Genomic DNA, 72,089 nt, shown 5'->3' on the forward strand with positions numbered 1-72,089 from the left:
GGTCTCAACATAAGTGGCATTTCCATGGCTAGCCATGACGTCTGTGTTCCACCACTGGGGACAAGGAGTGACCATACAGGAAGGCAAGACCAGCAGGGGAAGCTGTCCCGAGATTAGCAGACACTGTATCTGTGTATGAGTGTTGCGTGCACTTTAGTTAGACCTTTCCTAGTTATTAGTTGAAGGCAAGGAATGAGAACTGATTCACAGACAGGTGTAAGCTATACTGGCAATCCTTAGGAGTGCTGACTCAGGGCAAGAGAAACATAGGCAGACTAGATTTCCCCTTCATTTGACATGTTTGGGTTTGGTGTCATAATTTAGTTGTTAAAGAAAATGTTTGGATCAGAGGTTGTTGAGGTCTGAAAACCTGGATAACAGAAATCTATAATAAAAGTGAATAAAACAGATCTTCAAAAATATGAAGCCTTACCCCAATCATGCTAAGGACAGTCACATGCAGTCATGAAAATTGAGACTGTACAGAAAACAGAGCAGGAACATGTCTTATTTGAGACAAGTTTTATTTGAAACACAAGCTTTATTTGAAACAAAAGCTTTATTTAAAAAGGGATTTATTTGAAAAAGCTTTATTTGATACAAAACTATTTGTAGGCATTCTGGAGCCTCTCATATACAGGCAAAAGAAATTAGATCATATATGCAATAGAGCAGAAGAAATGCTTTATTTGGAAAGGAAAAAACACTGCTAAAACATCTAAAATGTTGGCATTGTATATGATTATGAGAAAAGGAAAACCCTTCTGATAAAGAGGGCACGTTCATGAAAGAAATTAATATGTAAATGACATAGATCATAGTCTGTGAAGACAACCTTGCCATATCTTACAAAATACACTCATTGGAATCTTACTGAAATTGTAGACAGGAGATTCAGTTTGTGTTCTGGATACACTGCCTTAAGATACGAAGCCTTGACATTACTACATCCCAGTCGGCATAAGCTCCTTCCAGATGGCGGGATATCTCAGTTCCTGCTTCATAGCTACGTCGGCCATGAAGTAAGCGCCAGTTATCAAAAGTAATCACATCACCTAGACAAAACATTTTTTCAATATGAATAATCATGTGTTTCAATGATTTGCAGAGCTAGAAAATATAAAATGCAAAATAACATGGATACTTTGTTCACATCAAGAAATAGTATGTTTGTTTTTTTCCTGTTGTTTTTGATGTTTGTTTTATTTGTTTCAAGTTTTTATTTAAATAAAAATGAAAAAGTTAACATATATCATAATATTGGTTTCAGGAATAGAATTTAGTGATTCATCACTTCCATATAATACCTGGTGCTCATCACAAGTGCCCTCCTTAATCCGCATCACCTACTTAACCTGGCGCCCCACCCACCTCCCCTCCAGCAACACTCATTTTGTTCTCTCTAGTTGAGAGTCTGCTTCTCTCTTTCCCCCTATGTTCTTCTGTTTTGTTTCTTCAATTCCACATACAAGTGAAATCATATGGTATTTGTCTTTCTCTGACTGAAAATTGTACATTCATTTTTTCACACAATCAGATCATTGAATGCAAACTGCTTTAGACCTTTTGACATTTATAGTCCAGGCTTCTGTAGACACTTTTATAATTTTTACCTAAAATATTATCTTTAAAAAATGTTTATTTATTTATTTTGAGAAAGAGAGTGCACACGCACATGCACACATGAGCGGGGGAGGGGCAGAGACAAAGAATCCCAAGCAGGGTCTGCACCGTCAGCACAGAGCCAGATGAGGGGCTCCATCAATCCCACGACCCTGAGATCATGAACCTGAGCCCAAATCAAGAGTCAGACACTCAACCAACTGAGCCACACAGGTGCCCCTAAAATATTATCTTCGTGTAAAACTTTGAATTGCTCTTTGTGGTTGTTATTTAGCTCTTACTTAGATATATTTCTTTCCAAACCAATTTGGCAATAAATTTCATATATTGGAAAAAAAAAAAAGAAATATTTCTTTCCAGTTTAACAGCTTCAAATAATTATAAGGATAGTGACTTGGTCTGTCTTCTATGTTCCTAGTATTTTGTGTACATTATTTCTAAGCCTCATAAAAATACTGAAAAGGGTGTTCCATCTTTTCATTTGAGAAAACCGAGGCTCCAAGAAGTTGAGGGATTTGCCTAAAACTACACAGCCATTAAATGGTAGAGCTTCAATTCCAACTTCTATTTTTTGGTATTTTTCTCTCATGATATTTCCATTTTATATGTTACTGCTCTTAAAATCAACCTGTTGTGACTGCCTATCAGTGGATTTATAGAGGTTTCCAATATTACTTTATTATGCCAAAGATCAATTAAAAAGCTAATTATGATTAGAATCTTCCCCTCAGCCAAATCAACAGCAGAGAGAAACTCTGTTTTTTATAATAGATATTAAAACCTCAAGTTTGAGATCACTTCACTGAGTCAAGGTGGTCCAGAACAAACACCATGCTCTCTATTCCTTTATTTCAAGTAGCTGGACTACTTCAAAAAAATTGTTTTAAAGTTTATTTATTTTTGAGAGACAGAGAGAGACAGATCATGAGCAGGGGAGGGGCAGAGAGAGAGGGAGACACAGAATCCGAAGCAGGCTCCAGGCTCTGAGCTGTCAGCACAGAGCTCTAACCCAGGAGCCGTGAGATCCTGACCCGAGCCGAAGTCAGATGCTTAACTGACCGAGCCACCCAGGTGTCCGTGGCTGGACTACTTCAAGTACACTTCATTTCAGGTAGCACTATCTCTGCCAGAGTAAATAAGCTAAATGAGTAAACATTAATCATCTACTTTAGAGAGAATCATAGGGATAATTTTATTTGTTTTCCAGGATAGAAGAATTAAGACTCAGTTTGTATTGACGGGCTATCAGGATAGAAAACCTAAGTTATCAGTCTTGACATCAGAAGTGAGATTTCATTTGGTTTATAGCTTTTCTCTCATGTATTTATTCTTTAGGTTGGAGGTTATTAAATTTTGGTGTGATTAAAGATTACCTATGAGTCTGCTAGAAATGAATATTTTTAGGGGCGCCTGGGTAGCTCAGGCAGTTGAATGTCTGACTTCGGCTTAGGTCATGGTCTCGTGCTTCGTGAGTTTGAGCCCCACATCCAGCTTGCTGCTGTCAGCCTGTCAGCGCAAAGCCGGCTTGGGATCCTCTGTCCCCCTCTCTCTCCCCCTCCCCCGCTTGCACTCTCCCAAAAATACATAAATATTTTGAAAAAGAAAAGAATATTTTTTAGTCTGAAGAGGCAATAGAGCAGTGGTTGGGGCCAGGAGTCTGCTATTTAATCCAGCTGGCTGCTTGCAAAGATTGTTATAAGTGTTCCACATGCCATATATGAGAGAAACTGCTCTAGATCTTGCTCTAAATGGTTAAGGTTGAAGAAAATCCCTGTGTTGAGTTTGAGAAAATGTGTTCACTGACCTGGATTCATCTTGAAAGTAACCTTGTATTCTTTACAGTTCATGAGGTCAACAAACTCCTTCAGAGCAGCATAAAAAGGCTGAACTCTTTCAACAGGTACATCAAATACAGTGTCTCTGGTTGCATTATTGAAGTTGATGCGGATCACTTGGTCTTTATCATCTAATCTATTTTTTAAAGAGAAAAAAGTTAAAATATATAAGCCATGAAGTATTTATTTACATTTCTGAGGGTCAATTTGTCTTGGGAGATGTGTCTGAAATACAGTATTAATGAATCCAGAAACATGTACAGAAGGTATTGAGGTTATCTGTGGTACAGTATAGTCATTTGCTGTTTATTCATTCATTTAAGTTTTTTTCTTTTAATTTTAAATCCAGTATAGTTATACAGTGTTCTATTAATTTCAGGTGTATGATATAGTGATTCAACACTTCTGTACATAGTGCTCATCAAGATACATGTACTCTTTTTTTTTTTTTAAGTTTACTTATTCACTCTGAGAGAGAGAGAGGGAGAGAGAGGGTGAGTGTGCACAAGCAGGGGAGGGTCAGAGAGAGAGGGAGAGAGAATCCCATGCAGGCTATGCACATTAGTACAAAGCCCAATGTGGGACTTGAACTCATGAACTGTGAGATCATGACCCGATACAAAGTCAGACGCTTAACCAACTGAGCCATGCAGGTGCCTCAAAATATGTGCGCTCTTAAACCCCCTCACTTATTTCACCCCTCCTCTGGTAATAGCAATTTGTTCTTTATAGCCAAGAGTCTGTTTCTGGGTTTGTCTTTCTTTTTTTTCCCCTTTGTTTTGTTTCTTAAATTCTACATAGGAGTGAAATCAGATAGTATTTGTCTTTCTCTGACTTATTTTGCTTAGCGTTGTGCTCTCTCTAACTCTATCTATGTTGCAAATGGCAAGATAGCATTCTTTTTTATGGCTGAGAAATACTCCATTATATATACACACATACATCACCTCTTTATCACACCTGGGCTGCTTCCACATTTTGGCTATTTTAAGTAATGCTGCAATAAACACTAGGATGCAGTGTATTAATGTTTTTGTATTTCTTTGGGTAAATATTCAGTAGTGGAATTACTGGATCATATTTTAGTTCTATTTTTAATTTTTTGAGGAAGCTCCACAGTGTTTTCCACAGTGGCTGCACCAGTTTGCATTCCCACCAACAGTGCATGAGGGTTCCCTTTTCCCCACATCCTCGCCAACACTTATTGTATCTTATGCTTTTGATTTTAGCCATTCTGACAGGTGTGATGTAACATCTCCCTGTGGTTCTGGTTTGCATTTCCCTGAATATTAGTGATGTTGAGCATCTGTTCATTTTGGAGATCCATTTAGCAGGTGTTTTTTGAAATCTTACTACATAAGTGCCTGAATGTTTCAAATTAATTTAAAATAAATGTTACTGAAAGATTCCAGTTAAAAAGTTGTTTTTTTTATGTTTAGGAAAATGAATTCATTCTTCATTCTTTAAAATAGTAGCTTTTATGTATTAGAATATTTTTATGTTACAAGTTCATGGGTCAACCACTTTAAGGTTTTTAAGTATGATTTTATTGAAGCATGACTGGGAAGAAAAATCTATTTTCTAAAAGTTTGAAATGCACTGTTCTAATTCCATCCCTAGTTTATAGATCGGGAAACTAAGACACAGTGAAAAGAAGAATCTAGCCTAAGATATGTTGTTTGTATCTCTCTATACACTATTTATCTTAGTATATAGGCTTCTAGAAGGCCAATACTCTAACTCATTTAGTGTTGTATTCTCAGCGAGCCTGGACATAATAGGCAGTTAATAAATATTCACTGCATATGCTACTGTCTATATTTTTTCAGTGTCTTGGGACAGTACCAAGGTCTTTTTAGTATTTTGGAGGTAGTATATTGTGATCACCCTATCCTTCCTTAGAATATGGATCATGATCATGACAATGTAAGGTAATACTACTTTTGATATAAGAATAGATACCATTATTTCTGCATTTAAGCTATTCTGGTTAGAATTGGCACAACATGAGCATTGTCTAGACACAGAAGCAAAAGGAAGAGATTTTTTTTTTTAAGTTTTTTGGAAAGGTGAACTTTCAGCTAGTCCTAAAGCATTGACCAACTCTCTCATTTATTTATATAGAAATAGGAAGGATGGATGAAAACTGAAGGTGGGCAAGGAAGGTGGCCAAGTATGGAGGGGTGTTCCTGGGCCAGCCTGGGAGGTGGTACTATGAGCCTATATGTGACTGGGACCCAGACCTGATGGGTCAAACCAAACAGACTAGCATGTGTACCAGAGCTTGGTGACACTGCTTTGGGGTCTAGATCACACTTAGCTGACCAATCACACAGAGTGAACTGTTAACAACAAATCAGGGTACAGGAGGAAAATGTGACTGCCTATAATATCCAAATTGTAGCTCTCTGGGTCCCTGTGCTTTGTGACTCAGATTAATATTTAATCCTTTTAGCCAAAGGCAATTGTAATGGTAAACTCTAAGAATGGGTCATTAGCTGCAACTCTTTGCTTTTTGATAGTGATAGAAAACTACCTATTGGACCCACACTGGGGAAAAAAGTGAAAGAAAGGAATTGGTTTTCAGTAAGGCTCTTGGACTCTTAAAACGAGAATTCACATATACTGATTAAAAAACAGGAGTGCTGGGTGGGTCAGTCAGTTGGGCATCCTACTACAGCTCAGGTCATGATCTCACAGTTCAGTTCATGAGATCGAGCCCCGCGTTGGGCTGTGTGCTGACAGCCCAGAGCCTGGAGCCTGCTTCGGATTCTGTGTCTCCCTCCCTCTCTGCCCCTCCCCCGCTAACATGCTCTCTCTGTCTCTCAAAAATGAATAAACATTAAAAAACTTTTTTTAAATAAATAAATTAAAAAAAAAAACAAATATGACTGAATAGGCAAGGAGAGACCTTCTTCCTTCCCCCATCCTCTCCACACAGGTAAAGAATATTCGTGGCTTGCAGGTTGCAGCTTTATGAACAGAGAATCAAGGAAAAGGTCCATCAGCAGAAGACTGTAGACCTCCAGGTTTGAGTGGCACAAAGGGCAGTTCTTGACCTTTCAATTACCCTGTTTGAGTTTACATTGCAGGTTTCAGACCCTTTCAAAGTTTCTGAGAACATTTTGTCTTTTATTCTTATCTTTGAGAATTGCCCCTGATCCTCTTTCCCTCCTCTCTCCCAGTTTTATTCTTGGTACATACAATGATAACACCCTTTGTGCCATCCTCTGTGTCACTGACAAGGATGTCACAACTTTGAACCTTCTTGGACGTCTTCCACCCAAGCCAGTCTGGTGATCTGTTTCTTTTTCACTAACACTGTAATTCCTTGATGGAAATGGTTGTGCTAGCAGTGAGCTCTCCCTTTTAGACTCCATGTGTGTATCCTCACCTATCAGTGAAAGGAATTTTGTGACTCATTAATTTAAGAAAAATCAGAACTGTATGCCCCATGGACCATTGTATTACACTTTCATTTCTTTATTTCACATATATAGATAATAATAATCAATATTGTCTCTTTCTCTCTGTTTCTTTTCATTCGCCTGGTGTTTACTCTGTCTAAAAAAAGACACAAATTCATTATTTAGCATTTTTAGCAATGACATGAGGGGAAACAGAAAGCAAACTTAGTTATGAGTCTAGAGAAGACATTATTCTAACGATTGAACAATGTTAGAGGAGATGATTGGTTGACATCTTGAAGATCAACCTAAAATGTCACAGTAAGCAGGAAATTCTGCATGCCACCACAGAATGAAAGGGAGGTCCCAATTCAGGGTTACATGCTGAGGAAGTGTAAAAGGCCCCCATTGATGAGGAGTAACTGGCTATAGACTAGCGATATGTAAAAGGTAAACATTTAAACGTAAACCAGCATCATGGCGACTACAGATCAGCAAAAGCAAAATGTCATCAGTGATGCCAATAAAAGAGCCCAGTGAAAGGACACAGAGAATCATCTCCCACACTCAGAGGTGGTGCCATGAATATTCCTCATTAGTTACAATAGTCGGTCTCATTGAGAGATGTGATATTTGATGGGATTTTTTGAATTTGTTGTGGGTAAGTCATTGTGGTATTGCCCACCACATCACATTTTATTAGGATCTGCAAGAACAATTTATTTCTCACTTAGAACTATGTTGAATCTTGGGAATTGTTTATGTTCCCTCCTTACTTTGGTCTATAGAAACTCACAGCTGAAACTGAAATCTATCATGAGTAAATGTGTTGGACTTTCTAGAATTTTGGCTAGCTAAAATTTATTCTGCCCTTTTCAGAGCCAGGCACAGTGATAAAGCAGTCTATCCATTGTCTCTATAATTCCCACTTCGATTATGTGTGGTAGGCATTAAGATTACTCCCTTTTTACCAGAAAAGAGACAGCTTAGCAAGCCTAAGTCACTAGAGCATGATCACCGCACTAACAAGCCAAGGAGTGGGAATGGTGTTCATGCGACTGAACTTGTAATCACTAGGATGCACTGGTGTAGCTTAATCTGATTCTTATAATTTTTTTCCTAGTTTATTTGTTTATTTGTTATTATACTGCCTTGCACCTAACTCTGCCAGCAGCCTGCGAGATCTTTTTGTACTAGATAGAACATATACATCTTGAAAGAGTTAAAAATTTAACCGTGAGGAAAATTAAATTAATCCAAACACTCCATAGACAAAGTTCCTCAATTAATTGAAAACCCTATTTGTTTCACCTCCTGTTGTTAAAAATACATTTTTGGGGCGCCTGGGTGGCTCAGTTGGTTAAGCCGCCGACTTCGGCTCAGGTCATGATCTCGAGGTCCGTGAGTTCAAGCCCCGCGTCGGGCTCTGTGCTGACAGCTCAGAGCCTGGAGCCTGTTTCAGATTCTGTGTCTCCCTCTTTCTGACCCTCCCCCATTCATGCTCTGTCTCTCTCTGTCTCAAAAATAAATAAAACGTTAAAAAAAATACATTTTTAAGTGGATTAACGTTAATCACTTGATATTCCCAAGGGATATCCCCAAGACCTTGAAAACGGCCAAATTCTGGAATTTTACTATAAAAAACAACAAAGCCAAATTGCGATTCAGATGACATATACTCAACTAATGTCACTTACTTACTAAGGGTTATTTGTTCTTTTGTTTGTTTTGCCTCCATCCTCTAGCCTGCAATTATATTCACAACAAAACTGAAATCTGTTATGGGTTTTTAAGGCAATTTTTGAATAGTTAAAACTGACCTGTTAAAACTAAGACTCCAACAGTCATTTCTTCTCTTTCCCACTGTGATGACCTGACCACTCAGAGAACGTTATTCTGAACTACAATTTATTTTTGATGGCTGTCTTTCTCTGAAACCCTTCATCCAATCTGTCAGGAAAATATGCTGTTTCAACCTGCAAAATACATCCATAAGCAGACACTTCTCCACACTGCCACTACCACCATATGGTCACTCATGTTCAAGTTACCCTCACCTCCAGCCTGCTGTCCTGCAGCAGCTTCCTGACTGGTCTTCCTGTTCCTGCCTTTGCCCTTCTCCACTGTATTCAGCACAGCAGCCAGGGTGATCCATTCAAAATACACATAAATTTATCTAAGTATAAGTGTCTCTCTTATGGTCAAAATCTTGCAGCAGCTCCCTATTTCACTAAGAGGGAAAGGCAATATGTTTTTAAACAATGGATAACAAGGCTCTATATGAGCTTAGCTCCCATCTGACCTCCTCTCTTAACATTGCTCCACACGGGCCTCCTTGCTGTCCCTTGAACACATCAGATGTGTTCTTAAGGTCTTTAGGACATTTGGTCTAGCTATTTCTGGAAACTGCTCCTCTTTTGAGCAAACTCCTTCACTCCTCTAAGTTTTTGCTCAACTATCACCTACTCAGTAAAGCTTTTCCTCACCACATACTAAATACGCAAGTTCCATCATCCCTAAGTCTTTGGTTCTGCAGATTCCCCTTATTCTACCCTACTACACCTGTTTTCTTAAGTACTTAAAAAATGTTTTAATGATCATTGCAATTCACTCGTTTGTTTTCAAATCTCTAATTTTCTCTTCCCCCATTAGACTTGAAACTACATGAGGGCAGGAATCTTTGTTTTGTCCACAGATGTATCCCAACTACCAAGAAGAGTGGCTGCCTTTAATAAAAACTTGTTGGATGCATAAATGAAGGTCACATGTTTATACAAGAGAGATGAGCTAGGATATTGGGGATTTGATTATTCAGTGACTTAATTGTCATGTTATTTGTCTGTTTCTCCTAAAAGAAGAATGCAGACTCAACCCTAAAATTGGAAACACCCCCAAATTCATGGACTGAGATTTGATTAAATAAATCCTATCTTAGAAACACAAGGTTAAGATAATTCTTGAATAAAAGGATAAATTTGTGGCCTTTGTAAGTAAATCCTTGGAAAAATTATGAGGAAATAATGTTAAATGAAAAAATAACAAAATCTTCTATATAGGGAAATATGATTTTGGTTGGCATTGATTTAGGCAGACATTTCTGTTTTTTTTTTAATCAGCTCGTGAGGTTCAGGTGAGACTGACTCTGCTCCAGAGATGAACACGTAATCCAGAATGGCCAGTTGGAATTTTCTGATTTCCTGGCCATGGCGATTGCTTCAAGGATGGACTTAATTACAAATTGGGCAGTGGGTTGTCTAGTTTTGTTACAGCTATTGGGAAATGAGGACTTTCTGTGTGTGTGATTACCAGCTCTAAAAACAATGAAAATGTAGGGATTCTATTGACATCTTTGAAAATTAGGCCAACACAGAGGACGGCAAAGCTATAAGATGAAGAAAAAAGAGATCAATATCAGATGATGTTGTTTAACATCAGATGATGTTTGATCTACCTAATTTGAGTTATATTCTTTCCCTTCTGGCTGAAAGGATTTTGACTAGTACAATCCTAACTCAATATAATTCTGTAGAACTTGTATTTAAAATAAAAAAATCAAGTGTAGGGGCGCCTGTGTGGCTCAGTCAGTTAAGCATCTGACTTGGTTTCAGCTCAGGTCATGGTCTCGCATTTCATGCATTTGAGCCCCGCATCGGACTCTGTGCTGACAGTGCAGAGCCTGCTTGGGATTCTCTTTCTCAATCCCTCTCTCTCTCTGCCCCTCCCCCACTTGCTCTCTCTCAAAATGAATAAATGTAAAAAAAGTTTTTAAAAATCAAGTGTATATAGTCTTAGTTATTTCTCTTATATTAATCAGCAAGAGATTTCATGGAATTTGATCAAGATTTTTTTATGATGAGAATATTCTTTTTTCTTCTTTTTCCCTCTAAAATTGGATTAAACTGTTAACAAAAAGTAAAGCTCTGGAGTTAATCAAAGCTCTTCTGTTTAAGCTTTACATTTAGGTTAATGAAGATTTTGCAGTCAGCTGTTTAACTGCTATGAGAAATGTATAAATAGTACTTACTCTATAATCTTGTGTTTGGATTGTACAGAGAAATCACAGTAATCCACTCCAATGTCTGTAAAGTCCACGAAAGTGGAAGACAAAATCTGGAATGCTCGAGGATTTTTTTCCTTGAGCTTTCGGCATACATTAAACCCATCTACAATTTCTGAATCACCCCCCGTGACTGTTTGTTTTATGCAGTGCAGAAGCTGAACCTGTGAAAAGAAATAGAGAAATGTCTTTTAAAATGATAAACACACTTTTTGACACTGTTAAAGATTCAGACAGATATGAATGCACTAAAGTCAACAAAACTTTTAAATCTCTTTTGTGTCAGCAGGCAAAGGGATTGGAGAGAAAAAGTTGCTTTTAATCAACACCCTATAGTTCAAACATTGTTTCAGCTTGAGACATGAATACAGGCATAATAATTTTCATTTGTAAACAAAAAGCACAGATCATAATGGCTACAGGGAGTGAACACTTCATATTGGAATATTTATGTACTTCATATTGGCTTTACGGAGGTGGTGGGATTTAAACTGGGAAAAGGAGGCTGGATACGGTTTTGGACAGTTAGAGGGGCGCCTGGGTGGCTCAGTCAGTTGGGCTCCTGACTTCCGCTCAGGTCATGATCTCACAGTTTGTGGGTTCAAGCCCCATGTTGGGCTCTATGCTGACAGCTCAGAGCCTGGAGCTTGCTTCAGACTGTTTCTCCCTCTCTCTCTGCTCCTCCCCTGCTTGCGCTCTGTCTCTCTCTCTCTCAAAAATAAAATAAACATTAAAGAAAATTTTGAAAAGATTTTGGATAGCTAGAGCAGAATGGAGAAAGCAAATCACATGCAGTGATCATGGATATGCAAAAATGCACGCTGCACAGGATATCAAAATGTTTGGCTGCAATAGGGGGTCATGACTGAAAAGAATGTCACGACTGAAAAGAATAGACCCAGTTGAAAAGGTAACTGAAGCCCTCATCATGGCGTCTTGAATGTCAGATGAAGAATATTGGGCTTTCTCTTGGGTACAGAGGGGAATTGTTAAAGGCTTGTGAATATGGATGTAAGGTAGCCAAGACTGAGTTGAAGAATATTAGTCTGGGGGTGCACGTAGGATAAATTTTTTTAAAGGGGGGAGTTAGTGAGAAAGTTACTCCTTAAGAATTTAATGAGACAGTTCAGGTATAAGGATACAAAGGGAATGGAGGTTAGGTGGGGCTATGAGAATGAATAACCCCAAGAAACACTGGGAATAAGAAACCAAAACGATAGTTATTTTTACTAAGATTTAGGGAGAAATGTTTGACATTATTTATTTTGAAAAGCAAAAAATAGTAAAATTTTAAAATATCATTTTTTGAATGGAGTTTATATGACTCCTTTTGGTAAGTTAGCATGTGTGAGTGATTTTGAATACCTAATTTAGACTCAGCTTTTCTGCTAAAAGAAACGAACACTATTTAGCTGTGAAAACTTCATTCTAATTTAAATAAAAGTAAAAATCAAGTCTGACAGTTCTTGTAGAAAGAAAGAGGCAAATATGATCAAACATCAAGACCAGGAGAAGCATGAGTGGGAAAAATATCCATTTGGCTTGGTTATTTCCATAGATGGTCTAGAACGGGGCCATCCATTCAAACTTTCTGCAGTGATGGAAATGTTCTTTCTGCACTGCCCAATACAGTAGACTCCTGTCCCATATGGCTGTTGTGCACTTGAAATGTGGTCAGTGTGACTGAGGAAACTGCATTTTAAATTTTATTTCATCTTAATATAAATTAAAATTTAAATGATCACATATGGCTGGTGACTACTGTATGGGATAGTGCAGATCCAGAACACAAATCCTGCTTTCTTTCCCCAAAAGGCACAGATCTTCTCACTATTTTAAATCTTATACATACTTGTTCTCAAATTATAGTTGTACGTTTATCAATTCCTTACAACAGTCCTTAGAATTTGATACTTTCATCTCCATTTTATGGTTGAAGAAACTGACACCCAGAAGTGAAAAAGCTGGGCAGCTAGTAAGAACGTAGCTACTACCTGGTAACACTGACATTCAAACCTTGATCTATTTGCTTCAAAATCTTCATAAAGCAAGTCCTTTCCTATAAAAGGGGAAATCCCTTTACAGGACTCTTAATAATTCAGTATTGTGTGGTGTGTGTATGTATGTGCTTTGTAAACTTAAATTCCTATTTCAGGTTGACAATGCCCTTTTTTCTGATGTTAGGGGAGCACTAGTCTAAATTAATAATGGTTCTGCCTTTAAATTGATGCCAATTTGTAGGCTTGAAAAAGTATGTACATAAGCTGACCAAGTCGTCTTAGAAAACCATTTCATCACCAGGGCTATGAAGGGTCAAGCAGCATGATTAACGAGGGAGAAATGAAGACACCAACCTCAAGTCTACCAAACTCTAAAAAGGCAAAATAATGGCAGACCTCTCTCTTTGAGAGAATCAGTGTTCTTTCAATCCTCTTAGATTTTGCAATATGAAGTCACAGAATATTTCAAATATAAATCTTTAAAACAGATCAACCGATGTCTTTTACATAGATGCAATCTTAAGAAAGAAAAAAGATGACTGATGCTGCCAGACAACACTTCCACGGCTAATTCAAAAGGTAAATAGGTGCCTGATGTGTATAAAATCCAATTTTATTTCATGTAAGTCACTCAGGACCAAAAACATTTTCTTTCTAAATGTTACTTTATGGCAGCATGTGACTTTTGGCCAAAGACAGTGAGCAAAGGAACATCCGTTTCATTAAAGATGTGTCTCCTTATCTCTGCCCCACATGATCCAAATTGATGAAACTCCACTTTCAACAGGTAACTTACTATTCAGATCATTTCATCTGCACTGAAAAGAAAAGCGACTTATTCTATATGTCATAAAAAACCTCAAACTTTCGTACAAAGACCCCTGAATGATTCAAAATGGAAACTTGAACAATAGCACAAACAGGTGCCTACAATCTAATTGTTCCCGTACTACAATCTAGACATTTTAGGAATCATCTTTCATTTGAAAATCTTCTGTCAGGTCTTTTATCCTTGGATGTTTCACTTGCTGACAGAGACAGGTACAACTGCGGTGTTTCTCTGCCTCTTTATAGCATGCCTATGAAGTCTCTGTTACATGAAAGGTGCTGGGTTAATCTCAAGATACAGAAAAGTGTAAGATTCAGTTCCTGTATTTGACGAGTTTTTAATGTATGACAAAGCCTATGCTCATCACATTATACCAATTATGGTAATTAGAAAGTCCAACTCAAGACCAGCATGGTGTGGTGAAAAACTATACAGAGGCCTGGATTAAGTTTCAAGTGTTCTATTAGTCAGATGTCACCCTGTGAAAGCATTTAACCTTGCTGTGTGTCATTTCGCCCTCATTTCATTATTCCAACATAAAAAGGCATAATTGTCTCCCTTACAGAATGTTAGGAGGGATCAAAATAATATAAGTAAAAATACTTTGAAAAAGTATAAAATGCTATGAAAATGTCAAGCATTATATTATACTTCAAGAATATTTGTAAATCACTTAAAAATGTGATTATGTAATGACTTTTCCTTAGGCTTTCAATTGTAACCCAGCAATAAAACCTGAACTCATAAAAACTAGCAGATAATTTAAAAATTAAAATAAAATCTTTAGTTTTCTAGTGTAATCTTTTAATCTTTATTGCATCCAACTTCTCCAACCTGTCTTTGGTTGATGAACTGAGCTGATTAGTTTGGCTTTTAATCCCAAGTTTTAGGGAATCTCTGGGAAACATTTAGAACAAATCACATTGTGTGTCTTCACTGGCCCCTCATCTCCACCCAAAAGGTGACTATAGGACTCCTGTCACTGTCATCATTTTGTCCAAAAAAATCATGTGGTGTTTTACAGTCAACAAAATAATTTAAAACATGTGAAATTAAATACTGAAACTAGCAGGGCGCCTGGGTGGCTCAGTCGGTTGGGCGTCTGACTTCGGCTCAGGTCATGATCTCATCGTCCGTGGGTTCGAGCCCCGCGTCGGGCTCTGTGCTGACAGCTCAGAGCCTGGAGCCTGTTTCAGATTCTGTGTCTCTGTCTCTCTCTGACCCTCCCCCGCTCAAGCTCTGTCTCTGTCTCTCTCAAAAATAAATAAACATTAAAGAGAAATTGAAAAAAAAATACTAAAACTAGCTTAGTTAACACTGGCGAGGGAAATGGGTTAACTAGGGCACGGAGAAAACTTGTTCAGTTAACATGATGAAGAAAAACAGATTAATTTTGATTTTGGCCCATTTTGCCTTCACTGGCTAGAGAATTGCTCAAAATGTCCACTTCTGCTTACCTTTGAAGATACAGATTTCTGTGTGGATATTTCATTTAATCTCATTTAGCTATAAAAATAGGAACAAAATATCTTTCAAAGGTATCGTTCTGACCATTTATTTCTTGGTTTAACAAAACGATGCTTTTGTAAATATGTTGCTGGTTTAGTAGAATGGCAATTTTGTAAAAATGAAGTGGCAGAGCATCCTTCCAGAAATTGTCCTGGAGGGTTTGTGGCTCCATGCTAAGCATCTCCCTCCTTGAGGAGCAATCCGATACACGGGAGAGTAGATGGTTTCCAAATACAGTAAAACCTTGGTTTGCGAGCATAATTCATTCCAGAAACATGCTTGTAATCCAAAGCATTTGTATATCAAAGCGAATTTTAAGAACCATTGGCTCACTTGTGGTCATGTGACATTTGGCATCACGTACTACTCATATTGCAAGACATGCTTGTTTATCAAGTTAAAATTTATTAGAAATGTTTGCTCATCTTGCAGAACAGTTGCAGAACAAGTTATTTGCGATCCAAGGTTTTACTGTACAGCCATGGTTATTCTGCTCCTTGCATTCCCACCCCTTTGTAGTGAGTATTTGCAGCTCATAAAAGGTGGGGTTTACTTCCTCACCTTTTGAAGGTAGGCTAAACTTATGATTTCTTTAGATTAATAAAACATGGCAGAGGTGACATTGCACTGATGACTAATGTAGATCTCAAGAGGCCTTCATGTTTTGGCTTGCTCTCTGAAAATTTACATAAGCCTGGGCTAGCCGGCTGGTGGATAGCAGATTAAGTAGAGCAGAGGCAAGACACCTTAGGTTTTCCACACAGGTCAACCAGTTCTTAGCCAGCCCAACAGCAGAACTGTCCAGCTGGACATAGCCTGAATTATAAAAACATGTGCTAAGTAAATGGCTATTCTTTTAAGCCATTAAATTATGAAGTGGTTTTTATGCAGCAATCATTAACTGATACAAATGATGGCCATGTGACTTTATGGGAAAACCCTCAATTTTATTCCCTGGTTTTATTTTCTCTTTTAAGTCTCTTGGGAACAGGAAATATGCAAAAAGACCTCAAGATGCACTGCTATCATAAAATTTGTCTAGGCAAAGCAAAATGTGCCAATAATTATTTCCAGAAAGAAACAAAGAAATTTTTTTTTTAAATACATGAAAATCTTCTCTCCCTTGGGAATGTTAGGCTATTAAAGATTTAGGTATAGACATTTTGTTTGGATTGTGCTTGAAGAAAGATCTACATAAGACAGATTAGTTAGTGAAATATATGGACTTGTAGACTCAAAATATAGAAGGATATTGGTCCTTGGCCTGCCTTGTGGAAAATATGTTGAGGCTCACCTTACCCCAGGTGGATGATGGAGGGCTGGATAATCAGTGTGAAAGCTTAGCTTCCCGGTTGTGTAAGCCACATTGTTTGCGTCAATTTTGTCTTGCACTTGCCAAGTATGTCTGTAAAATACAAGAAACATATGTTTAAACAGGCTGTCACCAAGCCAGAGGAAATGTGTTAGAATGAACTGGATACATAGGGGAAATGGAAACTTTTCATTTTATGAAATAATTACCATAATGATGTGAGCCAGGAAGAGAGCTCGACCTTTCCTTGTCCAAAGTAACCATTTCAGAATATGCATCTCCTCCCTTCTTTTCCCTTCTCCGAAGAAAAATACATTTACACCTTAGTCTGTCCCACAGAGTTTATTGTAGGTTATGTTTTTTAATAGCTAAATGCATTTAAAAAGCATTTATTAAAGTGAAATTCACAGAACATAAAATGAACCATTTTATGTGTGTTTTTTTTTTAAGTTTATTTATTTTGAGAGATTGAGTGAGCAGCGGAGGGGGCAGAGAGAGATGGAGAGAGAGAATGTCAAGCAGCTCCGTGCTGTCATCACAGAGCCTGGAGTGGGGCTTAATACCATGAACTGTGAGATCATGACCTGAGCTGAAATCAAGAGTCAGATCCTCAACTGAGTCATGCAGCTGCCCCAAAATAAACTATTAAAGTGGCCAATTCAGTGGCCCTTAGGACATTCACAATATTGGTAACCATTACTTTTGTTTATCTAGTTTCAAAACATTTCCATAACTCCACATTGAAACCTCTTACCCGTTACAAATTTTCTTTCCATTCTGCCCTTCTCTCAGTCACTGGCAAACACCATATCATAAATCTATCTTTAAGTTTTTGGGGAGCTGCCAAACTATTTTCCATAGTGGTTGGACCACTTTACTTTCCCACTAGCAGTATGTGAGGGTTCCAATTTCTTCACATCCTCATCAACACTTGTCATTTTCTAGTTTTTGTTGTTGTTCTTGCTGCTTCTGTTGTTATTTTTAACCATCTCAGTGGGTGTAAAGTGGTATTTCATAGTTTTGATATGTATTTTCCTAATGGTTAATGATGTTGAGCATCTTTTCATGTGCTTGTTGGCTGTTTGTATATTTACTTTGGAGAAATGCTTGTTCAAGTCCTTTGCCCATTTTTAAATTGAGTGTTGTGTTTTGTTTTGTTTTGTTTTTTAATTTGTACGAGTACTTTATATAGCCTGGATACTAGAGACCCTTAACAGACATATGATTTACAACTATTTTTACCCCTTCTATAGATTGTCTTTTTATTTTCTTAGAAATGATATTTGATGCTCAAAAGTTTTAAATTTTGATGAAGACCAATTCATCTATTTTTGTTGTTGTGTTTTTGGTGTTGTTTCTAAGAATCCATTTCCCAATCCAAGGTCATGAAAATTTATCCTAAGTTTTCTTCAATGAATTTTATGGTTTTATATCCAGGTCCTTGATCTCTTTGAGTTAATTTTTGTATGATGTGTGAGGAAAGGGGCCAACTTCATTCTTCTGCATGTGCATATACTGTTGTCTCAGCACCATTTTTTGAAGGGACTGTTCTTTCCTCATTAAAAGGGTTCAGCATCTTTGTTAAAATTAGCCATGGATGTATGGGCTTACTTCTGGACTCTCAGTTCTGTTCCATTAGTCTATATGTCTATTCTTATTTCAGCACCACAATATATTGATTACGGTAGGTTTGTAGTAAGTTTGTTTGTTTGTTTGTAGTTTGTTTGTTTGTTTGTTTGTTTTTTATTGGTTTTTTTATTGGTAGTAAGTTTTGAAATCAGGAAATATGAATCCTCCAACTTTGTTCTTGTTTTTTTAGGATTGTTTTGGCTATTCAGAGCCCCTTGCAATTTCATATGAATTTGAACATTGCTTTTCCATTTCTACAAGAAGGCTATTGGAATTTTGGTAAGCATTACATTGAATCTGTAGATTACCTTGGTAATAATCACATCTTAATATTTTGTCTTCCAATTCATGAATGTGGGATGTCTTTCAATTTATTAGGTCTTTTTAAATTTCCTTCAGTGTTTTGTAGCTTTCATTTTACAAGTCTTCCACCTCCTTGGTTAAAATGATTCCTAGGTATTTTATTCTGGATGTTATTGTAAATGAATTTTTTTTTTTAAATTTCTTTCTCAGATTGTTCACTGCTAGTATATATAAACACAACTGATTTCTGTGTATTGGTCTTATATTCTGAAACCTTGCTGAATTCATTAAATACCTCTAATAGCTGTGTGTGTGTGTGTGTGTGTGTGTGTGTGTGTGTGTGTGCACATATGCACGCATATTCTATGGGGTTTTCTATATATCGGATCATGCTATCTGTGAAGAGAGATAAATATACTTATTCCTTTCTCATTTGGATACCTTTATTTCTATTTTTTGCCTAACTGTCCTGCCCCAAACTTCCAGTACAATATTGAATAGCAGTGGTGAAAAACAGCACTCTTCTCTTGTTTCTGATCTACAGGGAACATAATTAATTTTTATTTTATTTTATTTTATTTAATAAATTTTTAATTACACTCGGATAACTATTACTCAGATCAGGAAATATAACTTTAAGCTTATATGTCCTATCCCAACCAGAATCTCACCTCTCTCTTCTTCAAAGTAACTACATCCATAACTTCTGTATTTATCATTTCTTTGCATTTCTGTATATTTTTACCCTTGCATATGCACCCTCAGACACTATGTTTAATATTTCCCATTAACAACAATTGTTAAGTCTTTCAAGTCTCTTAATCAGGTTTCCCCTCCAGCCTGTTCTTAAAATTTATTGTTTGAAGAACTTGGGAACTTGACCTATAGAGTTCCTCACAGTCTTGTCTTTGCTGATTGCATATCATGGTGTAGTTCAACATGCTTCCCTGTCCTCTGTGTTTCTAGAAAATTGGCAATTAAGTGCAGAGGCTTGGGCAAACTCTATTTTCTCTCTTTTGCAAAACTATAGATGACACTGTGCTCTTTTATTCCAAGATACAGAATTTTGAGATGTCTTTCTTTTTGTGATGTTTGTACACACTTATGCTCAGTAGCTAGATCCACTAAAGTTATTGGGGGTCTCAAATAGTGAAATACCAAATTAATAATTTCTTTTTTATTTATCAGTGGAATACTCTTAAAAAGATCTATCTACTTTCCTTCATCTAGTATTTGGTTACTCTATGTAATAGCTTACTTAGCGATAATGAGATAAATACTTGATTCCTTCCCTTTATTTACCATTTTATAATGTGATGGATTAGTTTTCTCTCACTCCAAGATGAATAATTAGTTTTTTTTGAAAATAATACTATTGATGAAAATATATTAAAACTAGATAGAGGTAATGGCTTCACAACATTGTCAACGTACTAAATGACACAGGACTGTGTCAATTAACTTTAAAATTGTTAATTTTATGTTATGTCAGTTTTACCTCCGATACAAAAAAAAATAGCTTGGCTTAAAAGTTAAAAAGAAAGTTAGTAAAAGAACTAAGGATTACTTGCAACTCTGTGGCCAGAAAATAAACCAATATTCAGATTTTGTAAGGCTTTTCCTTTGGAAGATTGAGGCCATGTGTAATTAGAAGCAAGCTGTATTTTAAAATAAGCCAAAGCTGGTGTGAAAATTGTGTCACTATATATGCACATCATTTTATTGCTGTTATAATGTCTATTTATTAATTTATGTTCACATTTATCAAATCATTTTTCAATAAATATATGTTGAACAACTACTCTATTCCAGGCATAGTTTTAGCATTAGAGATATAGCAGGAAACGGAGTAAGAGAGACAAATAAACAAGTAATTACCAAATGCAATAACAGAGATGAGTGCTATGAAGAAAATAAAGCAAGGTAAAGAGGTAAGGATATTGGGGGCCAGGAGAATATCATGGCAGGGATAATGCTTTGGGGGGTGCTCCAGAAGACCTAGAAGAAAAGAAGAAATGTGAATTTCTGGGAGATGTGTTTTAGAAAGAGGAATCTGAAGTGAAAGGTAGGATTTCTTCCCCAAGTTCTGGGATTGAGGATGAAACTAGCTATTTGGCTCCGTGTTTTTTTTTTTTTTTAATTTTTTCCATTAAAATTTAAAATGGAAAGGCTGGTAAATCTTTCAGCAAAGTTTAAAGTACCATCTATATGTGGCCATAAGCTGGAAAGAGACCCAGTGAAAGAAGAGGAGTATATATAGCCTGCTGCAATTCATTTCAAATATGAGTCAGACAATCCATTATACTGTAGTGACTACAGCCAGGAAATACATGTTCTCTATGAATTCATGTCACTCCACGACCCATACCTAATATAGATTCTGGCTCTTGTCACCATCAGCATTCCAAGAATAATCAACATGTAGTAAAGGACTTAAGGATGCTAAAAAAGGAGTTTTATCAAATTGTAGAATATATAATATCTTCTAAGAAGATGATGCTTTTGACATTGTGAGTAGGAAATGACTATATTTAGATTTTCTTTTCAAGAGTGTTGATGGTTTTGCATTGATTCACCTACATTCCCTTTTCTGTTTTCTCCTATGATCAGGGGTAAACTAACTGAAATTCATGCAGCCAAGAGCTGGCTGAGATTCAAGGTGAACGCATTAGCCAGGGAACAGATCTTTTCTTTGTTTGACATTAACTGGCTGTAGAACAGGGATGGGGCCTGTGACTTGGCATCATCAAAGCAGTTCTCCAGCCTTCTGTGCTAACTGGCAGAGGATGATAAACATTTTTCAGTCTTAAAGTGTCTTAGGCACGGTATGGGATGTGTAGCCTAAAAGTCTATATGCGCACGTAATGATAAATCCCAGGAAAGGAGCTTGCCAATTCCAATCATAAAACATTCTCATAACAGTTATAGCATAAGTCTGGAAAAATCCTAGAAATGTCATTTGGTCTACCTTTCTACCTCCGTATAGAAATGAATCAGGCCAAGAAGGCTGCTGCTGATTGTTTATGATCCTAAATTTTCACGTATCCTTCTCAAATCCAAAGGAAAACACAGCAGAAATAAATGCAAATGTGACCCATTGGCCTGTGGAGAAACTGTTTTAAAAGCTCACTTGTGGGACCTTAGTGAGATGAGTGTGTATTTACATGCATCTTTCATTAGAAATAGATTCCGGTGTTCTTCCAAGTAAAACAACTCGAGCAGATTATCAGGAACCATCATGACTGAGGCAGAGATGAAGCACCAGGTTTCTCTAAAACTACAGGTAGGCTCAGCATAGCATCTTAATCCATTGATATAGACTTGCCTGGTGTTGTGCAAGGACAGGTCATTGAAACTGTGCACACAATCCTGCTTTTGCCAGAGATGCTATTTTAAACAGATCTATCTATTTCCACTGAGCTACTTGTGTCATTCTCAGAATTGGACAAACCAAACACAGACTCTTAACTACAGAGAACAAACTGGTGGTTACCAGTGGGGAAGGGTGAAAGAGGTGAAGGGGATTAAGAACACAGTTATCAGGATGAGCACTGAGTGATGTATAGAACTGTTGAATCACTATATTGTACACCTGAAACTCATATAGCACTACATGTTAACTATACTGGAATTTAGTTCCAGATAAAAGAAATTTCTTTTATATTTTCCATTTAAGGATTTTGTCAAAAGCTTCTGAACATTAAAATTGTGACTTTTCGAGACTTATTTTGTGGGCTTGGTTTGAATACTAATTCACTAGATCCATCCAAGTTAGATGGCCAGTCATAGATATTCATGATATTTCATCATGTTTTATGACAAATTTGAATCTTTTTGTGTGTATAGAATGCTTACATATTGTTTTTGCTAGATTTGTTCTTTATAGCATTGGTGACAGATTTTATAATCTTTTGGTTCGTGGCACACTCTTGGAATATCATGCTGGATTTATTAGTAATCTTTTTCTTTTTTAAAGTTCTACTTATATGAAAAGATGCTCTACCAGTGCGACCTGGACTTATCACCAACAGCTACAATCTCTGGTCTCAACTCACTGCAAGCTGGTCTCCTCAGGCAATAGAAGAATGCCTTCTTTTGATTATTATTACTTGTCCTGTTGGATATAAAACATAATGCTCATATATGTTAATTTTTTTACATTTTTTACATGTTTATTTTTGAGAGAGAGACAGAGACAGAGCATGAGCATGAGCAGGGGAGGGGCAGAGAGAGAGGGAGACACAGAATCCAAAGCAGGCTCCACTCTCTGGGCTGTCAGCACAGAGCCTGATGTGGGGCTTGAACCCACAAACCATGAGATCATGACTTGAGCCAAAGTCAATGTCTTAACCAAGTGAGCCACCCAGGGGCCCCATGTTAATTTTTTTTGAAGTTTTAACATAGAAAATTAAATTTCTAATTTATAGTCATCCAAATAAAGATTATATACTGTGTAATATTTCTATTTGTAGTTGTGACACATGCACAGATGACTTCCCAGATGCAGTCATTCTGCAGAGCTTCAGATATTTATTTTTCCACGATCACTTGTTAGATACACACAATGGCCAGGAATTGAGGGAGTGAAAAGGACAGACATGGTACTTGCACCTCATGGAATGTGCAGTCTGTGGGGAAGGAAAATTATTGTGATTTATCTTTCAAAGCTAAAGTACAAGGTCTTATGAGAATAAAGAAGGGAAGATTAAGTGGAGACCTGAAGATTGAGTAGGATTTAATTTACCCAGAAGGGCAAAGATCATTGTGGGGGGGAGAAATAGTATGTGAAAAGGCCCAGTGGAGGGAGAGAAAATGGCCTATCAGAGGAAGTGAAAGAAGTCCAATATGGGCTGGAATGGAGTTTGCTCTGTGGCTGTTGTTGGCTTTGCTTCAAATTTCTGCTTCCCTTGTTGTCCTGTAAAGTCTTACAAAAAGTCTCATTACATTAGGGAACTGAGTTGAAACATACCCTTTATCTCATAGCATTTAACCCACTGCCAAAAATATTTGTTGAATGAAGGCATGGACTGTAAAACAGTAAATTGTGTTACTTTCCTGGTTGTCTGGCTATTAACTTTAATCTTGACCTAAGTCATATGTTTTAGGTGTATTTAAATTATGAATAATTTGGCCACCAATCATAAAGCTTTCTTCTGAGAAAAAGACTCCAAATTAAACAGTACAGGGACAGTAAGGACAAAGGAAAATGAAGTTCCGGATAAAAGTAAAGGAGAGAAACCAGGGAATCTTAGAATGTTATTAGCCACAGTTTGGAAACACAGCTTAAAACCATAACAAAAAGTTTCTGAATCATATCTCCTTTTAATAATTAAGGAAAATTCACATAAAAATTAGCAACATCAAATGATTAAGGTTTAATGTCATAAAGTTATTTTAAGAAAAAGAATGCATAAGGGTGCCTGGATGGTTCAGTTGGTTAAGTGTCCGACTTAGGTTCAGGTCATGATCTCCCTGCTCGTGAGTTCAAGCCCCACATCGGGCTCTGTGCTGACAGCTCATAGCCTGGAGCCTGCTTTGGATTCTGTGTCTCCCTCTCTCTCCGCCCCTCCTCTGCTTGCGCTCTGTCTCTCTCTGTCTCTCTCTCTCAAAAATAAACATTAAGAAATTTTTTAAATAAAGAAAAAGAATGAGTAGCAAAATAACATACCTACAGATAATACATACCAGAAGGACATGCCCTCCAAAGATAAAAAATATCCTGGTTTTTCCATTTCTAATTTCTATTTTCTATTTACAGCTACTTCTGTTGAGTCCAGAACACATTGATGAAATGATACAATGTATGAAAAAGTAACTTAATCAGATATAGAAACTCAAATATGAGATGATATATTCAGAAAGGAAAAGTCTTAAAAATCATTAAAAATGAAAACTAAGCTAGAAGAAATGCCCTATTGAATAAGCACAACAGATAACACCTTTGGATAATTAGAACATATAAAAGAGAAAAACATAAATATCAAAAAAGACAAGAGATAAAGATTTGAGAGAAAGTAATACATTAAAAGGAACAGGCACAGAAGGTTTAATATATACATAATAAGAGTCCTCAAAAGAAGAAACCCAAAGTAGAGAACAAATATTAAGAGCTATGATTTTAAAACATCTTGAAATAAAAAAAAAATATGTGAAACTGCACATTGAGAGACCAAACCAGACATTGCCTGGAAGAGTTGTCCCAGAACAACCAACACTAAAAGAGTCTGTAAAATGGTCTTTAAAGGGAAAAATCTTTTGGGCATCCAAGTAAAAATATCAAATTATTCATAAGAAAAAGAAAATGAGATTACCAATAAAACCGTAGTGACATATTAAAGATTCTGTGAGCCAAGAACTTTATATTTAGCCAAACTGATTTTCAAGTATAAAGACCTTAAATTGCTGTCAACATGCAAGAATTTAGAGAATATTGTTCTCATGGGTCCTTCCTGAGGAATTTACAAGAGAATGGGATTCAGACAACCCAAATGAACAGAGATATGTTCACATGGCCCTGGTGCTAAGTAGTAAATTTTATTTACTAATAGAATTAATAGAGAATTTAAAAAAATATATAAAAAATCTAAAAAATTGGGAAACTACTGTTAATTGCTGCACATTTTGGTGATAATACTCTATCAGGAAAACAAGATAGTGAATACCATAGAATTCAGGAGAGCTTTTGGGGAAAGAATTTTTCTTTCAGGAAAGATTTTTCAGGAAAGAATTTGGGGAGAAAGAGGGGTTTGTGATCCTTTGGGGTATGTGGATGGGTTCTGGAGTGACTGGTAATGTTCTATTTCTTGACCTGCATGATGTTTCAAGAGTGTTTGGCTTATAAAATTTTATTAAGCTATACATTTGTTTTGTGTGATTTTTCTATGTCTGTATTATATTTCACCATGAGAAATGAAATTTATTTTTAATTTATTTTGAAAGGTTAATACTCCCAATAATAAAAATAAAGACAGATAGTGATAGAAAGGTAACAAGTACCTCTATAAACATAGAGAAAAATGTTATAGCAATTTCTTCCAAGGTTCTGAAGGCTTTCATCATGAAAAACTAAGAATGCAATGCATTGCTAAAAAAAAAAAAAGTTTATGAGAATTCCGCCTTAAGCACATTTAGTGGTTTTCTGGGGGGGGGGGTGTTAGGTCAAATTGTGCTTAATTTATTTCATCAGAACAAGATCTAGATGCTAGTTTAGATTTTTGATGTGAAAGATTAAAATATAAACTTTATCTTTTCTTGCCACAAGTTCTCTGATTCCTTGTTAACTGTCACTTTCCCTTTGCATAAACAGTTGGCTATAATTTGAATTTAATAGAGGGTATGGGAATAAATATTCTGGTGCTGTTGTCATGACTTAGTTTGACAAATTTCTATATACCCCTGTTAAATTATTCCTTTGCATCTGAGCCGTAAATGAGTAGAAGCCACATTTGATAGTAATTAGTTAATCATTATTACGGCCTTAAGAATTATGGGGGGATGCTGGGTAAACTGCCATAGGAGTACAGTGCAAAGGAAAGACTCCAGAGTGTTGAATCAGGTAAACCTGGGTTTGAAGCCTGATTCTTCTGCCTCAGTTTCCTTATCTCTAAAATGGGGGTATTGGTGCTTACTGGAATTGCAAAGATTCAAGATAATGACTCTAAAGCATTGAGTTCAATACTTAGCATGTAAAAGGTGCTTCATAGACAATTATTTTCCCCGTTCCATTACTAGCTGCCTGTCCTGGATACTCGGGATAACCAAGGAGGTAAGGGATGTGGCCGGGTGGGGGGGGGGTGGTCAGGGCTTGTGGAGAAGCAAGTGGCTTGTTAGGGTCTCAAAATTTCCTCAAGTGATTTCGAGGGGAGCATGAGACACAGAAATTATTTTTCCTTTCATTCATGAGATGACCTCATACTCAAGTGGTTTTGTTGGCAGCAACTTTAATTACTGCGAAATTGAATATTACAAAGGGAACCCCAGGGACTGTCTCTTGGCTGATAACGTAAGCTGGGGTTCACAATGGCCCAGAGAACAGAGACTGTTACTTTGCTTGGGAAACCCTAATGCTCACAAGAATACATATTTTAAAGGTTCTCTCCCCTCTACTTAAACACGATGATGGTCAGTACTAAATCTAAACAACTCACGAAGAAATCCCAGAGTGAATTTTTTACCAAGAAGGATGGAGGTACTACAACTAGTTTCAGAACTAAGACAGGTTTCCTTTGTTTTCTTCCCAAGTCTAAATTACTTTTTAGGTTGATTTTTCATAACTCAGAAGCCATTTTTATTCAAGAAGGGCTATGTGGTTTTCTCCAGCAATTTCTTGGCTAGAAACTTCACCAAAATGGGTAAACTTGTTTCATTTTGTTTTGTTTTCTTTCCCTGTTTAGTCCCCACACTTCACAAATGTTTTCTGGTAACATGTGTATCAAGTAAGTAGCTGTTTCAAAGTCAGGTTTGGAGGGAGTGCTAATGGTAGGAGCGATTTCTAAGGGGCCAGCTGCCAAGGAATAATCATATTTTTCACTCATACACCCTCAATCTTTAATACAACCGAATGTGTGAAATGCTGCTGGGCTGGCTTACAGAAATGCTAGCAGAAATCCAGTGAATGCTGGAAAGGATATATTCTTGTACTCCCCAGAGGCCATTTCAATATTGTTAATTCTTAACTGGCCTGGCTGGTGTATTTGACAAACAGCCCACTAGAAACATTTTAGGCTTGACATTATGTTATTCATCTGATGAAGCCTGTATGCAAGAACTGGGCAGCAGTTGTAGCCTCTTACATTTTTCCAGAAAACTTTCATCTAAAGGTTTCAAAGGGCATGCCAGGTATTAAAATAGTCCTGTAGAAAGAGAGAAGCAAGTCCTCAGGAGAGGAGAATCATAGAGCTCCAGGAAATTACATGAAAAGCTTAGATCACCTTCTCCCCTACGAATAGCCAGTGGTGGAGCCATGATTCAATTCTGATCCTCTACTGGTCCTATGGGCAGCTCTCTGGGCAGTAATGTAATACAGATGCTGCGGGGTGTTGAGTCCTCAGTTCTCCCCTTAATTTTTGGAATGAAGTGTTCCAAAGTATTTATTTAAATATTTCCACTACAACATGTGACTGTATAAGTTTTATTCAATAATTATGCAGCTTCCATGCTGGTCTCCACAAGATAAAATTTGACTACCACCAAGATCCTTAAGTTTCTTTTATCCCTTTTCTTCATTGTCTCTGCCTATGTTATTCCTTATGTTGGTGTTTCAGAAAAACATATTTTTCATTTTCACCTCATTATTCTTATTTGTCTAATCCCTGCTACATGTGTTAATGCAACTTGCTTATGCCAGCAAATAAAGCATTCTTAGAAAGAAGAAAAGCTGAAACTTCTGGACTGTATTCTGGAAAGAAGGCAGTCTTGTTAGCTAAGGGTGAAATTTGTATTCTCTTCTGCTTAACTTCCTGATGAAGGGTCACTCAGAATTGCTCACAAGGTTAATTTTCTAACTAAATACCGACAATGCTAAGAAACAACTTTTGTCATCTTGGCCAAATGAATTGCTCAATATCTTAGCATACATTCCCTTTTATTAAAATTTCCTGGGTGATCACTGTATGTCAGGCACTGAGCTAGTACTGAAGATATAACCATGATTAGGCCACCATTTCAGCCTTCAAGGAGCTCAAAATGACAGCGACAATGGCCATGAGCTATGCAAGCCTTATTTTCAAAGATTATCCTGGGTGCTAGTTACTAGCAGAATACCTACTTAATGCCCAATACTGGTCGTAAATATTTTTAAAAAATGCACACTGAATCCCTTCCTTCTTTGTGTGTGTCACACACACACACACACACACACACATACACACACACACACATACACACACACACACACACACACACACACACCATTACATGTAAATATGATGTGAATAATAAAACCCTGACCTAGCCAATTTATTTTGTTGTTCCACCAATTGGAAAAGGAATATTTTTGGAGTATGATTTTGCCCTTTCAGGGAAAACTGGTGGTTGCCAGAGGGGAAGTGAGTGGGGAAGCGCGAAATAGATAAGGGGGATTAAGAGTACACTTATTGTGATGAGCATTGAGTAATGTATAGAATTGCTTATATTGTACACCTGAAATGAATATAACACTGTATATTAATTATACATAATCTTTTAAATGACTAAATAAAAATTTAGAAAAAAATATTCAGGAAGGTATTTTTATTGATTTGGGGAGAAAGTTCAGGTACATGAGATGAGGCTTTTGGCCCCACTCTATAAAACTATATCGATCCAAATTAAAGGTTTAAATACAGGATTTGGATTTGACTTAACAAAATAATGACAAGCATCTGAGAAAATATAGATGTGGAAATGACATATACTTTTGTCCTCAAAGCTATTACCATTTTGATTTAGTATTTGAACATAATTTTAGGAGTATGAAGTGCTGAATAATTATTGCATTTATCTGCTGCTTTATGTATTTTTTAAAACATCCAGGTGTTCATCAATCATTAAGCATTTATTCCTTACCTCCCATATGCTGAAACTGTGCAAAATACTGGAATCTACTGTTTGTTTGTTTTTTTTTATATACCCCACTAACGCTTTAACAATTGGGAGAAGAGCTAAGAACAAAAAATAGATTTTATAATTCTTACTTTAGACCCATGCAATTCAAGTTCTCTAAACTATTTGGATGGAATCCTATTTGAATGGCAAAGTGCTAGGTGGATATTTGTTTCCCAAGTGGGGCATGTCTAAAGTAGCACCACCCTATTATTATTTTTGGCATCTAAGCAAGAGTAGAAACCAGGATCTTTGAGAAATCTACACGGAATGCAAAGTTGCCCTTTAACCTTCCTCTCCCTGCTTTCCTTTCTCTATCCTTCTCCTATTTCTGGCAGTCCCCTCTCTCCATTATTTATTGCCTTCATTTATTCATTCCATTCACTCACTCACCTGCCAGTTACTTTTTCAAACAAGAGTAAGGCACTTTGCCAGTGGAGAAACAAAGCTATGAAAAAGAGGGACCATGTTTAAGGCAACTACTGATTGTTATAAAGAGAAGTCGTGTCCAGGCCCTACCACAGTACAAAGAAGAACATGAAAAATGCCACTTCATGTACATAATTGTGAGAGTTGGGAGGATAGAAAGCACCCAAGCTCTATACCACAGAGACCCGCCTTCTCTTAAAGTACCCCTGCTCTCAACCAAAGGTTTTCACCTTTGCTACACATGAGAATCGCCTGTAAAGTTTTAAAAAGTCCTGGTACTCAGATCACATCCAAATCCTGTTTTGAAAAATCTCTGGAGACTGGACCCAAATGTCAGCATTTTTTAAATTGGTTATACCAATGTGCAACCTCAGTGGAGAATTATTGCTCTAAATATCCCTTCTTTTAAATCCCATGTTACAGAAACTTTAATATCGCTTTCCACATGATTGTGGGAAGGAGCAAAAAAGGAAAATAACTTGAGGAAAACACTTACTTTTCTTATCCTCTTAATAAAAATCAAACAAGCAAACAAATACAAACAAAGCAACAATAGCAAAACTGTCCTCTTCTGTAAGTTCTTGAGGTAAAGAATAAAAAATTACCAACAAAAACAACAACAACAACAACAATAGAGATCTTGGTAATCAGTTGTAGATGTAGCAGTGAGGTGGGCAGAAAGGCATTTCTTAGCATGTGGTATAGCTTGAGAGCTTCAGAAGACAGATGTGACCTCTGCACAGAGGATGAGGTGGAATAGGGCTAACCCTGCCTGGTTAGATGCAAAGGTCTTGGACAAACAAAGTGTAACAGTAGCAGAAGGTCTGATCTGTTTTTGACAACCAACTTTGAATATTTATTTCAATAAATTTCACAATGTTAGATCAGGGGCCAAATTATCAAGCCTTTTTAGGATTTGTAACAACAAAACAAAATGAAATGTAAGTTATGAATCAGGACAAAGAATCTGACCCTAAATGTGAGGGATGGGGGTGAGTATTAGAAAACTATAACAAAGACCACTCCCCCCCCCCCCCGGATTTGGCTGCAGTTGTGCAATTATGAAATGGGTTGCATAGATACAAAAAGTGTCTTGTCACTAAATAAAAATTGAGTAAAAGAACATAGAAGAGATCTAGTTTGTAGTGTTCTCTTTATGTCTGGTGCCTAAAAGCATCCTTTGCATGTTCTAGCTTTATATCATCAATAGTGAGGTGGATTAGGAAGCCCATGGATAAAACAGACCCCAGTTATAACTCTGGTTTTTTTGGTTTTGTTTTGTTTTTTTTTTACTACCTGTGAAAACTTGGGTTATAGTTGAATTCTCTGAGCTTCAGTTTCCTTATTGGTGTACAGGTGGATAATATCTGTGTCAGAAAATTATCAACATTAAAAAAAGAACAAATATTGGGTTGAGGCTGTTAATAATTTCAAGGCTTTTCCACCTCTTTCCTTTGTCTTTTGTTACTGATATAATCTCTAGAACAGCTTAAATTCTTGTAGATGTAGGGGAGAGAACAATCTTGATGTAATTTTGCTAATGGTGGAAGTAAATTCTTGGGGTGGGGGTGGAGGCTGGGTCTTCTAAGCCTAAACATGATAGAGTCTTCTGCCATGATTCAACTTTTCTTTTTAAGTTTATTTATTTATTTTGAGAGAGAGAGACAGCAGGGAAGGGACAGAGAGAGAGAGGGAGGGAGAGAATCCCAAGCAGGCTCCATGCTGTCAGCACAGAGCCCAACATGGGGCTCAAACTCATGAACCTGTGAGTTCATGACCTAAGCTGAAATCAAGAGTCAGACGTTTGACCAGCTGAGCAACCCAGGTTCCCCTGCTGTGAATCAACTTGATCAAATCAGTGGGGGCAAGTGGTGGGATATTTTTGAATCCTCTGTTTATCTACGTCTGTAGAGTCTTGCAAGAGGATCTTACTCTAGATTAGGGATGGCAAACTCAAGGGCAGGCAGGGCCCTTGTAGGTCTGAGGTGGGGGTGGGGGTGGGGGTGGGGGGCGGAATTTATGCAACTGAAGAGTGAGAACATGCTCCCTTCAAGCAGATGGTTGCCATGTAGGGATTTAGTCTCAGTTGTTGCCAGATTTGATTTTTCAAGAAAAGTCAGATCCATATTTAATGTAAAATCTCCCAGTTTTTAAGTGTTGACAATGAATTCTATTTTCTTTCAACATCCTGTGGGCCAAATAAAACATATCTGAATACAGCCTGTGTGCTACCAGTTTTGCAACCTTTGGATTTTGAAGGTTCTTTTCGCTCCCAATGTGCTCTGCTCAAGCAGAGCCCAAGAGCAATTGTATACATCACAGGAAGGGTTCACCCTACAGATTAGAAATACAGTAATATCCCCACTTGCACCAAAGTGTTTCCTGTTGTGAGTGTTTCTTATCCATAATTAATGTTACCTCCCAGGTAATTCTTATGCAAACAGCTTCTCGGTTTCAAAGTTAAAGTCAGTTACATTTCCTGTTACTTGCTGAAGTGCATAGACCTAATTTTTTGCAGGTTACTTTTATCTTTTTTTTTTTTTAACACATGTGGTGGGCGGCTTTAAATTCCCCAGGGCCCTACTTTATTTTGCACTGAGTCTTGGGTGGTAAAACTTTAATGAACTTTCAGTATTTATAAAAATCTTGGAGAAACACAGTCTTCCATCCCACCTGCTGTGAACTGAATTGTGCCCTCCCCCAAATCCCATGGTGAAGCCCTAACCACCAATATGAGTGTATTTGGAGAAAGAGCCTTTAAGGAGGTGAATAAAGTTAAATGAAGTTGTAAGGCTGGGGCTCTTCTTCACCAGGACTGGTGTCCTTATAAGAAGAGGAATAGACACCAACAATGCAGGTACAGAGAGGAAAGGCCATCTCCAAGTCACAAAGAGAGCTCTCACCGGAAACCAAACCTGCCAGCACCTTGATCTTAGACTTCTGGCTTTCAGAACTGGGAGGAAATAAATTTCTGTTGTTTAAGCGACCTAGTCTGTGGTATTCTGTTAGGGCAGCCCTAGCAAACTAACACACCATCCATCACTAGCCTGTCTTTGATGTCTGATGTCTTTGGGCTTTTAGGATCCCTTAAGATTTCAGTTATCCTCAGGGAAATCCCACTTTTAGATTCGTCTTCTCATCTGGCTTCCTGTTCATGGCATTGTGGAAATTTTGTATCTCCAGTAAAGTGTCCCTCTTCTGGGAAATATATCAAACTTTACATATAACGGCAGAATACAGACTATTTGGTGACTCACCCATAAAATGTAAGGTAAAGGAAACCAATCCTTTTCCCAAGTTTTAAAACTTCTCCTCGTTTGTCAGATGCTCCTGTGAGTCGTACTATGCCTACTTTCTTGAGGCTGGAGAGCCACTTGTATGCATGTTCCTCATTTTTTAAAACATCTTCAAAATCCAGTGTAGGTAGCTGGAGCTCTGAGCCCCAGTACTGACATTCTGTGAACAAGAAAAGAAAGAAACCAGGTGGGGTTACATTGTGTTTATATAAAATGAGAATCTCCGAGAAGGGGCTAGTTCATTGAAGCTGACCTTTGATTTATCATGGAATTTACAGAATTTCAGTCATATTAGGAATACCCAGGCTACCAGATTTTCTTCCCTGGAGACATGCCAATCTACTATATACCTCCTGCCTACCATTGCCTGACCCATGACAGGTATTCACTATACCTCATGTGTTGAGGGAATGTTTAACTTGTGGATAGCTCTTGATCTGTATGTCCTTAGGGCTTCTTTGCCTGGACTCTGCTTGGAAATAATGCCGAAATATTGTGTGTTTTAATCACCAAGTAGCATTGCTCAGCTCCAAATAAATGATAAAATCTGAATGATGGACTTAGAACAGCATATGCGTATTTCTGGAGGTGGGAGGAGTGTTTGCCTTGGTAGGTACAACTCCTTCTTCCTCTTATTTCACTTGATAAGAAGCTTTCTCTGAGGCCAAATCATTCTTTGGAGTCAACAAAAACAGTCCATAGGGACGAAAAAGTGAAAGGTGTGGTCATAGGATGTATAAAAGATGCATTTTATGTAGACCCTTTGATGATAATGCCACACCAGATAAAGTCAAATCCCTCATGATCAAATGCTCATAAAAAATGTTTACTTAAGAAACAGAAAGGAAAACAAAGGGAAGAAAATAATTTGCTAGCCAACCAGTCTCTCCTAAAGGAGGCGGAACGCAAAGATGTCATTTTGCCAAGGGAAACAACGCAGATATTAGCAACTGCATTCAGGAAATACCCAACTCTAGTTAATCCATTTGATTTCTTCATTTTTGGAAGAAAGTGTTTGCCTTAGGAAGGCAAACCTTCCTAACAAGTGACAGAATGAGATCTTACTATCTCAATTATCATCCTGAGCAATGCCTCAATCTTCTAACTGGGGGAACATATGTCACGTTACAGAAAACAACCCCAAAGCCCCCACTTGAAGAATGAGGAATGGGTCAATGTTCCCGTGCAGTAGGTGTAGACTGGAAATCATTCCCCCTTTGATGTCAACATGGCTGTTTCTGCAGACACAGGGATTTCTTAGGAGTCACATGGTACTTTACAAGTGAAAAGGTCCCAGCAGGTTCAGGAGGTCACTTCCTGAACTTCCACCAGCTAGTTAGCCACCAGCTAAACAGCCACATGCAGCTGGTACCGTGTGAGAGAGGACATGAACAGGGGTAAGAACACAGAGGCAGAGGGGCCTGGGTTTCCTTCATTGGGTTGCATCTTGCCAGCTAGTTTCTTAGTGTCTTTTCTGAGCTGCCGCCTCTCGAGTTACAAAATGCCCATGGTTACATCTACCTTGCAGGTCATTTGTTGACCACGCAGTGAGATAATGCAAGTAGCCTCGTTCAGTGCCTGGCACATAGCAGACCAGTGCTGCTACTACCATCAATGATAATAGCCAACATTTGCTGAGTACTTTCAAGATGGCGGGCACAGTGCTGGGTGCTTCCCATATATTATTTCTTTTAATGTCCACAATATAAATATGCAATAGATGCTTTCAGCATTCCCAAACTATAGAAGAGGGAGCAAAGATCCAAGTCATGCAGAGCTAATGATTTGCAGAGCTGGTTAGTCAGATCCAGGCAACGAATTCCAAAGTCTGTAATTTTAACAACTACACATAAAATAAACAAGTGATGCCTTAAAATGCTGTTGTCGCATATGAGAGAACAGATGTGTGAATGTCTATTGCTTATTCTGTCCCTTATAAAGGAAATTTACTAGATAAAAAAGAAAGGAAAGCATGTTACAATTAGGACCACGTTGTCTGAACTTGTTTAAGCACTGGTGTTTAAAGGTAAACCCTGAATGTAACACTGAGTGTTAATTATGCTGGAATTAAAAAAAAAAGTTAAAGATAAACTTTGGCTCCTAGTCCCGATTTTAAATGCAGCAAAAAACATGATGAGTAGGTTTCATGGCACAACACTACAACATTGCTGTCCATCTTTTGTGAGATGAACCAAGAATTAAAAACCAGCTAGCTTCTCTTTAACGTATGCCAGTGCATTTCAGGGGTCCACGCTGGTTTGCTTTTACTTAAGGCCATTATCACTTTCCAGAGAATGTCAGCAATGGTGTATCAGGGAAATATAATACATAGAGATTGAAAAAGACATTTTCACAAGATGTAAATGTTTTAAAAACTTTGAGTTCGCATTTTGACTACTTTGTGGTTTCAAGGAGGATCTCCTTAGGGCACACACTATGTACATCTCTATACATTTATAGTATGTTTTAATGAGTTTTTGTTTCTACAGGAGTCATTTTCCCACTACAGAATCACCCACACACATACACAGCTGCGCATCCAAACACACACTATTCTTTGTTTTAAAAGCACAGGATGAGTTAGGTTCTTTCAGTAAACATGTTGTTACTCTTTACATGTATAAAATTAACCATATTCACACTGGGACTCCAGTAGGAAGCAAGGCTGACTACACATAGCGTATCCTCCACAATTTCAGATTTATAAGAGTTGACTACCAGAAGGTGGTTACAATGCCTTTTAAGTTCTGCAAACTTCACAATTTTCCAACTATAGCTCTCATCCTGGCACGCCCTAGAAAGTGCTTTACAAAAATCAGCAACCAGGGGCTACAGCTCATTATAGAACCTGTGTTCTACTGTGAGCCACTCATACACTCAGTCTGCTAAGTGTGATTTTTCAGAGATAACACGGTGACCAACCAGTTTCTAAATTCATCATAGTATCCACGATATAAAATACTCTACTTTGCAGGGAGAACCACATTTCAATAAATCCACCTAAAATCATTTCATGATATCTGCACAGAAACTTTAACATTGAAAACCCAGTTTAAAAGTGTTTCCCCAGTCTCTCCCAACTACAAAAACATAACTACAGGGGACTCCGGAGAAAATACGTTTGACTAGAGTAAATCATTTGTCAGGTGAATACATTAAAAGCAAATTTAAATTTCACACTTGGATCTGGATACATAAACGGTATGGAAAATGACGGAATATTTAAGGCATGAACCACCCTTTCTAATTTAACTTATGGCCTTACTAATAAATACTTCCTTGAACATGTGCTTCACACATCATAAAATTTATGAACCAAGCTCCATGCTGGCTTTCAAGGAACCATTTGTACAAGGTTTCCTTTTCACAGGGAGGCATCGCATTCCTGGATCCTGAGTTGTATTTCAAAAAAAGGAAAAGACACAAAGAAGCTCTTTAGTTAAAGATTCATGAGTACAGCATGCTGGGTTGCAATGTGTTATTTGGAGTTTAGAACCTTCTGTCCACCTGCACTGACCTGTGCTTTTGGCTCTGAAATAGCTCGTCTAATAGGCTGAAGATCAGTCAAACTCTTACTATCTTTTCCTGTAAATACTTGGCAGGGGCCCAGCCAAAACCAAAATCTGACCCCAGTAGAGGAGAAGTACCTCGGTGGAACTAGGACTTCGAGTCTCTTTTCTGTGCTAAGGGGATCCTGCGCCTTTAGACATTATTTTATTTCTTGTCAGGTGAACTTGACAGGTCTCAAGAATCTGATCACTTGTCCTCTCAGACTGAGATCTTCCAGAAGCTGACCTGAGATGAGGATTTGAATGCAAGCAATGTATTAAGGAGGTATCCTGTGGAAGAACTAATAGAGGGGGAAGCAAGATAGAGAAGGAAGCCTCTGGAAACCACTAAAACTTTTTTTAAGTGTATTTATTTATTTTGAGAGAGACGGAGACACAGAGAGAGACAGAACATGCAGGCGAGAAGCAAAGAGGAAGAGAGAATATCCCAAGCAGGCTCCACATCACCAGTGCAGAACCCGACGTGGGGCTTGGGCTCACAAACCACGAGATCATGACCCGAGCCCAAGTCAAACGCTCAACTGAGGAGCCACCCAGGCGCCCCAGAAAACCATTTCAATTAATGGTTAAGGGAACTGCTGGCCCTCATGGCAATACTGTAGATGATACTGCACAGTCATCCCACCCAGGGGCAAGGAAGCTGGGGTGTGCAGGCCACCCATGGCCACGCCTCATTGGCTGCTTCTCTAGGCATTCACTTCTGGGTCTTTCTGGCCTTCTCTGTGTGTTAGCCAAGCACGTTCCTCAGGCAGAGAAAGGCCTCTAGCAGAGTGTCAGGGTGGCGGTTGTGCACTAGAAGGTGGCAGGTGTGCATGAGAAGAGCACTGAGGGTCTGTGGCGGGGCACTCTGTGATGCCCTCCTTTGGGGTCTGTAAGAATGGGCTCGAAGGCTGTCTTCTGTGGTCCCTTGCCATTAAAACACACCTCAGTCACAGTGCTTACCACATTATGCTGAAATAAGCTTGCACTTATTCAACACATATTTGTTGAAAGCCTAGCTATGCAAAAGAGATCACATTTAGTGAATAAAAATAGATGTGATTGCTGCCCTTGGGAGGGAAAAAGTGACTAAGCAAGGAAGCAAACAAACACCTAAAAGTAAACATTGTCGCAAGTGCTATGGAGGTAACAAATGGGGTGAATGTCTTCTGGTAAACAGTTACCGGGAGCAGGATGGGGAGCAGTTTTAGACCTGGCAGTTAAGGAAGGTCTCACAGAAGAGATGTTACTTAAGTCAGAGCCCAGGGGGTGAAAGAAGGCAGTTATGCAAAGGGTAGGGAGAAAAGAATCCCAGTGGGAGGGACAGTAGGAAGAGGGGGAATCTCTAATCTTGTTGGGGGAGCTCAGAGTTACTGGGCCTAGAACCCAAGCAAAGGGGAGGGTAACAGATTAAATGGAAAAATAAGCAAGGGTCCGTCACGCAGGACTTCTCTGTCTTTCACTAGATTGCAAATTCCTTGCAAGGGACAGAGAGCATGTCCTATATGTTTATTTCCTCACCACTACTGCCCCCTTCTCTACCCTCCCCCAACCCCAGCATATAGCCCAAGGCTGGCACTCAGTAGATTTTCAGAAAACTAATATGTTCTGTGTCCTAAACAAACCTTTGCCTTTTTTCCCTTTTGCTTATTTTCTAATGAGGACTAGAGACTGGGAGCAACCCCTGAAAGTTGACTGTGTCTGAGTACTCTTTAGAATTTTAAAAGATGGAGAAATCCATAAAACCTTTTCCCTAGGTGATAATCCCACCAAACTTGAAAAGTCTCCCCAAGGATGTATGAAACATGCTTCTACACAAGTTTATGTTGCTTGAAAGGAGAGAAATACGTTTTTGTTTTGGATCGTTAGGTACCTGGTACCTGGTATATTCTATATGCTCAGCCCTATGACAACAGTGACCTTCTAGTTGGAGAAACCAAGAACACATAAAACCAGGCAGGGACACTAAAAGGCCGGGTGTGGGGAGTACTTGAAAATAGAGCTAACGTGTATTGAGCCCTTATGATTCCAGTCACTCTCGTAAGCACTCTGTATGGATTAATTCATATAATCCTTACAACAACCCCATTGCAGAGGTGCTAGTATTATTCCCATTTTATAGATGAGGGGACAGGTCTAAGGATTTTTGATAATTTGTGCAATATCTCACAGCTCATACATGTCAGAGCTGGGAGGCCACACAAATAATTTGATTACAGATATTCCAGAATTCAGTTTTACCCTCTGCTCTTGCTGTGACTGTCCCCTCCAACATGCCTGAAAAGGTTCTGGAAAACCATCTTGATCCCTTTCAATTATGTACACTGCACGCATCTTCCTGTGGAGAAACCCATACTGGTTCCAGACGGCTCCAGCTGTCACAAGCTGCTTCTTTATGCTGAGGCACAGTCTACCTTTGTCGCCTTGCTTTTAGGTGCTAACTCTGTGCTCCATAATCACACAGTATATGACAGTCTTGGAGATGCATACAAAGACAGCTACTGTGCTAAGTTTTTCTAAGCCCAAATAGCTTTTTTATTCCCCAGGTTTTTCAAGTTTTATGGCTTCTGAGCCCTGCCCCTAGGCTCTCTGCTCTCCAATGTACGATGTGTTCTGAGTTTGCTGATGCTCTCCACCAGCACTGGTGTCTTGAATCAGACGCAATACCATAGATGTGGTCTGGCCCATATCTGCATGGTGGGCTCACTACCACATTTGCATTCACGTGACCCAAATCCAATGAATCCTTTTTGGCTGTCTCAACCCTGTTAACTCCAATCAACTTTTCAGTCAGCGCAAATGTGTAAAAATTATCTGTCAGTGATGTCTTCATTTTCTGAAGCTAGCTCACTGAGAATGTGTGAAGCACAGGTAGAGATGAAGATACAGGTCTAATTTGATAGGGACGTTGTATCAGAGTTAATAGCTCGAGGTCTGAAGGTGACAGACCTGGATTCAATTCTGAATTCTGATACTTCCCATCTGCAAGCACTTCAGAAAGTGATACATTCTCAGGGCATTTGGGTGGCTCAGTCAGTTAAGCATCCGACTTCAGCTTGGGTCATGGTCTCACATTTCATGGGTTCAAGCCCCATGTCAGGCTCTGTGCTGATGAGAGCCTGCTTTTGATCCCCTCTCTCCCTCTCTGCCCCTCCCCCCCCCACTTGTGCCCTCTCTCTCTCTCTCTCTGTCAAAATAAGTAAATAAACTTAAAAAAAAAAAAGGAAGTAATATACTCTCTCAGCTCAATTACTTCGTCTGGAAAATACAGGATGAAAATGACCTGCAGGGTTGTTATGAAATTTGAATGATATGCTATCTATGAACAATTTAACATGGTGTACCTGATTAAATCTGCATATGAACTAGAGCAGCCACATGTGAACGTGGCTGAAGGAACACACACCACGATGACTGATCTTATTGCATGTCCCTAATGTCTGCTTAACTCTCTTACTAGCTGATCATTTCTCACATTCTCTAACCTCAAACCTTCCACTCCCTCCTCCCACTTAGGCTCAGCTGTCAGCTTTGCCTTTTATTTCAGTGGAAAAATAGAACTCCGAAGAGGACTTCCAAATATTTCCACCACCATAGGCACCAACCAGCCAGTGTCCATGTCCTTATGGCACGTGATGTGTTGTAGATATATTTGTAAATTTACCAATGTGTATTACATATATATATTACATCTATATTTGTAAACTTGTCTTTCTCTACCGGACTGTCAACTCCCTATAGACAGAGTCTTTGTTTTGTTCACCCCTTCATCTCCAGCACCTAGAACAGTACCTGTTCTAAAATGTAGAAGACACATATTTGCTGAATGAATTCATAGTACATGGTGGGTGTTCAATAAATGACATCTTTATTAATATTAGTTATTTCCCAAGATTAGTTATTCCCCAGCTGGCTAGTGGGGAAGAGAGTCAAACACACAGATAATGACCATTCAGTGCAATAATTGCAGTGACACAGAGATAGGAGCCCACATGAATCGCAGCCACCATACATACAGGTGAGAGTGATATAATGGTATTTCATAGAACAGATACTCTTTAGTCAAATCTTGACTCTGCTATGTATTGTCTCTTTGACTTTGGACTAGCTATTTAATTTCTATCGTTTTCCCCTTGTGTAAAATAGTTATAATGATGCTGCCTTTGTGAGGTTGTTGCTAGGACCAAATAGAGCAATAAATATTAGGTGCTGAGCTCAGTACCTGACACAGAGCAGTGCTTTTAAAAATGTAAAGAAGGAAGATTGGTGAAAGACTAGGAGCAGAGATAGAGGAAGAAGAGGGTGTATGATGTTGGTAGTTTAGACAGAGGGTTGGCGGTGGAGGCAGTGAGATGTGGATGGATTCTAGATTATTTTGATAATAGGGCTAATGGGTTTTCTCGATAGATTGGGTGTGTAGTAAAAGAGACAGAGCAGTCAAGGGTGATCCTGCTGCCAGAGAACTGGCGTTGCCTCAACTAAGATGGGAAAGAGTGGAGCAGGATTCTGTAAGACCATCTGCTCCCATCAGGGGGGCTGTCTTTCCTCTGGCTTCCTCACTTTTTCCTTATTGCTCCAAGGAAATCACTTTATAAATTCCCTTTTGGTTGTCCATCATTTATTTGACCTGATCAATTTATTCTGGGCTAGAAGCTCCTATTATGTCCTATCGAAGATAGAGCTTAGAGATTCTGTGCTTCTTTCCTGTATGAACACATTGTTCTCTTTAGATTCCTTCCCTTTATCTTCATTACTGAGATTATCTACTTTTATTTTTTATTTAAAAAAATTTTTTTAATGTTTATTTATTTTTGAGAGATAGAGAGACAGAGCACAAGTGGGGAAGGGGTAGAGAGAGAAGGAGACACAGAATCTGAAGCAGGCTTCAGGCTCTGAGCTGTCAGCACAGAGCCTGACGTGGGGCTCAAACTCACAAACCACGAGATCATGACCTGAGCCAAAGTCAGATGCTCAACTGACTGAGCCACCCAGGCACCCTGAGATTATCTACTTCTCAATGGTCATGAAATTGTAGCTAGTTTGGATCAGGGATTTTTTTTTTTCATCAAAGGATCTAGTTCGTACATGGAACATAATATATCAGCTGATGGATGGCATTTTCCTCTGTAGCAACCCTTAGCTAATAGATAACAGCCACTTTCTTCCAATTTCGCTGATCACCTCAGCTTCAGTAAACATTTCTACATCCCTGATTGGAATTAAGTTGATAGTTGCTCAGTCTTTTCACTGTCTTCCTTAAATTTATTTAAATGAAACTATCTGCCAGGTAGATGAAATTTTGGCTTCAGACTTCAAACCAATGTCTGAGCGATTAAAATCCTTTTCGTGGCAACAGTTCACCTCCAAGCCACTCTTATGTGTTTAGTCAGGAATAAGACATGATTATTCTCTATGTAAGGGGAACTCAAGCATAAGACTTTGTCATGCCACTATTGTTTATTTCCCCTTCTGTCCTTACCCAAATACTCTTTGCTACACCTCTGCTCCTATGTTCATGGCTGACTAAACTGGAGAAAAAAAGGGAACAAGTACTTACATTTTATCATTTATTCTTCACATTCCAAAACTGAGAGTAATTGCTTTCTTTTTGTTTTGTTTTGTTTTACATTTTTTAAATGTTTATTTATATTTTGAGAGAGAGAGAGAGGCAGACTGCAAGTGGAGGAGGGGCAGAGAGAGCGAGGGAGAGACAGACTAGGAAGCAGGCTCCAGGTTCTGAGCTGCCAGCACAGAGCCCGATTCAGGGCCTGAACCCACCAACCGTGAGATCATGACCTGAGCCGACGTCAGACGAACAACCAACTGAGCCAACCAGGTGCCCCTGGTTTTTTGTTTGTTTTGTTTTCTTTTTTTTACATATGGAAAAAGTGAAGTTCAGGTCATTTATGAAACTAAGTCAAGTCATACAGCAGAGAGTCAAAGCCAGCTTTGCTGACTCCAAAGCCAGTTCGCATTACGTAACACAGTGTTGTTTCACAGGTGAAGAGTGGTCTCGACATACCACACTTCATTTTCTGTCTTGACAAATTCTAACAGAACTGTTTTTGAAAAATGTGTAGGCTTCCATTGTTATGTTACAGGCTTGCATTTTAGTATTGCCGGGGAAATAATGTCTATTTTCTGGGCTTTCCTTCTCATCTGTAGTTTGTAATTTGGCTTAGGGATAATATAAACAGAGGTTGGAATTGTTGGCAAAGGGCTTCACTGGGATGTGAGGTGGGTCTTGCAGAATGAATGGGTGAAGTCTGTCCAGACAGGAAGAATGGAATAAGTGATGGAGGAAACAGTCAGGGCTTGGACAAAAGTAGGGATCTACATGGATGTGGAGGGGCACCAGATTGTGGGATGTGGGCTTAAGAGTTTATCGTGCTGCAGTGAGACATCGGAGCAAGGGGGAAGGGAGATGAAGGTAGGCATCAGGAAGAACACCTTGCAGGGCTGTGCAAGGTGGGTGTGAATAGAGGCCATGTTGTTTCAGTAAGCAGGCCATGAGATAATAAAAAGCTCCAACTAAGCTGTTGGCAAGAGGGACAACCTATGTAATTCCTTCCCCCATAACCTGTTGAGTATCAGTCTTCTCTGGGCAAGTGGGCAATGTGCATAGAAACCTGATGGCCAGTGGAAGAAAAGGAGAAAGAATTTCAATAACAGAATTCTGCATTGTTTTTCTTTTCCTTTTTCTTTCTTTTTGTAAACTGATGTACTGTTCAAGAGGGTCAAGCCCCTCTCAGGGATGTTCTTTAGTTATTTATAGCTGCTTTTGAGAGAACAATGTGAAGATGAAGTGAGTATATATATAAAGTGCAACATTGCTTTTCACCCAACCTGGCACCACTTAAGAAGGTGAGTAGGTACCATTTCTATCTACAGATGAAGATTTAGAGCTATGGAAAAGTAAGTGTCTCAAAATCACAGACCTAACAAGGCCTAATAGGGTCAAGAGCACTCATATTTTAGTGCTATGTTGCTCTTTTGATTAAGACCAAAGTTACAGATTGAGAAAAATACAAAATTTTGACAAAAATAATAAAGTTAAAGAATCCACTGAATGGAGTAGAGCTTAAAAATTATTATTTTTTAATTTACTAAGTTAGAAGTTAGACAAATTAACAGAATGTATAAATAGCAACATCATTTTTTGACATCTTTTTTTTTCCTATAGGGATAAGACAATTGAAAAAACATCAATCAAATTTTTTTCCGCTGACATATTTGAAAGTTTGGGATTGGAATTTCAAAAAAGAAATTTTTTGTGTGTGGTATTTAATTTCTCAAAATATTTTTAAAATTCTGAATGCTAGGTGATTGCTTTCATGTTTATTTAATAGAGAAATTAAATATAATTTAATAGATTTTTAATGTGATGATATTTCAAGGAAGAAATTTAAGTATAATGAAGATATCTATTATCCCAAAACTAATGTTTTGTGTTTCAATGTTCTGTCATCTTGAAGAAGCGAAGTGGAACCAGAAGTGAGAAGTAATAGTTCTTTAATCATTTGCCCTATCTTTTTTTTTGATGGGCAAATCTTCCAATGTGTAGGCACTAGCAAAGAGGACAGGTTAAGTATATAACTTATGTGTAGGTTTGGCAAAAGTGAGCCTGGCATATGAAGCAATCTAATTTCACTTCTTGAAATTATCACCATTTGGAATTTTCTAAATTTATAAATTCAAAATTTGCAGTCCAACTGCCATATGTTATAAAATTCACTCCTGGGCTATAAGAAAAAAACAAGCCTAGTTTGTGAGAAACTGAAGCTGTCACTCATTGAAGAAAGTCCACTCTACTTTTACTGTCTTTGAAAAAAAAAAAAAAGAAGAAAAGAAATAAATGTACTTTAGTGTAATAACAGAAAATCCCTTTTCCAAGAGTAAAAAACGTTAGTATATTTTCCTTAATGTTGGAGAAAATATGAAAAGGAAATAGACTGTAATCACTCTTCCTTAAGATGCATTTGCTTTAGGCTCTTAAATATATGCTCAGACCTTTTCAAGGCTTTGAGACACCAGCTTTTTAAGGTCCTGCTCAGCATTAACATTAGCTGATGCAAGGAGGCTTCATTTTACGAGGTGGTTAACTAACTAAAAAATGATTTTTTTAAAAAAGAATATAATTAGTATTTTTTATCTAAGAATTTTTTTTATATTTATCTATTTTTGAGAGAGAGACAGAGGGTGAGTGCGGGGTGTGCAGAGATAGAAGGAGACACAGAATCCGAAGCAGGCTCCAGGCTCTGAGCTGTCAGCACAGAGCCCGACTGGGGGCTCAAACCAACAAACCGTGAGATCATGACCTGAGACAAAATCGGATGCTTAACCGACTGAGCCACCCAGGCACCCCTTATCTAAGAATTTTTAAAAGTCATAAAAGAACATACAGCCTTTTAAAAAACGTTCTGTAACATATCCAGTTGTAAAATAGACTTATCTTGAATATTTGTGTTTTCTTGCTGGAAGTATGGATGGAGATAAGAAAAGGCGAAAGGAAGGAGACCTTAAAGTTCAGAAGTGAAAACTGACACTAGGCAGAAGGCTGTGGGAACAATGTCCGGACCAGTGGCATCGGCTGCATCTAGGGCACCAGGCTCTTCTCAAGCAGGGAGGCTCCTGTCTTGGACTCGCTGACAGGACAAGGGCAACTCCATCCCATGTAGGGACTTTAGACTCTTTAGACATGATGCCCAAATTTATCAGGTACAGTGCAGAAATCGAGGGGGATAATAAATGGTATGTAATCCAGAGAACACTTTGGAAGACATCAATATGGCACAGAGGACAAATGAAGTGAAGTACACAGACGTTCAAGACACCTGTATTCATTTTATAAAAATCCCAAAGACATTTCTCTGAAAGTCAGTAGGTCCATGGGCAAAACAGAATAGAGACTCTTCTTAAACGTATGAAGACTTTGAGTGTGTCTCCCACCTGTGTGTCAGAGTGTGAGCCTGGGTAAAGGCAGGAAGGGAATGTTGACTAGGTCTTTCTTTGGGAAGGAAAGGCATTTGGGTACCTGATGTGGTGGGCTGATCATTCTGATGCAGCTGTTTTTTAACAGAGCTGTTCTGAAGCCACTGACCTGGCAGCCCAGATACAGTGGGGACATTCTAAGGCAGCCTGAAGAAACAAGCTCCCAGCCCTTTTTATAATTACCAAGTAATATATGAAGCAAAGACCCTCACTCCATCCCTGACTTACACTGCAGACTCCTACCCCTGGGGGTTCAGGAATGGCCAAACTATGGGGCAAGATTTAGGGACGGGGTGAATTGTCAGTTGGGAGTTAGGCACACTTATTGTGTTCACTACTTGCCAAGTAAAAAAATAGTGATCTTTGCTTTTTTGACAAATCTCTGTAAAAATAGCCTCTGCACCTGACCTACTCTGTTCTTTTTGCCATAATAAAAATCTTCATCTTCAAGGAAACACATGACCTTCTGCAAGAAAAGGGGAGCTCTGCTTCCTCCGCCCCCCCCCCCCCCGCCTTGTGAAAGGCATAGAGGTTCTACAGGGTCCTGACAGTTACAGAGAGTTTTGACTCCCTTTTGTGGAATGTTCCTTTTGAAACAAAAGAGGGGCTGATGGCTATAGACTGATGGCAGATAGCTATGGACTGGTTAAACGGACAGGTAAAGACTTGCTCTGCTGTATCAAATTGAGGGGAAATGTTCTTTTCTGATTGTGCAATGTACTCAGTCCCTGGGCTGCTGAGAAAAGTGAGTGGCCTGCTTCCATTGAAAAAAAGACTTTCTTCAAATTACAATCTTTTAAACCTCAATTTGAAATAACAAGTATTATTAAAGTCAGAGAATAGTGTACAAATATTTCAGTACAAATTCAAAGAGGTAGGAAAATGAGTACTCATTCCAAAACTGAATGTTAATGGAAAGAACAAATATTTAGGTTCATATATGAAAGGTCATGCTATATATAGATTTTTCCCATTTCAGTCTTATCAATTATATTCTGGGAATTTTGCATCTTGAAGTTAAACACAAAAATTAGTGTATAATTATTTCTTTTTCTTATGTTGATTTATTTTTGAGAGAAAGACAGAGCTCAAGCCAAGTAGGGTAGAGAGAGAGAGAGACACACAGAATCTGAAGCAGGCTCCAGGCTCTGAGCTGTCAGCACAGAGCCCAATGCAGGGCTCAAACTCACGAGTTGTGAGATCATGACCTGAGCCGAAGTTGGATGCTTACCAACTGAGCCACCCAGGCCCCCTAATGTATAATCATTTCAATTTTACATGGAAGCTAAAATACAATTACATTTTTTTAGTTTATTTATTTATTTTGAGACAGAGAGAGAGACAGAGAGCCTGCTCTTGTGTGTCAGCTGGGGAGGGACAGAGAGAGAAAATCTCAAGCAGGCTTAATACTGTCAGCGCAGAACCTGATGCAGGGCTCCATCTCATGAACTGTGAAATCATGACCTGAACCAAAATCAAGAGTAAGATGCTTAACCAATGGAGCCATCCAGGAGCCCTTAAAATACAATTACCTTAATAAAAATCTTCATATTTCCAATGTTTTATTACAGTTTTCAATTTTCATGCATTTGTCTGGAAACATTTACACGCTAGGCTTCAGCTTTTAAATTGGTGGAGAATTGAGAACAAGTTCAGGAACCTCTTGTCCTACAGGTCAATATATGTTTCTCTTAAATACAAATTCTTCCCCATCATCTCTGCTACTTCCCTAGGCTAAGTTCTCAGTGCTTTTTGTAGGACTATTTCTAGATCGTGCTATGGTTACCCTCCTCCCTGTCACTCCCCACTCCAGTCTACCCAATACAGATGACCATGACCAAACATTTCTGATAAAGATATAATCATTCCACTCTCTTTTGTAAGATAGATAGAAACCAAGGACCAAAGGGGCTACTGGGGGAGGGGAAAGCAAAATCACAGAAAGAGGAAGATAAGAAGACAGTCACGAGCTTTGTAAGCATTTGAGAAATTATATACATTTGGTCAAAATCGGAATGGATATAACTCTGAATATGTAAAATGCATCTTAAAGAAAATAAAGCAAACTTCTTAAACTTATAAAGATATTAAACTCATTTCTCTGGCCGTATAGGAAGAAAATCAGCCTGGGAAATGAATGGAAAGGAATACACCTGATTTCTATGTTGTGAAAATGTCCTTGCGGAAGGTTTTGGACTGAGCTCCTTAGTAGGGCACTGAGGCCGCTTCATGGTTAGGCCTCTTCCCTATTCCCTGTGGCTTTAATGATTTTAACTTCACCAATATTAAACTAACTGGTGTTTCCTAAGGCTACCTGCTATTTCACACTTCCATGATTTTCTACATGCCCTTTTCTCTGTCAAGAATTTCCTTGCTGTCTTTTCCTGACAAACTGATTCTTTAAAATCCAGCTCACATATTCCTGGCTTCAAGGATTATGTTTTTGTCTCTTCAGATTCCTTCCTCTGTGTTATGATTAACCTTCTTTGCATGCTTTCTTGCACTGAAATAATGGATTGTACTTATTTCTTTTCATGGCTAGGGTCCCCCTCCTAGACATGATAAATCCTCAAGGACAGAATCGGTGTCTTTTTTTTTTTTTTTAACTTGGTATTTCCTTAAGGAGCTTCCTGAACAAAATAGATGCCCATTATATGTGCAACCGGATCAAAATTTATGATGGAATGACTATTATCCACATCTTCCTTACAGCTGTGGCTGTCCATTGACAAGAGTCTTTTCTGGCTGATCATCATGTCTTTTCATTTTCGAGTTTGACAGCTAATGCCAAGGGAAGATCAAGGAAAAGTGGTTTGCATCTTGATGCCAGATTTTAAAAGTCTTTTCTAACTCTAAGGAAAGAGCAGAAGAGGTAACATGGCCACTGAGGATGAAAAACAAAATCCTTCCACAAGTGTAACAGAGTTTGTTTACATGTTCTGGAGTATAAATGTTTGAAAATAAGTGATGGCAGTTCAATAAGGTGTCAAATTCTACAGGCAAAGAGCCAGAGAAGCAATACTCCAAAAATGGCCCATTGCTTTCTCCTTTACCCCACCAACTGCACAGCTCAGGGAGATATTTTAAAAATCTGATCTTGTTTTAAACCATTAAAGTGTTTTCCAGTGTCTAAATAGCAGCCAGTTCTCCTTATATTATTCATGACTGCTGCTGTCAGTGTGACTGGGTTTTTCCACAACTTAACTGAGTGTAGTATCATTTCCACTTTGCTACTGCCTGATAGTACTGAGAAATATAAGCTATAAAACTGCATTCGTCAAGAAATATTAATGGAGGAGGGTGGCTGTGTCTTTTTACAATGCTTAAAAGCCTAAGTTGTAATAATAAAAAGTTGGCTTTTATTCCCTGAAATAATCAAAAGAAGAACTTGAAGGAAATGAAAGCAAAATCCAACAGGATTACAAAATTAGGGCAGAGTGAAGGAAAAATATTTTGAGTACCAGAAGAAATCTAAAATAAATAAAAAATAATAATACATTTGTGAAACTGCTATTTGACCCAGACAATTGCTACTCAGTTATGTAACTGGAGACTCCTTGAAGTCTCTGTACAATACTCTCACTGGGGAAAGGCAGGATAAACATCTTTTTCTGGATACCTATCTGGATTCCACCAGCTAGCTGGGCTACATAAAGAAGACAGTGGATTCCTGGTGGTTTAGACAGAAAGCACCAGAGCAAAACCTTGTCAGTTGTCTGAATGATGAGATAAGGCCATGGAGGAAACTAGTTCTTTTTTTTTTTAATGGTTTTATTTATTTTTGAGACAGAGAGAGACAGAGCATGAGCAGGGGAGCGGCAGAGAGAGAGGGAGACACAGAATCTGAAGCAGGCTCCGGGGTCTGAGCTGTCAGCACAGAGCCTGACGCAGGGCTCGAACTCACAGACTGTGAGATCATGACCTGAGCCGAAGTTGGATGCTTAACCGACTGAGCCACCCAGGCGCTCCAGAGGAACCTAGTTCTTGACAACACCGGTCTATGCCTGAACAGGAAGGGAACAGTATCATGCCCTATTTTTTTTTTTTTTAAGTTCATTTATTTATTTGAGAGAGGCAGAGACAGTGCAAGTGGGGGAGGGGCAGAGAGAGAAAGAGAAAGAGAGAGAGAGAGAGAGAGAGAGAGAGAGAGAGAGAATCCTAAGCAGCTTCATGCTGCCAGCACAGAGCCTGACACAGGGCTGGAACTCAAGAAACCACAAGACCATGACCTGAAAGGAAACCAAGAGTTGGATGCTTAACCAACTGAGCCATTCAGGTGCCCTCATGTACTATTGATAACCATAGAACAAGGTGAAACTGTGTGGTTCAAGCTAATTAATTAGTAACATCTCCACACCCAGTAAACTGTTGCAAATCTCTCATTTAAAACCACCTATTATACGTGTTTGAGAATTTCAGATCTGAAAGGAGTCAGGTGAAATCTCTGTTTTGGTGTCACAGATTTCAACAGGGCCAGTCCAATATATCTAGTTAACAGTAGAAAAGAAAGTTCAAGGATAATTGCCTTGTTAGTGTATTTGTAGAAGTCAAGTTCTACTAAATATATAAGAATCATGATATTTTTAGAATCTGCCTTTGACTCACTTAGTTTATGATACAAATCTTCAAACCATACAGAGAGCAAATAATTAACTTTCTACCTGTATTAAGTACTTCTTTTATTCTGTCTCTCAGCTCAAGAATGAAGCCTTTTTCCACCGAATCCAACAATTGCAGATTTTCAGAACATTTTTGTGGTCACAGATTCTCTTGAGACCCATTGAACTCTCCCCACACAGATTTGCTGTGTACATGCATGCACACACACACATGCTCCCATGCACACTCAACACTGTGCACATAATTTCATTGGGCTCCGGGATCACATAATTTTATCTGTGGATACCAGGTTAGGAGTTCCTGTTGTGTTGGTTTTGTGTTGTTCTGGCTTTAGATAAAATTAAGAAGGGCGAGACTGCCTTTGGTTCATCCCTCTCCTTTGCCGTGGACACTCAGTGTCTCATGTCTCGTGTGCCAGGTTTCACATTAGAGGACAAGGGTACAAGTATGCTGTACTTTGCCTTTTTCTGCCTGTTTTGAATGTCCAGAACTCCTCTATATTTTCTTTCATCTCTACCCAAACGATCGGTGTTTGGTAAATCATTAAACATCCTGCCTAAATTATAATAATGTTTTAACCAAGGCACAAGGGTTTATATTTGCTTCTGAGAAAATATCTTACCATAAGAGTTTTAAAAGACATTGAAGACCATGGCAAGGTTACCTGGCAAAAATAATTCTCTTTGGAGTTTTTCTCTGGCCTGCTGTGAAAAGCATCTTTTCTTCAGCCAGTCAGCTTCAAATTCACTGTAATGCTCATTTGGCCACGTGATATAAACCTTATAACACAGAAAGCAGATATCACCTATATGTATATTATGCTTCTATGTACTTTGGTTCATTATTGCTCTGTTTTTTAATGTTAATTTAAGATAAGCAGGGGATCCACCTAGCCCTTACTTCTTTTACTTTTTACTTTATTTTTATTTTCACTTATGTACTCACATGCATACAATACTCTTTTGGAAGACAGGAGAACTGAAAGCCAAAGTGATACATCTGAGCTCTGAGGCCCCTTAAATATCACAGAAAAAGTAAAATGTGATTCGATCTGAAGTTCTCGTTCTGTATCTCCTAAATCTGTTGCTTCCAAAATTTCTGTGATGACTTAAAGTGAGCTATCACTGAATTTAATATTCCATCCAAGAGTATCAGAACGAGGAAATGATGAGGAGGAGGCAGATCATAATAATAAATGACAACAGCACTCTGAGTGCATCCTGTGTAACGAACACTACAGGCATAACTCCTCTAGTCCTCATACAACTCTAGAAAGAAGGTACTACTCTTATTCACATTTTCCAAGCGAGGAATGTCTGAGTAAATATTTGTAAGGTCACACAGCTGGCAAGCGGTGAACCCTGGGAGTAAAGTCCTTCAGTTCAGATAAAGACAAGAGCGGGAAGAGCCATGAGCTAGCTGTCACATTTGCTTTTCCGAGAACTATCCTCGTCACTTTGGAAGAGAGAAACACAGGCTGGTGGTCACATCTACTTGGTGGTTTTGAGAGCTTTGTTTTCCAGAGTTCTAGAGCAAGCCTTGCATATCGACTCACTCATTTGACTAAAACTACAGTCGTCGATACAAGTTTTTCAGTGTTCACTGCATGCCGGACACTGTGTTAAACATTTTTACCCATATTACCTCACTGAATTCTCATGTAATCTCTACAAACAAGTTCTGTCAGTATCCCTATTTTACAGATGAATAAACAGAGGCCCAGAAGCACTCTTGTTATTATAGAGATAGTTTGATTGTGTCTTCAGGGCTGTTCACGAAATTCCTTCACGGAAGGAATAATGAGCAATACTGTAAGTTTCATTAAAAACAGTAGTAGTGATAAAACTACGAACAACAATAACAGAAGCTTCCATCTACTGAGCATGCTTGCTTTGCCCCGAGCACTACACAAACATGGTTCTCTGTGTAGTTATAGACATGATCAAATAAAACATAATCCCTTCTTTAAGTTATTGGACAGTAGCCCCTTCAATGAACTGGGGAGATAAAGGAGAGATAATTTAGAGATAATTACCTTTTTTCTGTCAAACGTCAAGCCTTTAATACCAATGTTCACATCAAGAGCTTCGATGAGAAGTTTCCGTGCTTTTGCAGAATCCAGGTAGCAATCGGGGCACTGGCAATTGTCTCTCAGCCATACAGCAGGGTAGAGAGACTCCGCACCGTCATGCCAGAAGATCTGCAACAAGTGAGCCCCATCCACCACTTCTGCCTTTTGGATGGCACAGTGCATGTTTCTGGTTCTTGCAGGTAAATCCTGTCAGCTGCCTGCTGTGACAAATCTGCGTTAAAAGGAACCTCAGGCGGCTCAAGTCTGAACTTGACTTCTAAGAGTGTGAACAATTCAAGTGGACTCTGGCTCCTGCTGTTCAGTCAGCTGCCAGAGTCTGCGGCTTGACTGATCAATGCTGGGACCTTTGTTCTGATGAGAGTATCTCGTATGCTGTAAACAGAAACACAGTGACTAAAAGTACATAAGATAAACATGCTGAATCAGGATCCAGATGAAAAGAATTCCTTGTTTCTTCCAGAAATTTTAGATAATAAGTTCAGAACCAGTGACATAGGCACTTTGATAATTATGTTTGCATGAAATCTCTGAAAATTTTTTTACAGGAGAAAAACGCTCCACAAATTGGAAGTATAACTAATCATATCTGTGCTATTTTAACTGACATCCAATTACACAAGCCTTTTGCAAAAAAAAAAAGTGTTTTTATGATACTAAATTAGTAAACTTGGTCTACTGAGGGAAATTTTAATGCAATTATTGATTTTAACAGATACTATAATCTGGTACATTGTGCCATTTCTATCCTGCCATTTACTTTTTTACTAATACAATTCATTTTCTAAGTGCAGTATAAAAGTTCCCAGGCTCTGCAGGCTTCCCATTCTCATCTTGCTTGATTTGTTCTCTGGGATTTTCTGTTTTGATATAATGTGCCTCGATATTTTGGCTCATTTAATCTAAACCTTTACTGGGTATTTTTATGAACCTTCACTTTACTTTGGAATACATGACTTCTTTTTAGTAAGAAACACACCAAATTTGAGGACATGAAGTATGTATAGGAAAGGGAAAGAAGCGAAAAGAGGCACAAGGTATTATGGACTGAGTACATCAGCGTTGATTACGATTCCATCAATGACCACATATTTGGCTTTCAGAAATTGTGTCAGTGCTCTGAATTTCACTTTCTTCATACATTATTTTCCAGGACTCTAAACTTACATGGGAGAAATAGAACTTACATGGACAATGTAGAATTTATGTGGAAAAAGTAGACCTTCTTAACTTGTTCCATATAACGATTAGCCTATCATTAGTAGAAGGTGACATGTGATGATAGAAAGAAGACTTCATTGCCTTGGGATGAAGGGGAGGCACACACACATACACACTCATACACAGAGTGGCTGTGTAATAATTCCCTTCTAAGTACCAGGCATTGCAATAGGCACCGGAGGGTTCAATGACAAGCGGAATAAAATATGAAATACAGAAAATAGCTCTCTTTATTCATTCTTATATATACAGTTAAACTTATTCAAATAATACTAATCTTCTTTTTAAAAACATTTATTTATCTATTTGTTTGTTTGTTTATTTAGTGTGTGTGTGAGAGAGAGAGACCATGAGCGGGGGAGAAGGGCAGAAAGGGAGAAAGAGAGAGAGAGAGAGGGAGAGAGAATCTTAAGCAGGCTCCATGCTCAACACAAGCCTGACTTGGGGCTCAACCTTACAACAGTGAGATCATGACCTGAGCCAAAACCCAAAGTCGGATGCTTAACTGGACTGAGCCACCCAGATACTCCATAAGCATCTTCTTTGTGTCTGATATGCTGCACCAGAAAGTTCAAAGATTACCATGAAGTTCCAGAGTTCAAGAAGAAGTGAGATGATTATGAAAGTAAACAAGAAAATACGGCTTGGTCCAAATGGCACTAAGAGCTGTCTGAGAGGTTCCAGGACACTTGCTTAGAGAAGACGTCTATTTGAGGAAGTTTTACAGGATGTGATCAATGCTTCTGAATGCATACTAATTCCTTGTTCCTCTAGACACCCATATGGAGATGTGGCCACGTTTACCAGACATGTGGTTATACCAAGTCTTCTTCTCTTTACAAGGCTATGTTTTATCAGTGGGTGGCAAGCAGATGAGAGATAGAGAAGATTCTGGTTTCAAAGCAAATAAACACCAACCTGGATGATGGAATGTCCACAGGCAAAACAAAGCAGGAGAAAATGCATATATGTATGCTAATTTGTTTACCTTGTTATTTATTCTTTTTGCTACTTAACCTGATCTATTTATAAACTGATGGATTATTCATTTGCTAAAATTACTTGCCAAGAATCAAAGGCAAAAGGTACCTCAAAATATCAACACACACAAAATAAACATATGTAGCTTTCAAGCTCACCCTCTTTATACTGAGAACATAGCTATCTTTTAAAATACATTTTTAATATTGGTCCTGGCCTGATTTTTCAAAACAGCACAGGATGTATTTATCCCCCTGAAATAGTTCTTCAATTACAATGGACCATAATCAAGTGCCTTTTCATCCCTTCTCTTCTCTAAATCTACTCAACTTTTCAGCCTTTGCTTTATAATATGTGATCTCTAGATTATGTACTTTTCAGGGTGCATGGTCACTTTCCAGTTTACAAATGTCCTTCAAAATGTGTGGCTTCGAATTATACAATATAGAACAGATAGGATATTTCTAGTATAAAAAAGAAAAATTAACACCTTAATGAAGAAAGAAGGTTGCTTTTCTTTCTTTCTTTCTTTCTTTCTTTCTTTCTTTCTTTCCTTTTTTTTTTTTTTTTTTTTTGCCTTGAGAGTTTGGAAGCATAGTGGCAATTGTTTACAGGATCTTACAAAAGAATAGCTAGTTTGGTTGTACAATAAGAATATTGGTTTTAATTATATTGATGGTAAGATTACAATATTATTAAGAGTTTACATTTACCAAATGCCTTCTTCATGCCACTCATATTTGAAGTGCTTTACATACAATGACTCATTGAATATTCATTACAACTCAGTGAAAAATGTACTGCAATTACCTGAATAAGCCACAGAAAAAAGAGGTTAGGGGATATCAGCATACCGATGATGGTAGAACCCGTCTTATGTTCTCCAAGGGAGTAAGACAATTAAGAAAAAAATAAATCCGCTTCATTTATGTTTATCATCAAAATTCCATGTATGTTGGTGTATACTCGAGACCCAACTCATTTTCCAAAATGTGTTCATTAATGAGTTTGAAAATGTTGTGGTTCAAAGGATTTTTATAAAACTAGAACTTGATACATTGATTCTTAATGGATACATTGTTTGAAGGGCACATTTTCCACCATAATAAACATTGTCCCTGTGCTTAAAGATGGCACTATGCCCATATCCCACTTACTGTTGAAGTGGTAACACCTACAGACATCTGTACCGACAAACACTAATTACATTCCAACCTGCCATTTGAAGCTTTCCACCTCTCTCTTTTTTCTTTCCTTCTTCTACTTAACACGTTTGAACTGGAGAGGAAAAAGCACACTTCCAGATATAGGGAAATCTGACTCTTTTCCCCCAGCCTGCTTGGCCAAATGGATATCCTGAGGAGGGTTATTTCAAGAGAGTAGGTGTCATCAGGACCAGGGGCTGATGGGAGTTGCCCGAGGCACATGGGAGAGTGTGGAAGAACTGGAAAAACTTGGGTGTTGCTGAAGGTAAGTTGTTTGGGTATCTGTGAAGGAACCTGTTGGGTCATTTCTACTCTTCACTATCCTTTTCTCAGTTTGTGACACATGTGAATGATAATCTAAACAAAAGCAAGGAGAAATGGGAAAATGGTTTCCCTCTTTAACTTATCTTGGTTTATTTCAACCTCTATTGCAGCAAATGCAATGAACATTCAAAAAGAAAGAAATATCAAGGATCATCAGTGTTTAAAGGCAAATTCTTTCTGAAACTTAGACGTTTGTACATGAGTGGAATTTGTTGAAATCTGTTTTTCCATTTAGCCCACTTGACCTGTTAAAATTGAGCCCTTTTTAAGTTAAGCATCATGGACATGTAGTTATTTGATAAATAACTGTGTTTCTCTGAAGAAAAAAAAGGAAAAGTAAATATTCCTAGCCATAGATATAGATATAGATATATAGGTATACTCTTTGTTAAATTCATGAATATATGCTAAAGTCATGAATATATGCTAAAGTCATTTTTGCTAAATTAAGAAGCACCTATAAAACAAAAATGTTTATTTGTTTTAGGACTAAATTATTACTGAGCTTCTCCTCATTCACAATTATACTTTGGTTTATGAAGTATCAGACTGGTTTTGGTGGGAAGGAGTAGATTTGCTTGTCCTGAAAAACAGATTTTGGATAAGGGGGATTTCAGTCTGAAAGAATAGATTTCTTTTAACTTAATCCAATCACTTGGTGTGTGTGTGTGTGTGTGTGTGTGTGTGTGTGTGTGTGTTCCTTTCTAGCTGACTCACCATATTTTTCCCCTTCAGAGTTATAGAAGTTTATTTGGGACTCCTGTTTGGCACAACTAAACTGTCTGTTTTAGAGATTATCCTACTTCGGCAATGGGTGTGGTTTTTGTCTTTTTAAAATTTTTATAAATTTGAGTTTTGTCAGCTCGTTTTCTCCAGCAATGTTTGGAAACTTGAGAAAGTAGCTCTGAAAGTTATTTTATGCATTGATCTTGGAATTAAAAGAACCTGGAACTAGAACTCTCAGAGCCTGAAAGAAACAACTTGTGATATAGGTGGGCTAAGTGCCCTCATCTGAAATGCAAGGACAATGGAAGCTCAGAGATACTGAGTGTGATTTGTCCAAGCCCACAAGGCTGGCTAGTGGGAGAGGTTGCTCCAAACCTGGGTTTGCCAGTTCACTGTGCACATATAAACATTTTCTAGTTCTAATAAAAGAGAGTGCAAAAATTCCTTGAACACTAATTACAGCTAATTTGAATCATAGGTTTTGGATAGGATTCTCAGGAAGTTGATGCAGAACCTTCATAGTTACTCTACATAAAATTTAAATTGATAGAAATTAATATGTCTGAAAAGCCAGATTCATATATTGGATTACTCACCCCTAAAATAAAACACTATAATTTTTTACTATTTTTCACAATAGAAGGAAAGAATAGAGTGGACTTATGTTATCGAATGTCAGTATCTGTTAATTTCCATCTTCTTTAGTTAAGTCATCAGACCTGCTATCAGATAGTAGGATTCTCTCCGGTGTTTGACCTCCTGATTCTAGGTAAGTAAGATCAGAAAATAATCAAAATGCAAGAAATATGCAAATTGCATGACAGAGAGAGAATTTGTGCGTGTGTGTGTGCGTTGTTGCATAAAACTATTTATTTTGCACTTATTATGTTATAGCCCCTCTGCTGATGCTTTCAATTACATTAACCTTATTTAATTCTTATTTAATTCATGAAACTATGAATTTAGTGCTATCACTTCTATTTTACAGGTGACCTTGAGCTTGGACAAGTGAGGTAACTGACTTGAAAGCAGAGGAAATAGTAACTTGACCACTACTCAGTACTACATCATGGAGAATCTGTGGCTGAATAATTTTCCAGGCAATAATTTTAAGTTACCAAAAATGTGTTATTAAAATAGTAGCCAAATCTCAAGTTTGTTGGTTGTTAGTTGACCTCACCATCCGACATTTCATCACTGCAAGAAGAGGACAGAAAGTTTTCCAGACATTACACCATAAAGGCTTAGAAGGTATTACTATTATTTTCTATATCAACCTTTAAATCATAAAACTAAACTCATTTCCACTTGGTAAGGTAGAGGCTGACCAGACTGTGAGTGTTTGAGTGTCTGAACTTTAGTATCATTTGAATACATGCCCACTCTACTCATTACACTCGCTACCTAAGAGTCTTCAACTTGTTTTTTATTTGTTTTTAACTTGATTTAGTGAGTGGCTGAGCTGCTTAATAATTCATGAATAGACTCCTGTGAGTAATGAATTCTATAAAGTCATCAGGAAAAACAGTCCCCATTCTCTTAAGTAGGTTTACCATTCTGCCTGCTATCTTGTTTAAAGTATCAAATTTTGTGCAAACACTTCCTTCCTAAGTTGTAAAAAGGAAAACTTTTTTATAAAAAGCTTCACTCTGGTAGCATTGCCACATTCAGACTGATACTTGTACATCAAAGTGTTTGTTTGCTGATATAATGTATATTTTTCTGGATCTAGATTTTATGACTGCTAAACCTTTGGACCAGAACATATATTCATTATGAGAAGTCCTGTGTTTTATAATAAAATCAATTCAAGATACCTGTCATATCTCTTCTTGAGCTACATTCAAAAGCAAAACAATTGAAAGCACACACAAAGTTCAGTCTTAATTGATCAGTATTCTAGAAAAGCATGTTACATTCAGCTTTTTGGACTTCATGAAGGGCCAAGATATATAATATGCAGTCCCTGTCTTTGGGTTGGATTGTGGATTATTCAGTGAATATTTCCAAATCCAGCCAGAACGTTCCCTTTCCCACCACCCAGCCTGTTTTTTAGACAGTATGCTCTCTGTCCCCTCTGTGTGCTTTCTGGATCAGCTTAGGGACTGTAAAGTAACTTGACTACTAGACTAAGCCAAACATAATTGGGAAAGGAAAGCTGCCAAGAAGCAATCAGATCCCCTGCATTCCAAAATCAAGCCTATTCCAAATGCCTGATGGACCATCCCCATCGCAGCCCACACGGCTGTAAGACACATGTGCCTGGATTTTCAATTGGATGCCCCCTACCTCCACCCCAATCCACAGACCTGAAGCTCTTCAAATAAGGCAAAGATGAGCTCAGTCATACCTGTTCTCAGATGTGCTTTAGGCGCCAAATCATGCAAAATTTACCGAGGAAAGAAAAAGTCAGCTTTGATCCTCAATGTCTTTTGGGGGAGGGAGCCTCCTGGTAACCAGCACATCCCAGATTGATCTGCCCGCAGTTTCCCTACGTCTGACATCTGATGTAGTGCTATTACTTGGGAGCCTTTCTTTCTGCTCCTGGCGGCTCCACAGAAGCCCTGCCCCCAGACACAGCTGAGGTTTGCAAATGAGGAAGGATGTCCCAACCTGAAGGTGTAGCAACTCCTGAAGGGAGCTGGGAAGGAGAAAAAGAGAGAGAGAGAGAGAGAGAGACACGGAAGGGAAGGAAGGAAGGAGGGAAGGGAAGGGAAGGGAAGGGAAGGGAAGGGAAGGGAAGGGAAGGAAAGAGCTTTTATGACCTAGAGGAGAAGCAGTTAGAAAGAGAAAGTACTTGAACACCTATTAGTGCCTGAAACCACAAAACCCCCAGACTCAGTGCAAAGCATTGCCTTAGTTCAGAGTTTTCCTGATAGAAGGAAAAGCAGTTCTCACCTGTCTGGTCTCCTGACCCTGAGCCAGCAGCAGCAACCAAAGCAAGTGAAGGAGACTCCTGTCTCATCTGTTCAAACTGACAGCTCTTTTACTCTAAAAGTCACTTGGAGAAAAGACATTGAGATGAACATTTAACAGGGAGGAGCTACTAGCGTCCACCTCAGCAGAGGTGAGGTGATGTCTACTTGCCCATAGAATATTCCATTTGAGCCTCTTTGGAGGGAGCTTGACTATTTCAGGGGTGGGGAGGAAGGTTGGGATGGGTCCCCTTAAGCCTGATGCCCTCCTTCCTCCGCAGCTTTGGCTGAAATGAACAGTAGCTGCCAGAGACCCTGGGGCTTTTCTGAAGGCACCTGGTTGCCCAGTGACTTGACTCACAATTACACAGGCCTGAGGGCAACAAAAGGAAAGGCCGGGGTGAGCAGTGTGCCAGGGACCCAAAGCCTGGCTGCCAGGCATTCAGATGGAGAGTGCCCAGTGCAGGGGGAGGGCTGGTGGACGAGTCTCAAGTCCTAGTTCCTGACGGGGAAGAGAGGCCATTAGAAGAAAGTCTACAGAGGACAACTGAAATCCAAGGGAGAGACACTTGAGCCCTGGGCCTTTGTCCTACAAAACCACCCTTCTCGAAAGACACTGAAGCAGCCTCAGCATGCAACTTGTTGCTTCTTGCCTGAAGGACTCTCACAGCGGTGAGACAGGCACGAACAAAAGAGCTAACCATGGAGAGAGAAAACGCAGCCCAACTCTCCCATGGCCTCTGCTGTGGTTTCTTGCCCAGGACAACTGCCCTTTCCAGAACTGCAGTGTTCCCTTCCTCAGTGATGCCCTGTCGGCGACTTCCACAGTAAAATGTAAACGGTGTCTCTTCATTTGTCATCCCCTCCTCCATCTTCCTTCTTCCTTTCCCCCAAGTCTCTGGGTCAAATTACTGACACCCAGCGTCCAGTGAAAATAACAGCAAGTTTTATTCCCAAGTATGGGAGGAGAGTATGTGCACATGGCATGCCCTCATAAATGTTGCCAGCATTTTAAACCCACGGTAACTGAGGTTATATGTATGCCAGAAGCAATCAGTTCATTATATTTTAAACATTCAGATGACATCATAGACACAGATTCAACTAATTTCACATTTTGTGCTTTCATAACCATCACTGGAGTAAATTAGGTAAATTCTATTCTAGCTTTAAGAAAGTTGTTGAAAAAAAATGTGTTGCATATACATGGCTTCTTATAGAAGAGGAAAACAAAACCAAAACAAACCTATCAATGATTCAAGTTTTGGTTTGTTTTTTAAGTTTATTTATTTTGGGAGAGACAGAGACAGCACGAGCAGGGGAGGGGCAGAGAGAGAGGCACAGGGAGAATCCCAAGCAGGCTCTGTGCTGCCAGTGCAAAGCCAGACATGGGGCTCAAACTCATGAAACTGTGACATCATGACCTGAGCTGAAACCAAGAGTCAGAGAGTAGGATGCTCAACTGACTTAGCCACCCAGGTGCCTCAACAGTTCAAATTTTAAATCCTGCACATAAAGAATTAGTTCCCACATCGGACACAAACAACAAACAAATCCTACTCTTGACGATGTGAAACCTCTTTAAGATGAAAAAAAATACAACGAGCATTTCTCAGAGGACTTTCTCCTATCTGTTTTAATGTTTCATAGTCTTCAGCTTGCTTTCACATGTGGCTGCTTACTGTACTATCCTGGAAGCGGCAAACCATATCAAATTCTGGATTTCAGATGGAGAAAATGAGACCATGATGGTTCATGAGCTATAGAAGGTGACCAAATGTGCAAGAGACACCACTGGTACCAGAGCCAGAAATGTGGACACTTTGCCCATGTGTTTCTGTTTTTTTTTTTCAGATTTAAGAAAAGTTTATTTTTAAAATTAACTCCATGCTAAGTACGGCTAATTGAACTTACGTGTAGCCAATGCGTTACACATTAGAAACACTGAAATAGAAGATGAGTGTGCACAAACAAAAGATGCTCTGGATTTCTTGAAAGCCTTCTTCGGTATTGCCCCAACAGAAAGATGGGAGGAAACTGTGAAAGATCTGACTCAGAGATTTGAAGGTGGGTGGTGTTTCCAGAGGAGGAAGTCTGGTGACTCCAGGGGCAGCCTACTTATATTGTACCATATTTAACACACCATGATGCTCAGGGAGTTGTCTTGGGCTTGAGAAGATCTTCTAGATGGCAGGACTAGTTAGCTTCAGTGAAATCTAGTACCTCTGGGAAAATTTTGCTGCTTACAAATTTCCTATTTTGAAGAAGGAAAACCAGTAAGATTTACAAAGAATACTGACCGTATAAATAGGTGGTAGATAGCAGTGTTCTTTTGGTTTCAATTTTAGTAATTTTCTAGAGGTTTAAAAAGTACAAGACAGGTTTTAATATTAAAGTAGACTGTAATTTATATTTAATTTTATATGAAGAAGGCAAACAAAATGGCCCATAATCCCACTGCCCTCACATGATTAAGAAAAATATAGAAAGATTAAATGAAAAGTAAGTCTTTCTTCTCCTTCTTTCAAATTCCTTTCCCCAAATGTCATTTCTGTTTAATTTTTTTTCTGGCCTGTATTCAAATATTTACTATAGAGATGTGTAACCCAGTGGTGTGCCGTTAAATACTGAACAACCCGTTCTCAGTGCCCACATGGTCCTAATCCTCAGGTAAATAACAAAAATGTTTTTTTTTTTAATTTTTTTTTAATGTTTATTTATTTTTGAGACAGAGAGAGACAGAGCATGAACGAGGGAGGGTCAGAGAGAGAGGGAGACACAGAATCTGAAGCAGGCTCCAGTCTGTAAGCTGTCAGCACAGAGCCCGATGTGGGGCTCAAACTCACGGACTGTGAGATCATGACCTGAGCCGAAGTCGGCCGCTTAACCGACTGAGCCACCCAGGCGCCCCAATAACAAAAATGTTTTCATCAACCATGGTGAAAGGTCCCATGAGCAAGGAGTGAGCCCAGTCTAGAAATTGCAAAATGATTCAGCCAGGTAGGTATAAGGAACATTTGCATTGAGTGGGAAGCTGTCCTCAGTCTGTCCGATAACAAATACTGTGATGATAAATAAATATTAATAATCGTTTAGCTAACTAAAATAAATAGCTAGGCTCTGAATTTTTAGTCATTCGGTTTCTAAGAACTTAGTAATTTCTGAGTAAATAATAAACTGCCAATAAATGGCAAATATTAATATTTTTTTTTTTTACTTGGGCTGAAGAAAAGGGTGGTAATATAGCCAATTTGATCTTGGGGATAATTTGTTTTAAATAATTAAATGATTATATTTCCTCTTAGTGGAACATGAACTCCATGAGGGCTTTGGACTCCTGTATTCAGTACTGCTCTTAGAACAGGCAATCATGGCCTGTGTTTTGGGGAGCTCTACTCTGGCCCTCCTTCATCGGTACTACTCCCCATGCGTGATCCATCTGTGAGACCAAGGGACACACCCAGAACCTGCACCAACCCCTCCATTCTAGATAATGCTTTGCAAGCACAGGCCCTGAAATTTCACACCAGCAAAGACTTGTGCCTACTTCTAGTGTCTGTGAGTATTCCCTTCTCTTTCTCCAGGCCACTGAGGTTGCACCGTGGCCCTGGTGTGTACTCACATAGACCAGTGGGATGAGCCAGGAGCAGCTGTGTATGGTGTATAGAGAGATGGATTTGAGATGTGTATTCTGGACTATCCACACAGTCTCCCTCCCTGTGCAGGATGAATCTTGGGGTAGGATGAGAAGTGGAGGTGTCTGTGGCTCTAGAGTCTAGGGACTGGCCTTCCCTCCCTTCCCAAATTCTGGTACGGAACAAGGCATCTGGGAATTCAATTAGTTTTGTTGTTGTTTCAAATTTTTATTTAAATTCTAGTTAGTTAACGTATAGTATAATATGGCAACAGGGAATTCTAAATTCAAGCTTGGACTTCTACGTTATTATGAAGATATATTTTTCAAGGTTGGAGGATGGAACATATTTTATTCAACAGTTAGATTGTTAAAAGCGATGGTAAGTGTTGAACAAGATACCCTCTGAAAACAACCACCACCACTACCCAATATGTAGCATTTGCCATTTGATGTAGTGCATATATCTTCCTGTCATGACCAATTTCAAGGTGCAACATTTCACAGATGCAACATTACTGCACATGAATTTGGGAAGAGACGCATCCAGTTGGCTCTTAGCAGCTGGCTGATAGAAAGCTGGATCCAGAACATCACTGTTTATAATTTTCAATATTTAGACATAGAGTATAGGTGTTTCAATGTATACTCTCATCCCTGGCCCTCCAAATGTTAATGATGCAACCTAGTACACAGAAAAGTGCTGGCATGTCGTCGACCTCTTGAATAAAAAGTCCTATTAGTTGTGTGACTTTAGGTAAGCCGTTAATCTATAAAGTAATCTGTACTTTACAGAGTTCTTGACCAAACTATACAGTTCATGTAAAAGCATCTGGCATAGTTCTTGGCACCTTATATATAATCAATAAATGCTGTTGAAATAATGAATAGTTGGCATTCAATAAATGTTAACATCTTTTTTATTATCATATTTGGGAAAAATTCAAAATTTTTTTTTATTTTAAGCCATTCTTAGGTGTTTGTAATTTTCTGCAGTTGTCTCTTGGTCAAGACAAATGCCCATTTCTTTCAGGGTTTTTCTTGGAGAACCCTTTGAGATAGACATCTCGTTTTATCCAGTTCCCAAGGGAACAGTGCTCACACAATGTTACTCATTTTAGCAAGTTTGGTAAAATTCCATTTGGCTACAAGTCTGTTATCTGAGCCTACAGGAGAAAGGCTGTGTTTTCCTATGCTCTAACTTTGTTCTCAGCTGTATTTTGTATCCTGCTATAGTGGAGAGAAAAAATGGCTTCGAATTAATACTTAAGATTTAGTCATTCCATATGTTATCCTCAGCGAGGGATATGTTGAGTTTTCAAGGTGAACATTTGAGAAATAGGAAGTATAAAGGATTCAGCAGTGGTATTCTCCTCCTCACCTGCTTGGTTAATTGCATGAAGCTTAATGATGAGTGATAATTTCTACTTGAGAAGGTTGTCATCCATGAACATATTCCATTGGTTGGTAATTGATACACTTAGTATAAGCATCGTTTCTTTTCAGTAATCCTTAAATAGCAGGTATCTTATTTCTCATGAGGATGTTTGCTTTCTCCTAAAATATTTCAGTATTGCTACCATGTGTTCAATGAGCCATTTGTCCCCCTTCTCAACATTTTTAGCAGTGAGACATTTTTTTTCTCTTCACAGTGCCACAAATAGTTTTTCATTTTACCTACAAATTCCCGCAAAAAAATTTGCTTAGCTGAATTCTGTTTCTATAACTTCAAAACTTTGGAAAGAAATCTCTCGTAAACATAGAAAAGATCTTGCCTGGGAATCTTCCTTTATACTACTAAAAATCAGTTCTTTCTCCAAAATATCTCCAAAAAAGAGTGTTCTATAATCATATCACAACAGAGTGGAAAACTCATCTGATAGGCTGTTAATGACAGCACAGTTTCATCGATAAAAATATCAACTTAAAGGCAGAGCTCAGGAAAATCATCAGTATATGTAGAGTATAATTAGCCATTTAGAAGAATCTTAGACATATTCTGATCTAACAATCTTATTTTCTAGATCGTTACACTGAAACATGTCTAAGCTAAAAACATTACCAACCCAGATATCATCAGGGGACACTTTTGAGATTTTCAGTTGTATATTAGTGAGAATAGATTGGGTTATTGTGCATAAATTACAGCAAAAACTTGGTAGCTTAAGACAACTGAGGAAGGGGTATTTGCCCCTTGACATGACATGCCCATCATGGTTGGGTAGTGAGATGTGCTCCATGAGCTCAAGGATCAAGATTGATGAGATTCTGAAACATCACCAGATGCTGTGGCAGAGGAACAGTAAGAATGGCTAATCATGCCTAGAATTTAAAGAGACTCCCACCTGGGAATGTCACCTGTCAGTTCACCGATTTCACCAGTTAAGCAAGTCATTAGTCATGTATCCCTTCAAGGAGGTAGGGAGCTGCAATCCAACTTTGTTATTGGAAGGAGGAAACTGGAATATTTGTGAACAGCCCCAATGTCTGCAAATCCTTACTACTCCTACAGTTAAGATAATTTTCAAATGTGTGAACTCAGACATAGATAATAAACATGGAATATACTAATGCATAATAAGACTTTAAAAGAGATGTTTAGAGAATGCAGTTGTAACAATTAATTCTAGAAAATTATAACGGCATTTAATGGCTAATTGGCTGAAAAGTTTCTTCCATCTCTCACCTGACTAAATTAGTAAGACCCAAGCAGTTGCAGGATAAATGATGTTAAGATATCTAAGGAAAGGATCAGTAGGAAGGTGAGGGAACATTAGAAAACAGAAGTTCAAAGGGGAAAGCTGATACCCTCCTTCCAGCACCACCAAGGGATTTGGCAATACAGATGGATGCATTAGTGTCTGCTAACACATCCCAATAACATTTGAGACCCACACATAGTTCTTGCTCAATAAGCCATTTTTACATCAAATTTTAACTTTCGTGGATTTCTTTTTTCTTAGAGGAAGAGAATGGACTTCTCAGGCTAATATGAATATTTAACATTGGAAGTTAAGGGTTCTTATTCTAATTCAACAAGTTGATCTCTAGTTTATAAGCTTTAGTTGAGGCAACCTCACTAAGTCTTATCAACTCTGGGAGACTGATACTTCTGGATCTACATGGCTAATAATTGATTGTGGGAAATTCACTTCGGAAATCCTACTGGATAAGACCCTTGACTCACCAATCAGGTAACCTGGCAACATCTGACCTCCTGCCTCAACCATTCCTCACCCTCCCAAAGACGTTACCCTCCAAGTGTGATGTGAAAGGTGCTAGTTAACGTGCCTTCTTAATATGATTTCCATTCTGCCCAAAGTCAGTCCAATAGTGGTGTTACTGTGTGGTGAACTGCACAATTCCTCGGTCCTTGTCTTCTCCAAGGAAAGAATTCAGTGGACTCAATAGAAAGTTGAAGCAGCTAAGGTTTTGTTTGGCAAACCAAAAGTACAACCTAGAGCCATAGGAGGGGGCTGACCCAGGGTGGGTAGCAGCCGGCTGAGTTCTGCATTGAGTGTGTGTGTGTGTGTGTGTGTGTGTGTGTGTTTTAACGTTTTTATTTTTGAGACAGAGAGAGACAAAGCATGAATGGGGGAGGGTCAGAGAGAGGGAGACACAGAATCCAAAACAGGCTCCAGGCTCTGAGCTGTCAGCACAGAGCCCAACGCACGGCTCGAACCCTCGGACGCGAGATCATGACCTGAGCCAAAGTCGGCCGCCCAACCGACTGAGCCACCCAGGTGCCCCTGTGTGTGTGTGTTTTTTTTAAGGGGATCTATTTGTTCTCCTCCTTCCTATCTTATTGTCATACCACCCTCTGGATCCATCCCAGTTTCCTCCTTCCAGCCTTTGGTGCAGGGTCCCGTCTGCCATCTTCCCATGAGCACCTAAAGCGCAACTCATGGGGGGTGGGGCTAAAACCTCCATGGAAGCAATATTATAATGATAGCATAATAGTCTTGGGGTTACTAGAGGACACCGGTTTCCTTAAGTGTGCATGCTCCAAAGTTGGGCCAGTCCCTGCAGCCCCTATCTCCTGCTTATCAGCTGTGCTAAACCTCAGAAGGGTTTGGTCTAAGGGAGATGGGTAGTCACTGGACAGAGATTGGGTGGTCGCTGGTAATCCCCCATCTGCCATACTCCCTTCTCCCTTCCTGCTCCTGTCCATCTAACTGCCTACTCTAGTGGATGTGCCATTGACTGCCAGACACAGCATCTCCTCGTTAAGATTGAGTCTGGAAATTTCCTGAGATCTTTTAAAACATAACTGTCCTTTGAGAAAAATTCTACTTTGTCACTAATGTTTACTAAGCCTTTCTCATGGAGCAGACACTTTGGTCACTGTTTTATGCTTTATTTTGTTTAATCTTCACAAAACTCAGTGAAGTAAATGCTGTTATTCCCACTTTACAGATGAGTAAACTGAAGCTCAAAAGCTTGGTAACTTGTCAAAATTACCAAACTAGTAATTAGGAAGGGTAATAGGATTCAAATGCAGTTCTGAGTTCAAAATCGGAGCTTCTCATTACTATGTAGCAATGTAGAGGCTAAAATACAAAATACAAAGTGACTACAATAATCACTTACTCACTTATTCAACAAGCCTGTTTAAGAGCACACTATGAACTCTTCCAGATGCTCCTCAAGGAGTTATTATTCCATTGAGGAACACAGGCAATAAGCAAAGAAATTAATGGGATAATTTCAGTTAGTGGTAAGTGCTATGAAAATACTAAAAAGGGTAATAGGATGGAGAGAAATTCTACTGAAAGGATATTAGTGTGCTGGTCAACGAAAGCTTCCTCCCACCCTTCCTTCCTTCCTTCCTTCCTTCCTCTCTCAATCTCTCTCCCTTTCTTTCTTTCTTTCTTTCTTTCTTTCTTTCTTTCTTTCCTTCTTTTTTAATTTTATGGAGAAAATACTCAAGCTGAGACCTGAATGATGAAATAGAACCAGCCTTTGGGAGAAAGTGAAAAACATTCCAGGCAGAGAGAACAGGACAGGAGAGAGTGTGAGAACATTTCAGGTAGGGGGAAGAGCAATGCAAAAATGTTTGAGATAGAGGTCAGTGTGGTCAGGCACTTGAGGAACCGGGATACCCTTGCAGATGCACAGATAAAGGGTAGAGTGGGAAGAGACAAAGTTAGACAGATGGGCAGGACTCAGTTAAGACAGAAAAGAGGGAAGTGGAGCCTGGTTGGCTCAGTCTTTCGAATGTCTTAACTCTTGATTTCCTGTATTGTTAGGCTACGCATTGAGCATGGAGCCTCGTGGCTCACATGCTCTTTTTCTCAAAAAAAAAAAAAAAAAAAGGCAGAAAAGCAACGAACAACATCTACTCTTGGATGCAAGTAAAAGGCTCAAGAAGGAAAAGGTAAGGAGTCTTGCAGGCAGAAGTATGTATACAAATATATATCTACAGTAAAACCTTGGTTTGGTTTGTGAGCATAATTTGTTCTGGAAACATGCTTGTAATCCAAAGCACTTGTATATCAAAGCAAATTTTCCCATAACGAAATAATGGAAGTTCCGATGATTCATTAAACAACCCAAAAACATTCATATATAAAAATGATTATAATACTGTAATATAACACAAAATAATAAAGAAAAATAAACAGATTAACCTGCCTTTATCTTTGAAAACCTCCGTGGCTGGTGTGGAGACAAGACAGAGGAGGGTCATTGTGTAGGCTGACTTTCACTATCACTAATGGAATCACTGCTTTCTATAGGCTCAATGGAATCTCTTTCTTTTTGTACAACTTTAACGAGGAACCTATCCAGTAAAACTTGCTTTTGCCTTCTTTTGAGGATTTCACAGAAATGTGGCATTGCATTGTCATTAAACAGATTCAATTGCTTACACTGCTACAGTCTTGTTTGGGTGGTTGTTTTCTACAAAGTTTTGCACTGTTTCTCACATTTTACACATCCCCCTAATATCATTTGAAGTGAGGGATTCCTTTGTTTTTTTTTCTCCTCTTCCTCTGCAGATGAGATGCAGTCATAGACTTTCTTATAAAATCTTGCAATTTTTGTCACTCCCATACCTCGTTCATACTTATCGATGATTTACCTGTTAACTTCCACAGTAATCCTCTCCTTCTTACCGTTTTCTTTTCAATTTTTTTCTGCATGGGGGCCATTGTATACATTTGCATGGATGTTGACTGCAGTGCAGTATTAATAAACTCTTGTCATATACTGTATTTGATGTAACTGGCAATAAAGCCTCAGAGGAAAGGGTCTATATCTGCAGGCAGCCTGACCTAGAATGAAGCAAATCATTTCTAAGCTTACTCATGTATGGAAAAGCAAAGGACCGTCCATAGGTTCTTTGAAGTGACAAAAAATACACCAGTGCCAGTTGTGGGCACCTTCCAACATTCTGAAAAATCACTGATTTCTGCTAAAAATCACTGATTTCTGATTTGAGACCAAGCATCCAAGCATGGGAGATGATCACCCACAGTCCCACAGTGAGAGAATGAGAAAGAACCATTGGCTCAGGTGTGATCATGTGATGTTTGACGTCACATGCTACTCGTATTGCAAGACATCACTTGTTTATCAAGTTAAAAGTTATTAGAAATGTGTGCTTGTCTTACAGAGCACTCACAGAACAAGTTACTCACAATCCAAGGTTTTACCAGATTTCTTTCTAGGGGCAAGCACTGCTCCCAGTAATTTATCTTCTGAGGCCCAGAGACATATACTACATTTGGTTTCAGATATGCAAATCTTTGTATTCCTTCAAACACCTGTTGGAACACAAGATGGGGAGAGACTGTCTATAGTACTGACTGCAGTTAGGTCCAGCAAACATTCTGGCAAACAGCTGGGCCTCGGCCACCCCCACCCCCTCCAAAAGTTAGTGCTTAGAATTTTTACATTTAGAAGGATATGTAACAAACTGATGGCTGCTGAGGTTAACTCAAAAAGCTGGAAACAGGACAAAATGAATGCTACCTCTGAGTATGTAAACTGATAAACTGTTGCCTTCCCAAGATTATCAAATGGTTCTCAAACTAATATTGTAACATTGGTAACATTGGTCTGAATCCTATAGGCACACCTTGAAAATAATGGATTTCTTTTGATTCTCAATACAAAGGTTCAAGTGATCTCAATGGTGGACGATGTCTTTTATTCTTTAGATTCTAGGAGGCCCAGTAGGGCCCAAGGAACTCTCCATGCTGTTTTCTGGTAAGTGTATTTCCTGCGTGAACCCTTTCTGGAAACCAGCAATCAAATTACTTCAACAAAGTAACAGATAACTCTATTTGCTGAACTGTTGTTTAACAAATGGAATACTCTCCAGACTGTTTGAATACCTCAACAAAATGCTTAAACATATGCCTGGGAAAATGGATTTAGGATTTGATAATATGCTGTGGAAGATGAATTTAGAATGTGACTGGAAAAAAAAAATGCTACATTGAAATCTCTTCAAGAACATGGTCCAAATGTGTGTAATCCATGGGCAAACTTGCACTTGGGAAAGCATATTAATGTCTTTTGCTCACTTGAAACTAGATCTTAAATCTTATATTCTTATCCAGATGTATTTACAATACTTTTTATTTTTTCTTAGCTTTATAGGGTTCTTTGTTTTTCTTTCATGATCATTTTTCCAATTAGCTCAAGAGGCCCTGATTGCATTTTTGGCATAAAGGAGTGTAACTCCTTACTCACTGCATGATTTGGGCAGTGGGAGAAGAGGATACACTGTTTATATAAAGCATTTGAGAAATGATTTATCTGTTAATTATTTGTCTCATCATATATCAATTACTCAAAATATTCAGTATTTTACTACTTCAGAGAATATGTCATCTTGAGTATCAAAAGTCACCAAAAAAATGCTTCATCCAGACATGTGTACTTGATTTGCAAATATAGGAGTAAATTTTAATTTTGAGATGCATTTAGATAGATAAACTGGAGATATAAAAACATGTCATTGGAGAAGTTGTTTTACTCTTCTCATAAATTACTTAAAAGATTAGGTTGGTCCATTAATGGCTTTTTAAAAAGAAATGATAAACCCAGAGTTCTGAGACTGAAAGCCTCTTGAAATACAAGTGGAGATCTGGAACTCATTTGTTTTAGAGTACATCAGCATTACTTGGCTCCTCTCATGTGCCTAGTCACAGATGTATCTAGGGCGAGATTTTTAAAGATTTCATCCCACTGTAATTAATAAGAGGATTATTATTATCAACTGCCTTATCAATAAACAATTTTAAAATGTTTTTATTCATAACTTACTATGTTTGATATATTACTCAGTTAAGTAACAGTAATGAAAATGTCAAGCACACAAGAACTGTGGTGTATCTCATGACTATACTAACTTATTTCTTATGGAGGATGGAAATAAAAGATAAGCCGTAAATAGAGATTATGGCCACATAGTTCTGGAGAATAAAGATCTTTGCTTTATATTTAAAGAAACATTTTTATCTGTGCCACTTTATTATAAAATCTTATATGATCATAAAATTTTAATATACAACTAACATTCTCTCTTTATTCCCTTCTCCTCAAACTAGTTTATAAGAGAGAATCATGGTAACACTTCGCAGAATATTTTTCCAGATTTTAAATGTTTATTTAGGCTTATATAAAGGTGGCCTATACACACACACACACACACACACACACACACACACACATATACATGCATTTATACATGAGGCATGGGTAAGTTCATGTGTATACATAGGAAATAAGATCATATTACATATAGTTGTGTAACTTACTTTTTCTCTTATGTTGTGGAAACCTTTCCATGTGTGCACACATAGTAATACGTTACTACTGTTTTCAACCACTGATATTGAAACAATGATATTCCCTCCCCCCCCCCCCCCCCCCCCCCCTTTGGTAAAACTGGAAAGGGTTATTCAGGCCTGCCCTTAGGAGAACATGGAATAAAAGGCCCTCTTATACCCAGTGGGAGGGAATGTAAATAGTGATGGTATGAATAGTTACAACAGCTTTCCAGGTAATTTTG

At 38.5% G+C, this 72,089-nt stretch overlaps 1 protein-coding gene across 1 annotated transcript; it reads right to left on the minus strand.

The window, feature by feature from the left end:
- Positions 1 to 721: 721 nt before the first annotated feature.
- BBOX1 (gamma-butyrobetaine hydroxylase 1) lies at positions 722 to 52,521 on the minus strand. The gene is made up of 7 exons (XM_049649054.1): positions 52,005 to 52,521; positions 50,634 to 50,748; positions 32,772 to 32,970; positions 16,560 to 16,665; positions 10,890 to 11,086; positions 3,428 to 3,594; positions 722 to 1,055 (listed from the first exon to the last, which is right to left on the minus strand). Exons 1-7 carry the CDS (start codon positions 52,221 to 52,223, stop codon positions 895 to 897), a joined length of 1,164 nt encoding a protein of 387 aa, XP_049505011.1. The 5' UTR covers positions 52,224 to 52,521; the 3' UTR covers positions 722 to 894.
- Between the last annotated feature and the right edge of the window lie 19,568 nt (positions 52,522 to 72,089).

This window comes from Panthera uncia, chromosome D1 (genome assembly GCF_023721935.1).
Source record: "Panthera uncia isolate 11264 chromosome D1, Puncia_PCG_1.0, whole genome shotgun sequence".
Taxonomy (NCBI): Eukaryota; Metazoa; Chordata; class Mammalia; order Carnivora; family Felidae; genus Panthera; species Panthera uncia.

Coding starts and splice junctions, on each gene's coding strand:
- BBOX1 (XM_049649054.1), bottom strand. CDS start 52,223: ATGCACTGTGCCATCCAAAAGGCAGAAGTGGTGGATGGGGCTCACTTG. Junction 50,749..52,004: donor TGACGTTTGACAGAAAAAAG/GTAATTATCTCT, acceptor CTGTGTTATAAG/GTTTATATCACGTGGCCAAA. Junction 16,666..32,771: donor CTTTACCTTACATTTTATGG/GTGAGTCACCAA, acceptor TGTATTTTACAG/ACATACTTGGCAAGTGCAAG.